At 40.8% G+C, this 72,089-nt stretch overlaps 2 protein-coding genes and 1 non-coding gene across 3 annotated transcripts; 1 reads left to right on the forward strand and 2 right to left on the reverse strand.

Annotated features, from left to right (window-relative positions):
- Positions 1-8,080: 8,080 nt before the first annotated feature.
- On the reverse strand, positions 8,081-12,364 carry LOC131228986 (GDSL esterase/lipase At2g23540-like). The gene is made up of 5 exons (XM_058224836.1): positions 11,993-12,364; positions 10,279-10,409; positions 9,227-9,475; positions 8,847-9,102; positions 8,081-8,428 (listed from the first exon to the last, which is right to left on the reverse strand). The coding sequence occupies exons 1-5, from the start codon at positions 12,243-12,245 to the stop codon at positions 8,205-8,207; spliced, it is 1,113 nt and encodes a 370-aa protein (XP_058080819.1). The 5' UTR covers positions 12,246-12,364; the 3' UTR covers positions 8,081-8,204.
- A 7,365-nt stretch (positions 12,365-19,729) lies between these two features.
- LOC131229122 (pollen-specific leucine-rich repeat extensin-like protein 3) lies at positions 19,730-22,350 on the reverse strand. The gene has a single exon (XM_058224996.1). It carries the CDS (start codon positions 22,348-22,350, stop codon positions 20,008-20,010), a length of 2,343 nt encoding a protein of 780 aa, XP_058080979.1. The 3' UTR covers positions 19,730-20,007.
- A 15,346-nt stretch (positions 22,351-37,696) lies between these two features.
- LOC131230163 (small nucleolar RNA R71) lies at positions 37,697-37,803 on the forward strand. The gene has a single exon (XR_009163886.1). It is a non-coding gene; the product is annotated as a small nucleolar RNA R71 (small nucleolar RNA).
- Positions 37,804-72,089: the final 34,286 nt, after the last annotated feature.

The raw sequence follows: 72,089 nt of genomic DNA on the forward strand, positions 1-72,089 counted from the left end.
CCATAGCATCATACGAGGAAAAGGAGGCGAATGATCAATCAGAGTGGGCGCCAAGTGAGGGAAATGGTCAAAAAAGCAGACCTGCATGTGATCACAGTCAGAAGCCAACTCCAATCATCCCAAAAGCGGAAAACGTGAAGGGATAGATCCAAAGGATACCTCAACGACCGGATAAAAGCCAGTCAGAGACCTGTTGATGTAGCGACTGGCCTTGTCCAGTCCTTCATACAAATGAGCAAGAAGAGCTGCATTCTAATTGTATGGTGTGGGGAAGGTGATATCTGCCACCAACGTCAATAGAAGGAAACTCACCAGCTCGTTCCCGTAGCAGAAGATCATCACCCCTATAGTGTACAGTATTAGGGCGCAAGCCTTCACGATGGCTGCGGCCTCGATCTCAGGAATACGCCGAGCAAAGTTTGACAACAGCCAAAGCAACCTAAACCGATGGCCGGAAAAATCTGAAGCATCTGGCATCATCCCTAGTAGACTCATCCAATTATCCTCAGAAGGTATCGGGAGGTCATCCTCAAAAGGGATAAATTCCCCGTCATACCTAAGGCCCAACTGCATATAGATATCATATGGGGTGATCCCCCACTCGCCGAAGGGTAGATGAAAGGTATGAGTCCCAGCATGCCATCGCTCCATCAAAGCCGACAGAAGGGACATATTCATCTTGCTCAGACGAATCTAGAACAAACTGGCAAATGGGGTGCATTCCAACACATTGAAAAATAAAGGCTAAGGGTCATGAAACCAGTCTGACCAGTGGGTCCAGACTCCCCGCCCCCTCAAGATCGCAGGAGCACCACCCTCGTGAGCCACATCAAATAAGTGGCGACCCTTAGGAGGCACGAAACAAGGATCGGCTGACTAGCGGGTGGAGCCAGCGTCACTCCTACGGCGAGGCATGCTGCACAAGCAAAACCCATAGGTAAGCCCCTCCTTACTGTCAAGATTAAAGTCAAAGCCCAAGTCAAACAGTCAACAGCCAAAAGTCCAAGTCAATGGTCAGGACTCTCAAGGCCCATTTTCCAAAGCCCAATTCCAAGGCCCATCCTCAAGGCCCATTTTCCAAAGGCCTGTTCTCAAGGCCCATCCCAAAGGCCCATTGTCCAAGGCCCAATCTCAAGGGCCATCCCAAAGGCCCATTTTTCAAAAGACCATTTTCCAAGGCCCATTTCAAAGATCCATTTTCCAAGACCCATCCTCAAGGCCCATTCTCAAGGCCCATTTTCCAAAGGCCTAATTTCAAGGCCCATTCTCAAGGCCCATCCCAAAGGCCCATTTGCAAAGCCCATTTCTCAAGGCCCATTTTTCAAAGCCCAATTTCAAGGCCCGTCTTTCAAAAAGCCCAAGCCATTTCTTAAGGCCCATTTCCCATAGAGTCCAAAGAAATCACATCCAGGGACCACATCTCCAAATCAAGGTCCACCCCAACTTAGCCAAATCAGAATCATGATTTAGGGCCCACTCAAGGAAAGTCAGCCATACATCAAATCAAATATATCACATGGGATGTACCACTAATGGTGGCCCACCATTAAGATCCACACCATCAGAAATGCTTAAGTGGGCCTTAGATCATTCATCCTGAGGTCCAGATCATCCAAAAAATCTAAAAAATATATATACAAAAAGACAAAAAAATCCAAATAAAAGAGCGGGGCTCCCTTTCTTATCACACCCTACTCTAACAAAAATTATAAAAAAAATAATAATAACAAAAATAGAAAAATCCAGCCAACTCTTTGGCCTAAAACAAAAAAATCCAACAAGATCTAACGGTTGAGATCTAGCCCAAATGGTCAAGGGTCCTAATCATGGTTCTCCTAAGCCCAAAAGGAAGATCCAAACCCACCAAGGGATCCTCTAAGAAATGATCCAGCAAAAATCCAATGAAAACTCCGAAGCTGCAAATACATGATCAAGTCACCTGAAAATTTGAGAAGGGAAGAAAGTACAAGAAAAAATCAAGAAAATCACCACCAGGGAGGTTCCGGGGACTACAATGGAGTCCCTGGACGTCCAAGGGCTGGTTTCAAATAGAGGGAGAAGCCCCACCAATCGAACCAGTGTACAACCCGGACCACCGGACAAAAGCTCGAACTAGTGGTAATCGGATTGCCTGCCCGGATTCTCTTAGGACAACGGTCCGATCCCCCATGTCATGATGGGATGCTTGAATCCTCTCTCTATCCGCTGGGTAAAGCCCCAAAGAAAAAATAAAAAAGCAAAAAGGGAAAGATTCTCTCAACTCTCATGATTCAATCTCAAAATCTCACGAGAAATTGAGAATCTTAATAAAGTGCACCTTGAAAATTGCTGGAAAAATACAAAATACACAAAAATAAAAAAAGGGAGAAAAAGAAAATACAAATATAATACAATAAAATTCCCCATTAATTTATTAGTGGAGGTCATTTGACTATCTGAGATGTACAAATAAAAGCCGAACGACGACGCCTACCCGTGAAATCGAACAGATATTTTCCAAAAAATTCAAAAAATATATTTTCAAACAAAATCCCAAGGGAGTCTAGCTCCAAAGAGGATAATTTTCAAACAAAAAGTTTTCAAAAAAAAAATACACGCGGCGCGCTGTACACTAAGGAATCTTTCATATTCTCCAGTTGCGATTAATGCAAATAGCTAAATAAGATTCGATCTCTTCCGGTTTCCTCGAAGGATGATCGAATTCGTGCATAATACATGTACGATTGGAGTGATTTCTATATCTGGACAGTCGTACGGATGCTAGTAAAAATGATTGGATCTATCTCTAGAAAGAATAATCAAACTCAAAGTGACAACAATCTATTGTAACTAAAGTATCAGAATCAGCAGACTGCATGACAGAAGATTACCTGCACATACCTAGTCCGGGATGTTTGAAAATTTTGATCAAGTCCAAGTCGGCGTAGTGAATTCCCCGTAAGGCCAAACCAACGCGTAGAGCAGCTAACCACTTTGACGATCAAACAGACCGAATATTCCTAGGGTGATTACATAGCAAAGGAAACGACAGACCAAAGAATACGGAAGTCCTTGTAAAGCCACGACAAATGCGCAGAGGCATTTACTTTTTAAACTTACTCTCCAATGCTATCAACAATCTGACGTGAAAGGGTTGTGATTGGTGACCCGTAAAGCCGCGACGAATACACAGGGGACAATCATAACGTTTTCCTCAACCCTCATAATATGTGCAAGTCATCTCTTTTTCAGACAATCAACTGACAATGATACAACGACAGATAACAAATTTGAGTTGCTATCACTACCAAAAAATAAGGCAACGCCTATAGCTAAAAACCAACGGCATTGACTTTCTTCGATGGCTACAAGCCGTCGGACGGGCCATCGGGAAAGGGGGCGTGGGCGTTGCTCACCGACGGGTGTGAACAGATCTGGTGTGTACACACTATGCAGTGCACATGTAGAGCACCGTAGGTGGATGAACAAAATAAGAGTAAAAGAGGGTTGATGTTCTGTTCAGCTCTGCTACGCATCTCTGGTCATCATTGAAGATGGGTTTCTACTCGTATATGCTGATGGGTGGTTTTGTAAGGAGCAGTTTAGCTCTTACTGGCTGATTTTGTAAAGATGGGGTTGGGGTTTGTTGTTTTAACAGACGTGGATTTCAAGTCTTGTGGCAAAGATGAGATCGATGGTGAAAGTGCTGGTTTGGACAGATGAGATGCTGGAATTAACAAAGATGACTGTGGATGATGATGACAGTAGGGGATGTGTTATCTTCTCCCATGATTTAATAAAGATAAATCTAATTACATTCCATGACTCACCTTAGCACAAAATCTGTATACGAGCTTTTGGATGAACGATTTGAATCATCACGCCACCGCAAGGCAAAAGGGCGATCGACTGGCGACACTCGAAAGAGGGAAGGGAGAGGAAGAAAAGGGCAGTTGAAAGAGGGAAAATGAAAATTTCTCTTATGAAATGGGATAAGTATTTAGATCCATAAAATGTGAGTTTGTCATATTTTATATAATAAATTGTATTCACACTCATACAATTAAGAGTCCATTTAGTGGATGGTTAACAAAACTATTACATAAGATATTATCAATATAAACCATCTGCAACAAGACCCATTATTTAGATGGTCTGGATAGACATATATCAAACCCACATTTTCTATGAAAGAGTCACCACTATTTAACAAAAAATGCAAATCTAACATGTTTTTACCGTACAAATGAAAATGGTAGCTTGCACTTTGTATCTGGTAGGGCTCTATGGGCCCCACTATGATGTTTTGGTTTAATCCACACCGTAAATCCATTGGTAAACAATTTTTTAAGATTGATACCAAAAAATCAGATCGAAATAAATCTCGAGTAAACAACACTATGGGAAAACAGTAGTGATTGAACGTCCACCCTTAAAAATCTTAGTTTTAGCTACGGATTTTCTGTTTCTGCTATAGATTTTAGCCGTCGCTATTACTCATGGCTAAAAGCCATAGCCAAAACGGCCACACTTCCTTCTGTTTTGCTCTATTTTTTGGTAGTGTATCTTTTCTGACCAGAAGGGTGGGGTGTCCACTCGCTTTGGCACTCGGTTGTGGGGTGTCCACTCGCTTTGGCACTCGGTTGCTTGCAACCTCGACCAAAGAGGAGAATCTGTAGACACCCCACCCAGGCTGACAACTTGAAAAGGCTAAGACAGTTCAAGAACCACGACTATATCTGCACTCTGAAACCCTGAATACTAACCCAAAACCCTGACCCAAACCTCAAACCCTCAATCCCCAACTCGAAGCCCTAATCCAAACCATTTAATCCATATACAGCCCCAACCTACACCCTAGATCTTAACCTGAGCCATTATCCGAACCCCAAATCCACTTATTTGAACTCCAAAAGCTAAAAAAATGGACTATCGGACGAACCAGTGCACCAAACGAGACCCACATGTTTGAGCCCGGCCTAAGCCCGGACTGAGCAGTAGTCCAACTGCCGCTGGCCATAATTTGATTACCGCCGGCGATACTCGAAGTACCACTGCTCTTGGCCCGCGTGTGATCTTTTGGAGATAGCTGTCCCAGCATCCAAAAGTCAACTTTCTCCTAGATTTACCCCCTCCCCCCTTCACTATTTACCATTTTACCAGCCTCAAGAGCCAATGGGAGTGTGTCACGTGGCGCTCCTCTCTCTCCCTAGCCAATCATAAGCCTCCATTACATCATTTTAACCCTTACCTACCCCCTATTTACCATAGAGCCATTGGAGAGGGCTATAAATAGTCCTCTCCTCTTCTCATTTACAACATCCAACAACAACACATCCACATCCAAGAGGGAGAGAGAAAAAGAGAGAGAGAGAGGAACAGAGGGAAGGAAAGGGAAAGAGCTCCCAAACCTCTAAGTTCTAATCTTTTAGCCACCCCCTATCCTTACCTCTTAGCCTTTTCAATCACAAGTCTAGCTCAAATTTATCATGGTGCGACCCATGTCTTAGCCTACTCAAGTTCAAGCCAAAGATCTTTTCATTTTACATGCAAGCATTCATCATGACATCTAATCCCTTCTCAACCCCCCTGCTTCTCTAGATCTCTAGTGGACATATGTTTTATGACTTACCGTACATCGAATCCTGTCACATTAAAAATTCCTAGTGATCTAGTTCAATTTTCTTTACCTTTTCGCATAAGCATCATCACATTCACCATCTAGACACATCATTGGACGTATGCTCTGTGGCTTGTCGAAATCTCAGATCTTGCCGCATCAGAAATCCGTATTTGCCTAGTCCTCATCCGATCATATCATTCATCCCTTGAGATTTTTTACCACACCAAGTAGAGACCGTACATTTGTACGAGCAGAGAGGGTGCCTAACACCTTCCCTCTTTGTAACCGAGGTCTCTTACCCAGAATCCCGGATCGCAGATCAGGAGTCACTCTAAGGTAGGAGAGTCTTCTAATTTCTCCAACCTTATATATTCCATGGTTTCTAGCCGACTACGGGATTCTGATATTAATTGGCTAGTGGCAACTCCAACATTCACAAATCGGCCTACTAACCCCCACCTTTCAACCCCAAAAACATTTAAATCAGCGTGGGCACCAATTTTCAGTGTCTACAGCTACGAAGGAGTAGAAGTTAATTCCTTGCAGCTTAACTTTTACTGAGGAAGACGCACAAGGGATTTACTACCCGCACGATGATGCTTTGGTGTTGACCATGACTGTGGCCAACCACAAGGTGCATCATATACTGTGGACACCGGTAGCTTGGTTGACATCTTCTTTGTCGCCGTCTTCGACAAAATGGGAATCGGGATGTCCAAATTACGTCCTGTCTACACCCCCTTGCTCGAGTTCGCAGGGGAGAAAATCACCTCTGAAGGAAGCATATTGCTACCCGTGACTGCAGGAGAGGGTCATAACCAGACCATTGTGATGATCGACTTCCTGGTGGTCGACTACCCCTCTGTCTACAACATATTATTGGGATGACCATCGCTCAATGTCATGAGAGTAGAGGTATCTACCTACCACCTCGTGATGAAGTTCTAGACCGAGCATGGTGTCGACCAGGTCAGAGGCGATTAGTGCGAAGCCTGACAATGCTACTTAACGATGCTTAGGACAAAAGCACATTAGTAAACGAAGGCAATTACATCTCTTGACCCCCCAAGAAGAATCAGTCGGCTCGTTACTAACCCCAGGTCAGTGAGAAGAGATTGTCAGCTTACTAAAGCGGCATGCCGACGTCTTTGCATGGTCACACCAGGACATGCTCGGCATCAGCCCAGAGGTAATAGTCCATAAACTAAACGTCGATCCCGATCACCGACCTGTGAAACAAAAGCGACGAGCATTTGAACCAGAGAGGTACCCAATTATCGGTGAGGAGGTCAGTAAGTTTCTTAAGGCTGGATTTGAAGAAATCTATTATCCCGACTAGATAGTGAATATCGTGCTAGTGAAAAAACTAAATAGAAAATGGTGAGTATGTGTCAACTACACGAACTTGAATAAAGCATGTCCAAAAGACAATTTTCCTCTCCCGAGGATTGACCGTGTTTAGTCTAGCATCAGGTAGTTATTTCATTTCTCACTTTTATTTATATATAGTTGTAAAGCATGACGGTTGTAACATGGCCAAGTTATTAATAAAATCGACCATGTTTAGTCTAGCCTCCGTCTCTTTATGTCTAAATCTTTCATTTTGATTGAGAAATACCACACTAAAGCTCTGGTATAATAAATAAATAAAAATTAATTGGTCGATTCTGCATCTACCGACACAAGGCAAAAAGAACTCATTCGTGAGGGCTAAACCCTACCCTTGCACAAATTGCCTAAGTATGGAGCACATTAATAGGTGGTCGAGAGGACCTTGGATCCTGTTCCAGTTTCCAATTTGTCCATCTAGCATGGGGCAGCAACAATTCAGTTAAGAAAAGAAAAAAATTGAATCAGGCATACTCTGGGACACTTGCACAATCATACGTGCACACGTACATTCGATCCAGGCCCTTGATCACATGAGCCACCCTGACTGGCTGAAGTAGCCACATATGTATATTTAATTTCAACTGTTGGATTTTTTTCTTTCTAATCATGTCATATAAATGTGAACTACCTGATGACAAAGCCAATATTAATTTTTCGTCCAGAGCATGTTCACAGTGTGCACAACCTGATGGATGGGATCACTCATCTTCCATCCAATGGCAAGAACCAAGCCCTACATGATAGTTAGAATGTGGCCCCTCATTCTTTAATAACCCCACGTTTTGGGTCGTAATTGCATTGCAATTACCATGTTGGATTCAGTCAGACCTGATCCAGTTCAATACAAGTGACGTCCTCACTGACTCAACCCCTACTCAGTCGAGTCCCAACTCAAAAGAGGCCTAAACGAGTCGACCTGAGTCCAGAGTCTTTTAACCCTGGTAATGCATGACCAATTACCATGCAATGAGTTGTAGGTGAACGAACATCTTTTCATAAAGCTACTGTAACTCGAGAGAGAGAGAGAGAGAGAGAGAGAGAGAGAGAGAGAGAGAAATGGAAACAAAAATGGCAAACCAGTCTCCCTTTCAAAGCAAGTGCAGCATTACACAAGCCCAAAACTATGAGAATGCAAGAAGATTACAAATTTCAACAGAAGCCAACAGTTGAAATCTTAAGAAAACATCACAAGAATACACAAAGACTACAATCAAAGATCTCTTAATTGTCGAAGATTCATAGGAGATATGGACTTGGTGTCTCCATCGATGAGTTTCTTAGCTATTATTACATTGGCAGCTTCACTAGGATGGTAGGGATCCCAAAACACATACTTTGAACGGTCATCACACAAAGAAGAAGTGGGCCCACATGGAATGACCCCTTGGAATTGGCCTCCATTACCACAACAAGCAGTGCTTGCCGATCGGAAACCTATCATCAAGCATTGAAAAAATGGGTGAAAATTTATATTGAGGCTGGTTTGGTTACCATAAAATTTTTATTCAGCTGGACTATTTTTCACACATCTGTCTAGACTTGTCCATTAAGTGGTGTTTGGATGTTCAATCAAATTATTGCAATTCAATTCAATAAAAAAAGTAATACTATTATGAAGGATTAACCACCTATTAAGGCTCTACTATCATTTCAAGTCCAGCTTGGAATGGACCCAATTGGAATCAAGGGCTCGTTATGAATTCCAATGGTCCTTTCCTACTGTGGTCATAATTTCCTCTATAATGAATTGAATCAATTGCAATTGAGCATCCAAACAGCCCTTAGCCTAAGCAATTCGACTACAGGCAATGCTGATACTATCGGTGTGACTTAGAGAGAAAGTGGCACTGACCGTATTTTTGGTAGTTAGCGATGAGTTCCATGACCAGATCATAGACATTGGCTAGGACAAATGTGGCCCCAGGGAGATTTTCATTTAGCTCAGTCAGCAGATCTCTCAGTCGACCGTTGTATTGGAGCGCTAGCTCGTTGGGCAGCTTCACACATTGGTCCTTGGTAACTTGGTTGATGGTCTTTTGATAGGGAATGCATCCGATGGGCCCCACATTCCCTATCACAAACTTTCGAGCGTCCAACTTGTAAAGCCTCTGTGGAAGAAGTATCATTAGAACCCCTAGAAAATAAGTGATATGTGAACACATGAATACATGAATAGAGAGAGAGAGAGAGAGAGAGAGAGAGAGAGAGAGAGAGAGAGAGAGAGTTAGTTACTGTAAGCTGAATCCTGAGATTGCTGATGAGATTGTCAACAAAAGTATCAGGAGTTTCAGATATCCTCTCTCCAATGGAGAGGACTGGTAGGAGATAGTTGTTTAGGAAATCATTTGCTCCTATGGTTACTGAGAATATGGACCTCTTCATCACATACTCTCTTGCCTTTGACACTCCAAGCAACCCATCCAACTGTTTTCTAGTTATGTTGAAGTAATCCACCTGAATATCCATCCCAATTCTCCCAACCTGCCAAACACATCCACCTCTCATTTCAATTCCAATCCATGCACTGTCCTGATAAAGTCACAAGTTTTTAAATGAGATTGTAAAAAGGGAGCCATCCAATGTGAGTTAGCCACACTTAACATGTGTTGTTGATCGGACGGTCGTGTCGTGAGGTGTCACGGCCACCATGTTGGATCCAGATCAGACCATTGTGATTTCGACTCATATTGGATGTACATTTGCCAAAATGTAGTAAATTTGGACCATCGACGTACGATTTACTAATTTTACATTGTCCATTTCCCTTGTGGCCATTAATCGAATGATTAGAATCACTCAATTAGTGTGGTTTTTAGGTATGATCCATCCACACAATTGGGTAGCCTAATTGGATCATAGAAACATGACCCAAGATCCAACAACTGTCTTTTAATCTACATGTGTATGTTGAATGGGACTGATAACAAGTATCTTTAAATTGTTCATTCTCTATATGTAAGAGTGGCCCACATGATGACTGGACTAAGCAAACAGGCCTTGGCCTTGGCTCGGTATTTTTACCACATACATTTCAATCGTGGCTGAGATCCAGGCCATTCATCAGGTCCATTAGTCAAAAATCACATTTATCTGATGATTCTAATCAAGGTACACATGCAGCCCACTAGTGGATGCATTATCCTGATCTTTGGGACAGGGTAAGCTCATAGTGGGCCTAACTTAATGAATGTACCTGATCTGGCACATGTGCACTCCTGCACGTGTGACAAGGGGCCCATCTTAAACTCATGTGATTCCAATTAGATCAAAGGAAAGAAAATTACAAAAATTCTGCCTGTCTGGTTCATAATCCCTCCACCTCCTGATGCATAATTCACACCATTCAAGATAGTGGAGCCCGTTGCATTTGGGGACAGAAAAGGTAGTGCATAGGTCGGTTGTCCCAATTCCTCTCCTGCATCATTATTCAAATTCAAATTCAAATTAATTAAGGTTGAAAAAATAAATAAATATTGTGCACCTTCCACCATCCATTCAAGATGAGCAGAATCTTAACAAGCATTTTAAAATAGATTTTTGAAATTTAATAATTAAATGGTGGGAGCTAATGTGAATACCAATCCTCAATGCTCCTTGTGTGCATTGGAAACGGCAATAAGTATGGGCATATCCCCATCACCAACAAGGTCTGGTGGGAATTCTTTCAAGTATTTCAAAATGAACTGTTGATCATTTATTCTTAAAGGGTGGGAGCTAACGTTAGCAGTAGGTAAGACATAACTCTCACCAAACAACAACAACAACAACAACAAGGGTGGGTGGGACCTTGGTGGGCCCTTTCAAGGACACCCTCAAAACAGGCCTTTGATGCTGGAATGGTGTTTTGCTCCCAACTCTAATTTTCATTGGGTATAAAAATGTACTCTCACAAATCTCATCTCATCTCTTAATCGGTATCAAAAGACCAGCTTGGTGAAAACTAATAGAATTGATTTTTATCTAATTCACTGAAGCAGATGTGAAAACCCATTTCACACAAGTGCATCTAAACGGGTGTAAAGATCATTTAATAATGTGCTTTTGAAAATTTAGGTCTGAATGGTGGGAGCTAATGTGAGCACCGACTCTTGGAGCGCATTCATGCACATTGAAACCGAGAGTAGGAACAATCTCCTATCACCCAACAATGACTGGCGGGAAGCTCAACGAGCATTAATTCAAAATGGGCTGTCAAAAGCTGATCATGTTTACGTAGAGAATTGAGAATTCGAATTTGTTTGAATTCTGAGAATGAGAATGTTGTGAATAGAAATTCGGTATTTTTCAATGGCAACAACGTGCGTAAAGAACTGTGTAATTTTTGGATGAGGACAAGCATTTTGATACATATATAAATAAATTGATCCAATTCAAATTGTTTCTTTGGCCCAATTATCCATTAGAAGATTTAGCTTGTATGAATCGCTACTGGTTTGATACCAATAATGGCAGTCATTTCGGTATGTCAAGGATACATATGTATCTGAGTCAGAATTAGTTGATGGTGGATTTCCCATATATCTATATTATCATATCCGGTATAGATAGTAGGAGCAATATGTATGGCCATTGACGTTGTGCCTGAGGGAGATCTCTATAGATGAGATAACTCTCCCAACCTTTATCGGTGAGCCGGTCATCTTGATGTCAGTCACATCATAATCTTGGAAGTAACCATAACTTAAATTCAAAAACCCTTTATTATTATTATTATTGCTTTAAACAGTGTATAAGTCATCATATTAGGACATTTTCTAATGCCCAATATATTTTTTTTCCAAAAAATAAAAAATCCGAATTGGATGATCATAACCATCAACCCATTTAATGGGTCTCTAGTCATTGAATGGGGTCATAGTGGCACGTGTGGGTGCTTGTTTGCCCGCAATGTTTGCATTTGACTGTAAGGTGGCAATGAGCTGGGTTCATGCCAGGCCAGGCAGGTAACCTGGCCCATTGCCACCCTTACGCATGAGCCAGAGAGATATGGAGACTCACCAACAAGATCTCCAATGGTCCTCCCATTGGTGTACCGTCCCGTTGGATTCCCCCCGGAAGCCTTAAAATCGATACCATTAGGCCGGATATTAGCCTTCGATAACGTCGACAGGAAGTTGTTATTTCCAGCATCAACTAGTGAGTCGCCGAAGATGAAAGAAGCCCCAAGACCATGACCATCACCTCTACCCACAGGGACCCAAGCCACAGCCAACACCAACACCAAAACCCAAGTGATGAAAGAGGAGTCCATGGCTTTGGCTTGTAAGCTCCACACCTCGGTGCAATGTTACACGTACATCGTTAAGACCATGCAACATCACTTATCATGCGTTTATACTCATGAGAAACCATGAAAGAAAGCTTGCATGGGTGGGCCATTCATTGATGGAGTTGGAAGTTGGTGTGACTCATTTTAGTAGGGAAGGGAGGAGGTTGATGAGAAGATTCGTAGAGGTGGTTTATCAATACTGGGATATTGTGATTGCGTGATATGGTCCATTTTTATTTCTTTTGAAATAAGTCAAGTCTTTCAAGGGTCAAAGAGTGATGTAATTTATAGAAATGGTCCTGTAAGTTCTAGTGCTCCTATTTACATTGGCTCGTTTAGTACAATCGATTGATCTGAACTGTCCATCTGGTCCAGAACACATTTCACAGGCTACCATTTAAAAATCAGACTTACTGGATGGTCCATTCCATCAGTGATTTGGCCTTGTTTTTGGTAGTCATTTTTTTCTAGGCCATGTATGGGATAGATGAAAAAGGTGATTCTTTAGAATCATGAGCTATCCACGATGGTTCTTGTTTCCTGTAGTGTGGTCTACTTGAGATTTGGATCTACTTCCTTTTTAGGATCCTGTCGTAAAATGAGCTGGCAAAATGGATGGGTGGTGTGGATATATAACACGAACATCAAGGTATGCCCTACGGTCAGGGATTCACCCACTAAGCTCTTACCCTCGACTCACCTAATCAGCGCCCAACAAATGGATGGATCAAATTGTTTATTGAATGCTGTTTTTAGATAGATGAATTTGACTGCCCATATTAAAGATCATTGATCAAAGGGTTAATATTGCTCAGATTGGTGTGTATGCATGATAACCCATGAACTACGCATTGGATCTAATGAACAGTCTAGATCAAATGATTAGGCAGTGTTAAGTGTCCAAATGCAAGTAAGAGCACTGTAACTTAAAGTTCTTCGAGAGCACTGGAGCATTCTCGATCATTGAAGCATGTGTATGATTAATAATTTAATATATGCAAATGTAGGTGGAACCGATTAGGTGAGAAGGTGGCATCCTACCGAGGGGAGCTGACTAGGTACAGTCCTTATGTTGGCCTACCTTGATCTATGTATTCTAGATCTATCTTATCCGTCCGTTTTGTCAGCTCATTTTATGGCATGAGCCTAAGAACCAAGAAGATATGATTCTCAAGTGGACCATACTATAGAAAACAGTGGTGATTGACTACCCTGCAATTAAAAACTTCTTGGGCCCACCGTAATGTTTCTAATGTTTATTTTCTATCCAACCTATTGATAAGGTCACACAAACTTGGATGAAGGGATATATATATATATATATGAGCTTGATGTAAAACTTTCATGGCTCATTATTAATGGTCAGTCACCATTGTTTCCTATGGTATGGTCCACTTAAGAATTGAATCTTCATCATTTTAGGACTTATGCCCTAAAATGGTCCAGAAAAAAAATGATGGACAGTGTAGATGTAGAATACATATATCAATAGTAAGTACCACGCCGTCTAGGGTGAAGCCAGGGCCGCACCTACTCCGCTTCCCCTAAGGAGAAGGGAAATGGATTGGCTACTCCCCCTGCCGCCCGCCCCGTGGCTAGTGGTCGGTGCTCTGTGGGCCCCAGCATGATGTATGTGTTTCATCCATTTCGTCCATCCATTTTTACAGATAATTTTAGGGCTTGATCCAAAAAATTTAGAAGGATATAAATCTCAAGTGGACCACACCACAGGAAAACAATAGTAATTGGATATCCACCATTAAAATTCTCCTAAGGCCCACTGTACTGTTTATTTAACATCCAATCTGTTGATTAGGTCAAACAGGCTAAGATGAAGGGAAAAAACAAAGATCATCTTGATCCAAAACTTTTATGGCCCCCAAAAGGTTTTTAGTGGTCGACGCTCATTCAACACTTTTTCCTGTAATGTGGTTCAGTTGAGATTGGGATATACCTCATTTTTGGTATGGCATAATAAAATGATCTGGAAAAATAGATGGACGGCATGGATGAAACACATACATCATGGTGGAACCCACAGAGCACCGACTATCAGCCATTGGCGGGTGGAGTAGCCAATCCGTTTCCAACGAGAAGGGCTAGAAGATGCAGGTGGCACACGTGGCACAACGTTTGACATCCGGGCCATTCATCAGATGGGTGCCCGTGGACACACCCTGGCATGATAATCAGGCCAGTCTGATCATGGATGGGCCCAACACGTGAAATAATTTTATTTTATTTTTTAAAAGACGGTTGCAAAAGAGATGACCAAGGTCATAATCTACACATGATGCGTGGTCCACCTGATTATTGCGCCAGTTTGATTTTTGAAGTACTGAGATTCACCCATGAGCTGTATAGTCAATGATATGTGATGTTTGCTAGCTGGGTGGTCCAGCCCAAACAAGCACTTTATAAAAGCCCAAGGCTGGAGCCCGACGTGGGTCTAACACAGCAGGCTCCAGACCGAGCTCAAAAAATTGGTTGGACTCGACCCAGCTTGAAAATTGATCAAATCCCTATATTTCCTAGGATGAATATTCCTAATCCGTAAATTGATCAAGTGGGCCACACATGTGCAAAGAATTCAGCTTGTGTGCCGAACCAACAATAGGAAATGAAATTCACATACATGAAATCGGAACGATCGGGTTAGGACAAGCTAGATGGTATAAGCCCAAGCTAGACCTAAAAATTTATTAGGCCACAGAAGCTAGGTCCAAGCCCATCCCATACGATAAGATAATTGGAAATGCTCAGTCCAAAACGTGCCCGGCAGGCCATTGGATCCATCCACTAACTCATATTAGGATATAAGCTCATAAAATAAGCAGATGCAAATCTCAGGTGGGCCACACTATAAGAAAAAGCAAACATTAAACACCTACTATTCAAACTCTTCTTATGTCACAGAAGTTTTGGATCAGCATTGTATTTGTGTTTTTAATTCATATAGATGAGGAACACCTTACGAAGGGTTAAGTAGCATAAAAACGTCACAGCTAAGAATTAAGGATCTAATAGTGGGCTTTTTCATCCCCACTATTTCATGTGGCCTATTTGAATTTTGGATTCTATGCTTGGCAGAAGCATGGAATTTTTATTTATTATAATGTAATTAGTCCACATTATTATTTATGTTGTTATCAATGACATCGTCACTCATCAATATTAAATGATGATGTGACCCAATCACACCGCAACCAGCACAAAAGTCTGATGGTGTGGTACATGTACTGCAAAGTGGAGGGCGGACCCTCCGGCGCGGACTAGGTACTTCTCCGCCTGTTCGGAGCTGGGATAGGCGGAGGATCTGAGGGCAACTGAGTGTCTACTGTAATGTTTTAATTTTATCCACACCGTCCATCCATGTTTTCTATATCATTTTAAATTATTAAAACAAAAATGGAAAAGATCAAAGGCTTAAATGGACCACAAGGTGGGGATTAGATTCCTACCACTGAAAAATTCATGGGGACCACGGAAGTTTTGTATCAATAAGATATTTATTTTTTCAATTCAAACAGGTGTATATGACCGTATCAACAGGTTGAATGGGAAATAAAAAACATGGTGGACCCTAAGAAGGTTTCAACGGTGGGCATCCTTATCACCGCTGCTTCCTGTGGTGTGGTGTGGTCCAATTGAGTGTTGTACTATCTTATTTTTTACTAAATGCTCTAGAATGATATGAAAAAATGAATAGACGGTTTCGATAAAATTAAAACATCACGGTGGACCCTCAATGGCCCTCAGAGCATCCGCCTGTCCCGAGCTCCGAACAGGCAGAGGGTAGTACCTAACCCGCGCCCGGACACTCCTCGACCTCTGAGTTGTAAGCCGTTCAAAGGACATCAAAGTTACATGGGCCACATAAAGATGTATTTATTTTATATATCCACCCATTTAGGTGAGATCATTTTAAATCATTAGCCAAAAATTTAGTCATATCCAAAAGTCAATTGGACCACATCACAAATAGCAGTAGTGTCAATGATTCTCACTGTTAAAACGTTTGTAAGGCCCATCATAATTTTTATTTTCCATCCATTATGTTCATAAGGTCACACATACATGGATGACGAGGAAAAACAAATATCATATTAATCCAAAACGTCTATAACTCCCAAAATGGTTTCAGTGGTAGGTGTTCAATCCCCCACTACTTTTAGCAGTGTGGTCCACTTGACTCAACTCCCCAAGGCTCTAACCGAGTCTCCTCAAACTGGGACCACATGTTTTTGACCATCCAGACCATTGAAATTGTGAGGCAGAGCATTTGTTGGACAGAGGAGATGTCATACACACTCCCACTGGGTCTCAAAAATGCACATCTTCACCAATTTTTAGAAAATAATCCAGCATCCCAAAGATGTGATTGATCAAGGCATTTTTTTAAAAATGAAATCAGAATTTGCGAGGAAATATATCATAAAAATAAAACTCCATCCTTTCAAAACTTCAAACTTAGGGTTGTCAATGGGCTAATGGACTGAACTTGATTTTAACGTGTCTGGATCATATTCATCGAACATGTTAAGAAATTCAAACAGGTTTAAGTCTCACCTTTTTACCTGGTTAAAAATCAACTAACTAAATTAGGTTTTTGCTTAGTCACAAATGTGTAAGAGAAGCCATTTTCACACCATGCACATGTCAAAGTGGCACATGTGTGTGTGATCTAATACTTGCATTAGGTGTGCCCAACCAGGTGAATGCTCTTATTTGTTTTAAAAGCCAAACTTGAAACCAAGATAGAAAAATATAATGAGTTTTGGAACTAATCGGTTATGAACTTAAGTTTTCAAGAACTAGACCCGGAGCAGAAAAGAGCTAAACTAGGTAAGGTATGAATCCAAAATGAGTCCAACCTGATGAGCCCAAGTACAAAAGGACGAGCAGCATGGTGATATCACCAAAATTAAGAGGAGAAAAAAGAGGGTTTTTCAAATACCCATATCAATGATAGGGTATTTCCATTTACCCACATCAAAATGTTAACTTTTGAGGCATTTTGGAGGCATTAACAACCATTAAGATTACATGGTGATACTAAAATGTTAAAATGACAGTCCATCGGTATGTTATTGTTGCAAATGCCCACTTTTTTCATTAATGGTCATTATTAACTTTTGAGGTATTTCGGGCTGATTTGATTTTCTAATTTCCTATTAAATGCAAGGTAAGGGCGTGTTTAATTTTCTAAACCATCAGTGAATACAGTGCAAATGGACTAATGATTATTTCCTTTGGTAATTGTGGCATTATTACTTATGCTTGATTTGACAGTTACATTTTTAAACTCTAAAACTGAGGACACTGTGAAATATATTTGGAGCCCACCTTGATGTATGTGGCTTATCCACACCATCCATTTGTTATGGCAGCTAAATTTAGGGCTTCACCAAGAAAATGAGGCCGATACAAAGCTCAAATGGACCACATCACAAGATTTAAGGAATCGAACATCTACCATGAAAAACTTATCAGTGCCACTATTTCCTTTAATGTGGACCACTTGAGTGTTGAAGCAGCCTCATTTTTTGGCTCATGCCTCAAAATGTTATGCTAAAATGGACGGACAATGCAAATATATCATATATATCAGGGTGGGCCCAAAAATTTAAACCAGCCTTTTAGACTCAGGTTTTGAAACTGAAATGTAAGTGTACTTTCAATCGGGCTAGAGGAATAATAATTACTGATTCATAGGGCATTTACATGTGATTTGGAAAATCAAACAGGTCCTAAATGAGCAATCATAATCATTTTCAAGTGTTTGTTTAAATAGGAATTATAGCTCATCATTTTAAAATTAGATGCACTTGTAAAGAGAGGTAAAGTAAAATGGAAAGTGGATTGACTCTTGCCCGGCCTGATGATCATTTGTCCAGGCGGGGCTTTGCACGGCTCACCATGATGCATGGGTTTTATCCACACGATCCATCCATTTTTAAAGACCATATTAGGCTATGAGGACGTGTATTGCATCCTACCTTGGCTGGTCTCCGGTTGGGAATAGGTAGCAGCTTTGAGTGGCCACCGTGATGTATGGGTCTTATCCACATCGTCCATCCATTTTTTTCATATCATTTTAGGATATAAGCTCAAAAATGAGGTAGATCCAAGGCTGACCTTATCACAGGAAGCATCGGTGATAATGATTCTCACCGTTGAAACTTTTCTAGGGCCCACCGTGATATTTATTTGCCATCCAACCTATTCATAAAGTTACATAGACCTGGATGAAGAGAAAACATAAATACCCCGGCTCAATCTAAAACATTTGTGGCCCCCAACAAGTTTTCAATGTAAGAGTTTAATCCCCATTGTGTATAGTCCACTTGAACGTTGGATCTGCCTCATTTTTTGGTTTGTACCCTAAAATGAATATGAAAAAAATGGATAGATGGTGTGGATAAGACCCATACATTACGGTGACCGCTCAAAGCTGCTGTCCATTCCCAGCTGGAGACAGGTGGGTCCAAAAAATAAGGAAAATACAAGGCTCGAGTGGACATAGAGTGGGGATGAATGCTCACTATTAAAAACTTATTGGAGCCACAAAAGTTTTTGATCAAGATGATATTTGTGTTTTTCCCTTCGTCTAGGTCTATTTGACCTTATGAATAAGTTAGATGATAAATAGAGTTACTGTGGTTCCTCCAGAGATTTTAATGGTGGGCATCATTATCACTGTAGCTTCCCTTGGTGTGGTTCATTTGATCATTGGATTTGACTCAATTTTAGCCTAACATATTAAAATGGTATGAAAAAATGGATGACCAATGTGGATAAAAGCCATACATCATAGTGGACCCATAGAACCCCTCCTTAGGTGGATTTTGGTTGAGGCCCGCATGACACCATCAGCAAAATGTATCCATTGCATTTTCACATTATAAAATTATGGAATTTTACGCTAAGTTTAAAATAAAATAAACAAGGGAACAAAATTGTCCTCCCAGTCCAATGTATATAATGCCACCCCGTGATTACAAGAGTAAATAATCACAATACGCAATAAAATCATAAGCATGTGTTTGACATCCAACCCGTTCACAGTTGCACACCAACATGATGAATAGATAAACTAAAATTATTGGAGATCCAATTATAAGATGGGCCAATCTATAATAAATAATATACACCACTCAAAACATCCAAATTCAAGTGCGGCCCATCTGATGATTTGATTGGGCTGATTTTTGTTAAGTGCTATCATCACGGGGAGTACTGCACATGTTGGATGGCTTCGGTGTTATACAAATACACCATGCCCCACAAATCTCAACTTTCACTAACTTTTAAAGAAAAAACTGGATGAGAGAAGAAAAAATTGGATGAGAGTATCCATATTTTGTCTTTTATTGCTTGCGTGCAGGCACGTAGAAGAAACCAAAGGTGGCAGGAAAAAAAAGGCCCTCCATACAAAAGGTTTATTTGCATACATACGTGCATACGTAAAAATAAAAGGGGATAGCAATATCAGAGAGCAAAAATTCTAGAATCTATATCTTGAAATAACAATATATTCTGCTCTGTATTTTTTTTTTTTTAATTACATCTTGCTGCCTGTGGTGCCCTTTTGTTTTACAAAGAAGAGAGAAGGAGAGAGGAGCTCCTGTTGGTGTTGGATGAGATTTGTTCTTCGTTTTTTTTCTTTTTTTTTAAGAAGAGGAGCTAGCAAAAAGCAGACCTGTGTGTGGAGGCTGAAGACCTTAGGAAGGAGACACACTATTTAGTAGCCTTCATAGATGGGTGGAGGCGGCGATGCATAGGAGACCCCGAGAGTTGGTGGGAGAATTTCGTAGGAATCAGGTGGGGGAGGTGCTGATACAGGAGTAGGATGTGGAGGAGATGGAGATGGAGATGGTGGAGGTGGTGGAGATGGGGATGGCGGGGGAGGTGATTGGACAGGCGGCAGTGGTGGTGGGGGTGATTGGACCGGCGGTGGAGGTGAGGGAACTGGGGTTGGAGGGGGTGGGGAGAATACAGTCAGTGGTGGAGGCAACTGAACTGGGGGTGGAGGTGGTGGTGACTGAACCGGGGGTGGTGGTGACTGAACTGGAGGAGGGGGCGATTGAACTGGTGGTGGGGGTGACTGAACTGGAGGTGGTGGTGAGTGAACCGGCGGTGGTGGTGACTGAACTGGAGGAGGTGGCGACCGAACCATGGGTGGAGGTGACTGAACTGGAGGTGGTAGCGATTGAACCGGCGGTGGTGGTGACTGAACTGGAGGTGGTGGCAACCGAACCATGGGTGGAGGTGACTGAACTGGAGGTGGTGGCGACTGAACCGGCGGTGGTGGTGACTGAACTGGAGGTGGTGGCGACCGAACCGGCGGTGGTGGTGACTGAACTGGAGGTGGTGGCGACCGAACCATGGGTGGAGGTGACTGAACTGGAGGTGGTGGCGACTGAACCGGCGGTGGTGGTGGCGACCGAACCATGGGTGGGGGTGACTGAACTGGAGGTGGTGACGACTGAACCGGCGGTGGTGGTGGCGACCAAACCATGGGTGGAGGTGACTGGACTGGAGGTGGTGGCGACCGAACCATGGGTGGAGGTGACTGAACTGGAGGTGGTGGCGACTGAACCGGCGGTGGTGGTGACTGTACTGGAGGTGGTGGCGACCGAACCATGGGTGGAGGTGACTGAACTGGAGGTGGTGGCGACTGAACCGGCGGTGGTGGTGACTGTACTGGAGGTGGTGGCGACTGAACCAAGGGTGGAGGTGACTGGACTGGAGGTGGTGGCGACTGAACCAGCGGTGGAGGTGGTGGCGGCGACAGAACCGGGGGTGGAGGTGACTGAACTGGAGGCGGTGGTGACTGAACCGGTGGTGGCGGTGACTGAACCGGTGTAGGAGGCGGGTGTGTGAATTTCTTCTTCTTTGGAGATCCACATTTCCACTTACTACAATCAACTGGCCGGTTCACTATCGGTTCACACATTTTCCCCGTCTTTTGCTTAGGCCGGTCCGGCAGACAGTTGCCATTATCATCAAGAACAATATCAGATCTCGACGACGCCACACATTGGTCAGATTGCCCATTGAAGTAGTTATCCGAGAATGTGAAATTCGATAAGTTGGGAAGCTTGCATATACTATCAGGCACGAATCCTGTCAGCATGTTATGTGAAATATCAAACTCCGACAAGCTCTTCAATCCAGAGAAACTCTTCGGTAATATCCCACTAAAGGAATTCGAACTCAAATCAAAGATAGAAACATTTCCTAGCAACCCAATTTCCTGAGGTAGACATCCAGATAATCCATTGTTCATAAGGATGATCTCATTCAATGTATTTCCCATCTGTCCTATGCTGCTTGGAATACAACCTTCTAGCTCGTTGTTGGCTAGAACCAAAACAGAGACTGGCGAATTTCCTAAATTTTCTGGTATGTGGGAAGTGAATCTGTTGTTATTTAAAAACAGAGCATCAAGGTCTTTTTCAAATAGCTCCTCAGGCAGAGGACCTTCGAATTCATTGAAACGGAGGTCAAGATACTTGAGGTTTGGTAAACTGAGGACTAGTGATGGGAAAGGTCCAACAAAACGGTTATTACTGAGATCGAGTTCGTGGAGGAGTTGGAGATTGGAGAAGCTTTGGGGGATAATTCCACAGAAGCGGTTGGAGTTTATATGGAAGACAGCGAGATCGGTCATGAGACCAATCTCGGCCGGGAGGTGGCCGGCGATGTCAGCTTCGTTAAGATCAACGCTGGCGACGACATTGACGGAAGAATCATCGAGGGCGGAGGCGCAAAAGACACCATTGTAGGCACAGACATTAGGACCGACCCAATTTCCGGTGGTGTTGAAAGGGTCGGAATAGATAGCTTTTTTCAAAGCTTGGAGAGCGATGTAAGCTCTTTTGATACGTTGGTTGGTGAAGGTTACTGAAACGTCGACCTTGAATTCGAAATCGTGAGGGAGTTTTCCATCTTTAGGCATGGAAAGAAGCTGACGATGGGCAATGAAGGCGGCCTCAGCATCGGAGAGAAAGGAAGCTGAGGAAGAAGAGAGAAAGAAGAGAAAGAAGAGAGAGAAGATGATTAAGCAGCCTGAGGCCTGCATTGTCGAGGTCTGACCTCCTTAGAGAGGCCTAAGGCTGCTATACATGGAATTTGGAAATGAGGGAGATTATGGGCTTGTTATAGTTCTTGAAATGAAGGGATGGTTAGGGTTTGAGAGGTTGATGTCTTTCCTTTCTCTCTCTCTTTTCTTTTCTTTTTTTTCTGTTTTTTCAGTTGCTTTCTTGGCGGGGTTTGGACAACCGGAATTTGTGAGGTTTGTTTTACACCATAGGATGTAAGGAAAAGCTGCCTTGTTTTTCGTTTGCTGATTTTAGGTGGGCCTCTAATTTTAGGCTCCTTTTTTTTGGAGTGCTGATGTGCCCACCATAGTGTATGTGTTATATCCATACTGTTCATTCATTTTGAGAGATTATTTTAGGGTATGTGGACAAAAATGAGACATATGTAAAGATCAAATGGACCACACTATAGAAAGCAGTGGAGAGAGTGACGCTCACCGTTGAAATTTTCCTAGGACCCGCCATTATGTTTATTTGCTATCAAACCTGTTCATAAGGTCATAAGGATATGGATGAAGGGAATACATAAATATTAGCTTGATCCAAAACTTTTGTGGCCACCAAGGAGATTTCAATGGTAGGCGTTCAATTTATGGTGTGATCTACTTCAGCTCTGGATCTATCTCATTTTTGGGATTACAAACTAAAATGATCTGGAAAAATGGATGGACGGTATGGATCTGGAAATCTTCACCTTTGGATATGAATCGTCTCATTGACTGTTGTTTTGCGGGCCGTTGATCAAGGGCTTAAGATCTTCTAGTCTTGAAGATTTTTTAACTGATCACCATTCATGGTGGGGTTAATAATATAAACGGTTTGGATCATTGAAAAGTGGCCACGGATCCAGCGACTATATTCCGTGAGTACATCTACACCGTCCTTTGGTAAATTAGACTAATCCAAGTAAATGTTCATATGAATTGAGAGTTATTTAAGTCTTGTAATAATAATAAGAAAGAGGGAGCGGGATGCCAAAGTGGCACACGTGTGATAGATCCCAGACGTTCGTAAGATAGGTCCTTCCATACATGGTGGGTCCCACCTGATAAGTGGTTTGGAACTCATACATGCATGCTACGTGAACACCTGGAAGTACACTTAAGAGGACTTTGCCGGAATAATATCCATAATGTTTATGCAACTGCTTCAGACCATACACATGGGCTCCACTTTGATTGATCTGGGCCGTCCACTTAGTAGGCTCTCATGGGTTGCCCATGGCAAAAATGACCGTTGATCAAACGGTTACTGTGGGGCCCACCTTGATGTGTTTGTTTAATCTCTACGATCTCATCCGTTTTTCCAGTTCGTTTTAGGCCTTGAGTCTAAAAATGAAGCAGATACAAATCTCACGTGGACCACACCACAAGAAAGAGTGGTGATTGAATACCCACCATTAAAATTTTCCAGGGCCCACCATTACGTTTAGCTGGCATCCAACCCGTTGATAAGGTCACATGGAGTTGGATGAAGGGAAAACACAAATATCAGCTTGATCCAAAACTTTTGTGGCCTTCAAGAAGTTTTCAAATGATGGTCGTTCATTCACCCTTTTTTCCTGTGGTGTGGTCCACCTGAGAGTTGAATCTGCCTCATTTTTGGGTTCCTGCCCTAAAATGAGCTAGAAAAATGGATGGACAGCGTGGATATAAAACAAATGCATCACGGTGGGCGCCACGGTCATCGTTCAACCACCAGTCCGTGTCCATTCTTTGGTGCTATCTTTTCCATATGGATGGTCCACAATAGGGCCCCACAGATGTAGGGTGTAGATCATCCATGTGGCCCCCCTACGACCGGTAGAGGAGGCACATACCAATACTGTTCTGTGTCCCGCAGTGCCTCAGCTGTTCACCCTAAATAACCTCTTGAGACAATCTCCACCGTACAAAAGGTGTCTAGCACTGTGGATGGACATTGTGAAAATCCCGTGAACGAATGAACCTGATTGACTAATCCATGGCCTGGAGGCAACATATTGGCAATTGGATGGTTAAGATTACCTCATTCGATTGGGGGTTGAAGTCCTGTCTGGTCCGTGGGCTTAACAAGGCCCATCTAACTGGGCCCAGTATGAAAGGATGGCCGGCCCGCTTCTGTACCTAAGTCAGCCCAGCCAGAACATTGATCCTTTATTGCTATCTCGGACCCAATCTCAGCTACTGATGTTATTGTGGCTGAAATGGCAAGCCCATTCCATCAAATACAAGGTTCGATTAGGGATGGCAATGGACCGGATTTGGGGCGAGCCAGTGGACCACACCCAACACTATGGGCCCAAGGTCATAGCCATGCATGGGCCTAAGCTCGTTCCAGTTGCCCCATATGAATGTTAGGACTAGAGCCGGGCATCAAGTCGAGTCGGACCGAGTTAGGGCTGACTCGACTTGATTTGGTTTTGAAATAGGCCTGGCCCAAACTCGATTCAACTTGATACCAAGTCTCGCATGTCTGACTCGATCCGAGTTCAATCTAGCCTGGATTGATCCGGACCGAGTCTGATCAAGTCAGAAGCACCGAGTCGGGTGGAATTGCACCGAGTCGGATTGAGAGATGAGGGAGGGAGGAAGTAGAGAGGAGGGTGATGGTCGCAGGTGGTTGTCGGGCTTGGAAGAGGAAGAGGAGGAGGATGATAGAGGGAGAGAGAGAGAGAGGTTGGGATTGAGTCGGGGTAGGGTTAGAGAGTCAGGTTTCAGATTGAGTCGAGTCTAACTAGATCGAATTTTGAGTTGAGTCGAGTTGAGTTACTGGGTAACTTGAACTTGACTCGATTTGACTTCAGATTAAACGAAGCTTACTCGGTTCGGACCAACTCACCCATTCAGTTTGGGTCGAGTCAGATGAGTCGAGTTAGCCTGATCGAGTCATCCCGCGCACACATCTACTTAGGGCGTGATCTAAAAAATGGGACAGATCTAAACTCAAGTGGACCACAGACTACCGGAAAAAGGTGAGGATGAAAATGTCCAACATTGAGACAGTCCCGGGCACCATGATGTTTATATGTCATACAAACCGTTCATTACGCCATTCTAACTGCAATGAACGAAACCTACAAACATTAGCCTGATCCAGTACTTCTGTGACCCCGTAAAGGTTTGGACGGTGCACATTCCATCTCCACTGTTTCCAAGTAACGTAGTCGTCCTTATGGACGGGGTGGATTTCTCACGGACATCCATGCGAGGGAGTGGGGCCATTTTCGCACCTCGAGATTGTGTAATACACACGTGGCACATGTGTATCATGATCCGAACCAGTCATCTTGTAGGCTCAGCCTTCGATTAGACCCGTACCAAACTAGCTATGATTGGACCATCTTAACCATCTAATAAATGGGCCTTTCCTTAATCAGAGCCGTTCATCTGTACACTACAAATCAAAATGCTAGAATCCTCCAAACGTTGTGATTTTTGGACCAGGCCCATTAATGAATGGAAATACATGTTTTGGATCCCATCCATGTGTCCCACGTATTCAGAAAGACATCGAGGCACAAGAGGAACCGAATCGGCTCCCACACGCTTCTGAGAGCCGTTTACATCCACACGCAGGCGCATGCGCCAGATGTGATACGTGTATGATATCTCAGCTTTCCGTCAGGTGATCTGCATTTAGATGTTCTGGATTAAAAATCAGGCCTGTTCACACAAATCAATGGCTATAAAGAAATCTCAACCGTCAACTGATTTTATACACCGTGCCCCACCTAAAGAGTCAAACTCTAATTTTATATGTACAAGCTCTAAACACAATTTTCAACCTGATAGAAAGCTCAGATATCACACACGTATTTCATACTTGCACGTGTGATTGAGTGTGGAATTAGCAAATCTCTAAATTAAAAAAAAAAAATTACAAGTTAAAAAAAATAATAATAATAAAAATCAATGGTTAATATTCAATTTACATGATGAGAGTTGAGTGGGGCTGAATCGGCTGATCAGACTCATGGGACAGAAGTTCTTAGTGAGACCCACCTAATGAATGAACCAGATCCACTTGGATACTAGTGTGCTACTGGTGGAAAGCAGAGAACTAAATGGTTTTGTCGTTTAGTGCTTTTGATTGTCTCCTCGGCTACTCGGCCAAGGCAGAAAACGACAAAATCGATGACATGGCCAGTCCAGAAAAGATAGTATATAATTCTCGATTGTACAGTACACGTTCGTCGCCCGTTCTGCACAATTCGAGCAAACGGTTCATCGATCTGAAACGTTGATGTGGTGGGCCCCATAGTGGATGACCCATTCAAAAAAATTTCTTCAGATTTAAAGATTCTAACTATAAGATGTGTGCATTTTTTTGTTGAATGGGGACCTTATTTCTTTCTTGATCATTTCTTTGTTGGCCCCACCTATTGAAAAGCATCAAGATTTTTCCGTATTAGAGCTTTTTGGTGCGTTGGTTTGGTACACATCAGGACTATAATATCAACGGTTTAGAACCATAAATCAACGGTCCCCGCTTCCGGTAGAATCTGTCAACTCGAGCATTATCCTTCTCAAAATATTCCTATTTTTTGGCGATTTTCTCTTGAAGTTGATGGCATGTTTTGGCGGGAGGATGGCTGGAATTCATCCCCACGTGGCAAAAGGATACGGAGGGATTGGTAGCCGTTGGATCTGCGGTCATATTCAGATATACGAACTGTTGATCGTCAGAAGTAAAACGACATAAATGGATTCTTCCAAAATCTTATAAACTTTCGAATTAGTTTGGAGTGAGGGATTTAATAGAAATTTGCTTAATAATTTTAATCAAAATGATAAATCATTGTAATTGGGGTCTGTTTGGAGTGAGGGATTTAAACATTAACGTATTAATGTAAAAGTGTAACAACTTTAAATCCTTTTACTTGCATTTGATAATGCATTATCATGTTTGGTTTATCGACAATAAAATCTTAATAAAGATTTTTTTTTTTTTTAATTTTGTTGAGTTATCAAAGAAGTACATTGATGTGCCTGATCGGAGGACTTAAGGTCCCGGTATGATATTAGTGATTGCTCCGATTTATTAATATACAAGCCTTTTAGATAGATCATAGTGAGATTGGTGGTTGATCATGTTCTTATAAAAATTAACATCTTCAATGGAGCATCTTTAATTCTTACTAGTTTAGCCTTATGCCAAAATTGAAATGATCCAAGTCAGTTTTGTAAATCTTTTATTAAACAATTAATTTTATGATCATCATATGTATTATTTTATAAAAATAATAATTTATATTCATTTTTGGGTGATCAATCATTAACATGAGATATAACACTCTTAGGAGTAATGCAACATGTAGAATGATATGTATATATACTATGAGATGTGAAAAAAGTTCAAATTTGATCGATTTTAACTAGGTCAAAATCCTTATGAAGTTAGGGAAGTACAATGTGCATGTTGATGTTTAAATAAGCTATGAGAATTGTCATTGAAAATTTTATTTATTGAAAGAAAAACTTGGTAGCATATATTACAAGACTATAAAGATGAAAGAGCAACATAGTAAATCCTAGTCTCTTAGGAAAGTGTTTTTTTCACATAAAATAAAAACCTTAATGTAGTTAGCTCCAGAGAATGAAAAAACCGTCTTCAAAATTTTCATAAAAAGTACACTTTTAATATCATAGGTCATGTTAATTCATACATGCCTAGCAGTATATTTGATTTTATCATACTTTTTCTTCCACCATGTAAAATTTCTTTTAATAGTTATCCACAATTCAAATAATATTTTTCATGCAAGCTACCCCATGCGAGCATACGTTTGCTACACATGCAAAAAGTTATTAACGAATTAAAAATTAAATTGACAGTGGTCCAAATTTGATAAACACGTGTGCTCCAAGTCATGAATTGATTCATACGATATTTTGGCTAAGTAAATAGTGGACCCACCTTATTTAGGGCTTTGATACCTCATTATCCAGGTTGTTCATCGGGCTAGTCCACTCTTCTTATGTCAATGAACGATGGACCATTAGAAAAAATATATATAATGGCCAATTATCCTGATTCCACAAACATTTGGTCTACTGGATGAGTAGTTGGGCTTGATCAATTTACAATTTAGGCCAAGGCATGATCATATTTTGCCCTACCTAGTAAGCAGTCCAGATCTCACATGAGCATGAAATAGACTAAGAATTGGTTCAGGCACATATTTTAAAATGGACAAGTTGGATCTATTACCCTGGCAATTCATTTTATTTTTTTTAATCATGCCCCTGATCAATTCCATCGACAGCCCTAGGCTACTCTCCCACACTATCCCAACTTTTTAGGATGGATGAGTCCACCTATTCTCCATGATTTTTAGTTAATTTTGAAAATAGAGATTCGTAACTCTCCTAAAAATGGTATTAATTGCATTATCTCCAAGCCTTGATTAATGCACCTTTTATCCCAAGGAATTGTCTAATTGTTGTCTAAACTCAAAAACATCAGGATTTCCTTTTCAAGTTTTTTATTGATTATTTTATTTCTAGCATGTATAATTTATTATCTCTTTCTTATAAACCTATCAAGCAAACAATTGATTATAAAATCTGTGAGTTGCGAGTTCAAATACGAGATGTCTACCAAACAAAAGACTGATGAAGGTGTGTTACAATTTAGAAGATAACACTTCTCAGGTCCATGACTTTCATGAGGGGCCGTTTAGTTACACCCAAGGTCTTGTCTGTAAACTATATGTGGAATAGGAAGGACCGTGTTATGCATTAAAATATGGAGATCAGATGAGCGAGACAACATATCTTGTTGAGACGCCATTGTTGTATACTTGATGTCATAGTCTTTTGCACCTTACACCTTTAGAGAAGCACTATGATGGAAATAAAGCTTTTGTTGTATGTAAGATTGGGGACACTGTCCTATTTATATAAATCAGAGGGTTGAGGAGTTTGAAACCCATCAAAACTATTCTCCCTAAGGTTTCACATGAATTTGGCAATCCCAATCCCATTAGGATACTTTCTGTGTATCACAATTCTAGCATACTAGTACCCCTTACACAATTTTAAATGCATCACAACATATTGAGGTCCACTGGTACTCCTGATCACACTATCCAAACCTTCGAACAATCCAGACTGTTGATCAATAAGGCCCACCTTATAGAATTCTTGCATTTTCATGAATAAATTCTTCGAGGTAAACAATATGCTCCTAATTCATAAACGCAGCTTTTGCTTGCTAACCAAGAAAAAATCTTCTTTACAAAGGTTTACTACTTTTTTTTAAGATAGTTTATTTTAAAGATGAGGTGTAAAAGTTAGGGCTCATTTGGATTCCTATAAAATACTTTAGTTATAAAAGTACTATAGGTAAAGTGTTTATAAGTAGTACTTTTTGGATAGAAAATTTGTGTGTAAAATTTTTACAAGTTGTATTTAAATAAGTTGTTGGTAAACACCTTTTTTTTTTGTTGACAGAAATTTTAATTTTTATTACAAGCCGGGGGTTATACATGCAAAGATATTATATATAGTAGTTTGTGCTGGTTGATACAAACGCATTGTTTGTGGGGCTTATCTTCATGTGTATAATACATACACATATAATCTATCCATATGTGCATTCCTTGATGCTCTCCTAGGGCTTTGGCAATGGTACATGGAACAGTTGAGATATGACAACCACCATAAGAAAATCTTTCAAATTGTGTGTGAGGCCCATTGTGATCAGTGCAAGACATCCAATCTATCCACCATTTGCATCTCGTGATGCTCTGTTATAAGCATGTAGACACCCACCTTGCACAAAACCTTAGGATCTAGCCTCCCAAAATAAACCAGAATTATGGGATAATAAAGCAATGAAATAAATCAAAGCATAAACCACACCACACAAGAGATTTTTACATGGAAAACCCTCAAAGAGGTAAAAACCACGGGACCTTGTCCAGATCAACAATCCACTATGAAGTAAAATGTTACAACATTCTTCACTGATGTAGGAGTGGATAATCAATAATAGAATAAAAGAAAAACGGAGAGATCTCACTGATCACGAGGATGTAGAAGCACTGAGATGTCGACTCCGAAGTAGATCCCTTCTACACGCTTCCTCTCTCTCTCTCTCTCTCTCTCTCTCTCTCTCTCTCGCTCATCTGTGATAGCCCAAAACCCTATAGCAAGCCCGGACAAAGCTGGAGGAAACCCTCTAGCAATACCTCAGAAAGCCCTAGGCACCCCTATATAGAGTTTAGGAAACTCTCCCTTCCGCATCCTGTTGCGAAAGGTCACGGATTTCCACAGTTCGCACAAGATCTAGATTCAAATCTGCGTAAGTTCGGCTAGTCGAGCCGAGTCCTCGACCAGTCGAGCACCTCCCTCGACTGGTCGAGCACCTCAGAGGAAAAACATTGGATGGTCGTTAGACTTTAAGTCGAGCCCCACGACCAGTCGTTGGATTCCTAACGAAAAACTGGTCAGGAAGGGTGGGTTTTCTTCAAATTTTGCATGGCCCATTGTACCAGATCCATTCACCGTCTATCTTTCTTTTGGACGATCAAAAATGGATCTCCGGGACCTTTTGAAAATTTGCCACCTATGCATGAGTGATATGGCCCTTGTGATTCTCATGGACGGTCCAGATCTGTCTTTTGAACGATGCATGGGCCCCACAACTCAAAACAGGAAGGCTAGCGTCCGTCCGTTACACGGACGCTGGAATGCTTTCCATTTCATGGAAGGAGTCTCGGTCAAAGACGGTCAAACCGTCTCTACGTTTGCCGTGCACGGCTAGTGCACTTGTGCACTATGCACAACTGTCTCATATGGGATCCACATTTGGTGTTTGTGATAAATCTGCACCATTCATCTGTTATATCATCGAATTTAAGGGGTTGAGACCAAAGTTGAAGCATATCTGAAGATTAGGTGGGCCCAGAATCAACTGTTTATGGGCTGATCTGACAGTTGTGCCACTTCCAGAGGCATCCAATGGCTGAAATTTTACGAGTACGGTTAATTTATAGCCCTCAAGCCATGTATGAATTTTCGAGCCAAACAGATGATGAAAACCCAGTGATCTTGCATTTTGGCTGACTTTCAGGCCGCTTGAGCTTCAGTTTCTCGATTTTCGCGTGGCATGTAAATCTATTGATCTCAGTCCTCTGGAGTCCCCTCCAATGCCTTTGGTGTCATCAGAGTGTTAAATCTATGCTTTATCATCCATTTTCAATCTAAGCTCGTAAGTACACTCTGCATCACAAACATGATTAAATCAGCCATTAAATGGTATTATGTTTGTAGATCCAAGTAATAACTGAGGTCTACTATGCAATATTTGACCCTCAACACAACCCCCAACCAGCATCTTGCTAGTCCGAGCAAAGTATGCGAAAAATAAGTTAAGAATTACGAGACAATAATTTCTAAAAACTTGAGTGATTTTTATTTTTAAAACAATCAAGATACTAGAAGTCTAAGATTCATGAATGTTGGGCTTTACATTCCCTATACTCAAGCACTCTGTAGATTTCATAACCAAGATCAAAGTATTAATCCAACAATCAGAAAAATTCTAAACATTGAGTTCCATGGGTGTATCGTGTAATTTCGGCTTATCATTAAGGTTCACTTCTTAATTTCATGATATTATCGGTAACACTAAGATAATTCATAATAACTAAAACTTTCCTCACGGATCATCTTTTCATTAATCGACCTTTGATATATATATTTTTCATTAAAATACCGCAAAGGGGAGGAATCAAATCTTCACCTATAGGGAGCAAACCTATGATGAAGACTATTGCCCACCCCTTTCCACCGGCTACTTTGGGAAATTGAACCTTCAGCTATAGGGAGCAAACCTATGGTGAAGATTATTCACCCAATCCTTTTAATTTTCTCAGGCTAGTTCCTTTCATGCTTAGTGAGTACTAAGTAAATCCTTCAATATCAAACTGAAACCTTAATGTGAAAGCGAGATGTGACATGTGAGATCATAACTCAATCAATGTTTACAACTTCTAATTTTGGATTAACAATTCAAACTTAATTATGCAATCCAACAGATACTGAATCCAAGCGTCTTAAATTTCCTACATCATGTATCTTGAAATTCCAAGTGCCCTAGATGGCTGTCAAAATCCCTTCGAATTCACAAGAAAGTCCAAAAAATTTAAAAATTTCCACAATTTTTGTTCAAGACCAAGAAAATGCTGATTAGGTCACCTAATCTCCCACCCCCAACCTAAAATCTACATTGTCCTCAATGTAAAAGATATGAGCATGCAATGCACTTGGGACAACGAAAAGTAAATATGAAGTGATGGGAAGATAGTACCTGGATGATGAATCGAGAGACACTTTCCAAGAGATCGCAGCATGGGCGTCGGTCAGCACGAGAGAGAAGGCAACACAAAAATAACAAAAATAAAATCCTACCTATACCACTTTCGTAGGTGCTCTCGATTGCATTTAGCGTATGCAACAAGCCTTTAAACCCCTAGGTTGCCCCTAGTGGACGAGTTGTAGTCTCGTGAGGGTTTGCAGTAATGTTACCCACAAACATTGAACTAACTAATGATAAAAACGAAATGAAATGAAGAGCTGGGTTGCTTTCCAGGAGTGCTAAGTTTACCGTCTTCAGCCAGACAAATAAAGCAACTACCCTAGTCCTATGAAAGCGATAAACCTACCTATACCTCCATCAGACTAGGAGATCAATCCTGGTAAATAGGAGCAGTCAGGAGCATGGACATGTCCTCTGGATTAAATTTCTCGACAAATGGTTTCAATCGATGTCCATTGACTTTAAACTCCTTGCCATTGTTGGGACCTCTTATCTCAACGGCTCCATGAGGAAAAACAGTAACAACAATGTAAGGGCCGGTCCAACGAGATCGAAGCTTATCCGGAAAGAGATGTAATCGAGAATTGTACAAAAGGACCTTCTGACCAGGCGTGAATGATTTTCACAAAATGTGTTGGTCATGAAATGCTTTCATCTTGTCCTTGTAAATTCTCGAACTATCGTACGCATCATTCCGGATTTCCTCAAGTTCATTCAATTGAAGTTTGCGTAGCGAGCCAGCGTTGTCCAGATTGAAATTAAGATTTTTGATCGCCCAGCACGCTTTATGTTCCAGCTCCACAGGCAAGTGACAAGCTTTCCCATAGACAAGTCTAAAGGGAGACATTCTAATAGGGGTTTTAAAGGCAGTACGGTATGCCCATAAGGCATCGGTCAATCGGATTGACCAATCCTTACGATCAGGGTTAACCGTTTTCTCCAAAATGTGTTTAATCTCCCTATTGGAAATCTCAGCTTGTCCACTTGTCTGAGGATGGTATGGGGTGCTCACCTTATGAGAGATACGTATTTCTTCATTAAGCTCTCAAATGGTTTATTACAAAAGTGTGAGCCCCCATCACTAATGATGGCTTGAGGCATTCCGAATCGAGAAAGGATGTTTTCTTTTAGGAATTTAATGACCGTGCGATAGTCATTAGTTCGACACGGAATCGCTTCGACCCATTTAGTGACATAATCCACGGCGAGCAAAATATACAGATTTTCAAACGATTGGGGGAATGGTCCCATGAAATCGATGCCCCAGCAATCAAATGCTTCAATGATAAGGATGGGATTCAAAGGCATCATATTTCGACGGGACAATGCTCCCAATTTCTGACAACGCTCACAAGTATTGTAAAACTCATGAGTGTCCCTAAACATTGTGGGCCAATAAAAGCCACACTATAGAATCTTAGCCATGGTCTTTTTAGCAGAAAAGTGACCACCACAAGCCTGTGAGTGACAAAAGGAGATGACGCTCTGATGCTCATCTTCTGGCACACATCTCCTTAGGATTTGGTCTGGATAATATTTAAATAAATAAGGATCATCCCAGAAAAAGTTGCGCACCTCGGTGAAGAATTTCTTCTTATCTTGCGCAGTCCACTGTGTCGGTATGGTACCTGTAGCAAGATAATTAGCAATATCAGCGAACCAAGGTGAATGGGAGACTCTGAACAGTTGTTCATCAGGGAACATGTCGTTGATATGGGTCGTCTCAAGGGAATCAGAGGTATTAAGGCGAGAAAGGTGATCGGCCACAACGTTTTCTACTCCCTTTTTATCTTTAATTTCCAAATCAAATTCTTGGAGTAGAAGGATCCATCGTATCAGGCGGGGCTTAGAATCATTCTTAGAAAGAAGATACTTCAGTGTCGCATGATCTGTATAGATAATGATCTTGGATCCGATCAGGTAGGACCTAAATTTGTCCAAGGCGAACACTACGGCTAAGAGTTCCTTTTCCGTAGTTGAGTAGTTCACTTGGGCCGGATTTAAAGTCCTACTCGCGTAATGGATGACGTAGGGTCTCTTATCTTTTCTCTGGCCTAGAACCGCTCCAAGAGCATAGCATGATAGGTGCAGTGGTTAACGTGCCCTTAAGCTTGGTGAAAGCTTCCTGGCATTGCTCAGTCCACTCGTACGGAGCATCCTTTTGAAGAAGATTACATAAAGGACAAGAGAGGAGACTAAAGTCCTTTATGAATTGCCTATAAAATCCTGCTTGTCCTAAGAAGGATCGCATGTCTCTGATGTTCTTGGGTGGAGGTAGGTTAGAGATAAGATCAATTTTTGCCTTATCTACCTCGATTCCCTTGGACGAGATGATATGCCCAAGGACAATTCCCTTCTGAACCATGAAATGGCACTTCTCCCAATTAAGTACCAAGTTCTTTTCTTCACATCTTTTCAGCACACATTTAAGACTTTCCAAGCACTTGCTGAAAGATGGACCGTAAACAGAGAAATCGTCCATTAAGACCTCTAGATATTGCTCCACCATATCAGAAAAGATACTAAGCATACATCGCTGAAAGGTGGCAGGGGCATTACATAGTCCGAATGGCATCCTTCGATAGGTAAAGGTGCCGTAAGGACATGTAAATGTGGTCTTTTCCTGGTCTTCGGGGCTATCTCTATCTGGTTGTAGCGCGAATACCTCAAGGAATCAGTAATAGGAATGACCAGCTAACCTTCAGGATCTGATCAATGAATGGTAAAGGAAAGTGGTTTTTCCTCGTGACGGTATTCAACTTCCTGTAGTCAATGCACATTCTCCAACCAGTAGTGACTCTAGTTGGCATGAGTTCATTATTAGCATTGGCTACGATGGTGATTCCAGACTTCTTAGGGACCACTTGAGTTGGACTCACCCATTGACTATCCGATATAGGGTATATGACACCCACGTCCAATAGTTTAAGAACCTCGGCCTTAACCACTTCCTTCATGTTTGGATTTAGTCTACGTTGTGGTTGCCGAGCGGTTTTTGCATTATCCTCAAGATATATGCGGTGAGTACAAATCGAGGGATTGATTCCCTTGAGGTCCGCTATCGTCCATCCCAAGGCTCCTTTGTGCTCAATGAGAGTAGATATGAGCATACTCTCTTGTTCTTTCTCCAGGTGGGTAGAGATCACCACCGGGTATGTCTCATCTTGACTTAAATAAGCATATTTCAAATCAGAGAGCAAAGGTTTTAGATCAAGCTTCGGCGGCTTGAGATTAGGTGGTAGAGGCACTATATTGGTTTGTGGCAATTCTTCAAATTGTGGCCTCCATCGGTTAACTTCAAGTACCGGTGCAGTATCAAGCAAGGCGCACGTCTCCCTAATCATGTCATCATCAAAGTTATGGGAGTGGGCCAGGCACGTCTCTAGATGGTCGGAGGATAAGGTTAGAGGTGTCGTATCTTCCACGAAAGAGTCAATCATGTTAATGTCGTAAAAATCGTCATCCTCCTCTAAGTTTCTGCCATTATTGAAAAAGATGTTTGATTCCAATGTCATATTCCCAAAAGACATAGTCATGACACCATTCCTGCAATTGATAATTGCATTTGAAGTGGCAAGGAATGGGCGGCCAAGAATGACGAGAATCGTTTTCCCATTTCAGTCAGGTGTCCAGGATGATAAAATCTACAGGGTAGTAAAATCTATCGACCTGGACTAACACATCCTCAATTATCCCTCTTGGTACACGAACAGAGCGATCAACAAGTTGTAGTGTGGTCAGGGTGGGTTTTATCTCACCCAAATCTAACTGTTTGTATACCGAGTAGGGAATCAGATTTACACTCACTCCTAAGTCAAGAAGTGTGTGATCAATTCGATGGTTCCCGATTACACATGATTGGTTGGGCTACCGGAATCCTTGAATTTCTGCGGCACGTCTTGCTTCAGGATGGCACTCACTTTCTCAGTCAAGAAGATTTTCTTTTGAATAATTTGCCGTCTTTTGGTCGTGCATAAGTCTTTAAGAAATTTGGCATATGAAGGAATCTGTTTCACGACATCAAGTAGAGGAATATTAACTTTCACTTGTTTCAACACCTCCAGAATATCCTGAGAGTTAGAAAGATGTTTTGGTGCAACCAACCATTGGGGGAACGGAGCAACTGGCTTCTCTAGAAGTTCCGGTTCTAATTTTTGTGGGGCATCACTAGATCCATCATTGTTGTCCTCTTCTGGTTCTTGAGGCTTTTCGGGCCTAACCGGAAGAGTTTTATCAATGATCTTTCCACTCCTAAGAGTGGTGATGGATTTAGCGTGCCCCATCTGATTTGAAGAGCTGGGATCACTAATCTCGTACTGCGGTTTAGGATTGGGGAGAGGTTGTGCAGGAAGCATCCCCTTTTCTATAACCGTCATACGAGAATCTATCTTTTGCATAAAATCTGTAATTCCCCGCATTGCCTGAGCCAGCTCTTGTATGGAATTTTGAACCGGTTCCTCTTGAGGTTTCACTTGATTTGGATTTTGATTGAAGAATCCTTAAGGGGTAGCCGTTTGTTCATTCCTCCAGCTAAAGTTTGGATGATTTTTCCAACCGGGATTGTACGTATTAGAGTTAGGTCCAGTAAAAGGTCTTTGATAGTTGTTTACGGCATTAGCTTGTTCATTCAACACTCCTCGAAAGGCGAGTATTGTAGGACAATTTTCAGTTGTATGAATGTTGCAATCACAGATACCGCAAACAATTTCATTAACCTTATCCTTCTTTCCTTCCATGGCCTCAACTTTCCTTATGAGCGTAGTCACTTTACACTTGAGATCATCCTCTTCTTTCAAGAGATATAAACCACATTTCTCCTTTAATTGAGTCGGCCTAGACGTGGTGTTCGACTTTGGGTAATAGTCTCATGATTGTGTTTTTTCAGCAAGACTATCGAGGTAATCCCATACCTCATCAACATTTTTATTAATGAATTCTCCATTACACATTGTCTCGACCATTTGGCGCATGGAAGATGTCAGTCCATCATAGAAAAAATTTGTAATGCGCCACGTTTCAAATCCATGTTGTGGGCATGAACTGACCAAATCTTTGAACCTTTTCCAACATTGGAAGAATGTTTCATCTTCCTTTTGGGCAAAGTTCATGATTGCTTTTCTGAGGGTAATCGTTTTATGATGTGGGAAGAATTTTTTTATGAATTCCCTCTGCATGTCGTTCCATGTGCCAATGGATCTAGGACGTAGTAAATGTAACCATGTCTTAGCTTTCTCTTTTAAGGAAAAAGGAATGAGTTTCAGCCTAATTGTATCCTCAGATACATTAGGAAAATATAATGTAGCTATAATCTCATCGAACTCTTTCAAATGTAAATATGGACTTTCTGATTCAAGTCCATGGAATTTGGGAAGGAGTTGGATAACTCCTGGCTTAATGTCCATTTGTCCTGTGTTTTCAGGAAAAATCATGCATGAGGGCGTACTCACTCCCGCCGGTTGTAGATAATCTCGTAAAGTACGAGGTGGGGGTGCCTGATGCACCTCATTCTCATCTTGGGTATCCTCCACCCTGGGTGGAAGTAGAGGAGGTTAGTCTTCAGCCATAACTTCAATTAACTCAGGGGATTTCGAGTGGTGTCTAGTCCTGCGATGGATAGTCAACCCCTCAGCCAATCCTCCTTTAGTCAAGAGACGTTGAGTGTTGTCACGGGCCCACTTGGGCATGAAACACTCGCAACCCTCAATCAAATTCAAAGCCTAATCCTAAGAAAGGAAAAGAAAATCTAAAAAGAAAGAGAGGTTTGGAAAGAAGTTACCAACTTGGAGTCCCTAAGTTAAAGACCTGAAAAAGAAAACAAACAAGTCAGTTTCTAAAGAGAAGGTCTAGAATTAGAAAATCTTTAAAAAAGAAAGATAGAAGTAAAATAGTTTCTAAAGGAAGAAGATCCTAAACTAGAAAGTAAATTACTAAAAGAGAACTAAAAAATAGAAAGTAGAGAAAGCTTACCGAATTAGAAATTTCTACCTTAAAAGCCTACACAATAGGAAAGTTAGTTTCTAAACAAAAATTCTACAAGTAGAAAATTTCTAAAAATAAATTAGGAAACAAAGTTAGATTCTAAAAGAGTTAAAATTAGAAAGTTACTAAAAATAAAATCGATAGTTAATTTCTAAAAAGGGAAATAACTAACCTAGTTTCTAAAAACAAAAGAGGAAAGTTTCTAAAAATAAATTATTTCCTACAAATAGGAGAATACTAGAATTAGAAAATTTCTAAACCTTAAACCCTAATTGTAAAAGTAGAAAAAGTAGAGAAATTAGGAAGGAATTACTAATTTAGAAACTTATGTCAGGATCTTACAAAACAGGAAAACAAGTTAGTTCTAGAAATCAAAATAAAAATCTAAAACTAAAGTTAGTCAAATTCTAATCTTAAACTAATTCTAAACCTAATTAATTTCAGAGAATCGCAACCGTCAGTCCCCGGCAACGGCGCCAAAAACTTGTTCACTCCCCAAGTATAGGGTTGTGATGTAGTAATAAACTCGGTAAGACCGAGGTCGAATCCCAAGGGACTGAAACCTATACGTTATCTAAAACTAGGTAGAAATAGAACTAGCCTAAGATGAAATTTAAATCAAATATAAATTGATGAATGATGGTGAGAGATTAATGAAAAACTTAAGAGAAATCAGAGATAAGAAACTAGGGATTCAGAGGATCCACTTATAGAGATCAGGGAGATCTTATGCCTGCTTCAAAAATCATGGAACTTAAACTGAACTTTCTCTGATATAATTTTCAAAGAGATGAAAGGTATATGAATTAGAATGGATTCAAACACCAAACCATGCCCAGGAGACAAAGTCAACAATAGAATTAAACTAATTACCAATCAATCAGATGATTATGCAGGTTAGGAAGGATACTGCCATCCAACCATGCCCAGGAGACGATGGCGAACAACAGGGCTTCCTGACGTCATAATCAAAAATAAGGAAAAAGAAATACTCAAAGTCATTGCAGACCCATTGTAATTTCAGTCATAACAGACCATTAAAAACCAAAAGCATTCCCTTAATTAAAATAAAATAAACATCAGTTCAGTCTAAACAAAAGGCACACGTATAAATTTTCCCATCAGACTACAAGCTTCACCTCTTAGCCCTAGCTAAGAGGTCTAGCCTAACATGAACATGGTGAGGCGAAAAGTCTTTCAAAAAGTATTAAGGAAGAAGAAATAAAAAAAAATAAAAACAAAGAAGAAAGAGAAACAAACTCCCACCGGCTACCCGTTGATCTCCTTGGAATTTTCTCTCCTTTTCAGCTTGAATCCCCTCTCCTTTATAGAAGACCCCCTGGCAATGGCTTCCGATCCTGTACAACTTCCGTCCGAAGTCTCCTTCCCGCACCATGAGAATTTTCAGAACCTGTTTACGCAGCAGAGTTCGCATGTGCAACAAAAGCGCAAAACGTCTTGCGTTTGGATCGAGTTTGCTCGGCTATTCGTCCAAATATCTCAAAAAAGACATCATGGATAGGGTTAGGGCCACATTTTTAATATATTGGATGGTCTGGATCATGCATCCGACCACCACCATGGACGCACAATGGCCCACAACGGCCGAATTTCACGGACGTGCGAAACAGAGCCAGCGCTTCTTGCGCTGGCTGTCGGTGGGACCCACTTATCGGCTTCGAATGATAAATGCACTCCGTTCTTTGGATTCCTGACGAAAAACTGGTTAGGAAGGGTGGGTTTTTTTCAAATTATGCATGGCCCATTGTACCAGATCCATTCACCGTCTATCTTTCTTTTGGACGATCAAAAATGGATCTCCGGGACCTTTTGAAAATTTTTCACTTAGGCATGAGTGATATGGCCCTTGTGATTCTCATGGACGGTCCAGATCTGTCTTTTGAACGATGCATGGGCCCCATAACTCAAAACCGGAAGGATAGCGTCCGTCTGTTACACGGACGCTAGAATGCTTTCCATTTCATGGAAGGAGTCTCAGTCAGAGACGGTTTGAAGATTTTTTCTTTGCCATGCACGGCTAGTGCACTTATGCACTATGCACACCCGTCTCATATGGGGTCCACATATGATGTTTGTGTGAAATCTGCACCGTCCATCTTCTGAGTCATAAAATTTAAGGGGTTGAGACCAAAGTTGAAGCATATCCGAAGATTAGGTGGGCCCAGAATCAACTGTTTATGGGCTGATCTGACAGTTGTGCCACTTCTAGATGCATCCAATGGCTGAAATTTTACGAGTACGGTTAATTTATGGCCCTCAAGCCATGTATGAATTTTTGAGCCAAACAGATGATGGAAACTCAGTGATCTTGTATTTTGGCTGACTTTCAAGCCAATTGAGCTTCAATTTCTCAATTTTCGCAGACCCCTGGTGTGTAATTCCGTTGATCTTGGTCCCCTAGAGTCTGTCCCTTGCCCTTGGTGTCATCAGTGCATTAAATCTATGCTTTATCATCCTTTTTTCAGTCTATTTGTGCTGGTTGATACAAACGCATTGTTTGTGGGGCTTATCTTCATGTGTATAATACATACACATATAATCTATCCATATGTGCATTCCTTAATGCTCTCCTAGGGCTTTGGCAATGGTACATGGAACAGTTGAGATATGACGACCACCATAAGAAAATCTTTCAAATTGTGTGTGAGGCCCATTGTCATCAGTGCAAGACATCCAATCTATCCACCATTTGCATCTCGTGATTCTCTGTTATAAGCATGTAGACACCCACCTGAAATGATAATAAATTGCTTTTCAGCTTTTGGCCAAGTTTCGATAAAAACTTCTTCAAGATAATTGGGACCCATTAAAAGACCATGTTAGTCGGACATCATACAATTTGGCCAATCACGGAAACAGCTGACAAACCAAATCAACATATCAAGGGACCGACCTATTTGATTCTAATCAAACCATTCAGACCTTTCGGAGACTTAAAACACACACCACTCCGATAAAACCATCATCAACCAATCTAGATGAATTGGTATTAAAGATCCTATGTCCGACCTAAAAATGATCAACAGATTGGATAGGTGAGCTAGCACCCAGTTGAAATCAGATAATGGTCAATTGTTAAAGTTGTCCAAATGCCTCAGTTGCATGCAACTTCTATTAGGTCACAATTTTCAAACTCCAACGATAGGGAAATCCAAATAGGCTAAGTCAAAAAAATTTCTAGCACCTGTAGAAGTCAACTACCCAATTGGATCGACCGACACTAAATCCAATAAAAAGTGAATCAAGGTCGTACATACTAGCTCCTAAAACTCTAGAAATCCCCTATAAAAGAAAATTTTGAGAAGAGGTCCTTCAAGGGCTTCATTTAGAAAATAGATACCCCTTTCCCATATGCCCTCTTTATCTTATAACTAAGGCTAACAACGGGCAAAAGTAAGCCTATAGCCTATAGGCGCCTTTCTAGGTCTATATAAACAGCACGCAACAAGCCTCCGAGAGTCAATAATCATTAGTAACAAGAGCATAAGGATATATGAGAGAGAAAACATTGCAGGAGGGTTTCTTGGGGTTTTGAGATGTGTCCATTTGAGGTTCCGACTACACTGAAACTCTGTCAACTCAAGAGAACTATCGTTGAATCTATTAAAATATAAGAGCATGCATGGTTAAAATCAGGGACATCTGACCATCGCTTTTGTAGAAAAATCATATTTGGTTTTTCATTTTTCTTCCCATCTCAAATCAATTTGCATCCCACTTCATGTATTCCAAGAACATTAGAAGCACACACTCACTCTTTTATTTATTTCTAAAATCCTTCTCTCCTACTTACATTTTTCTTTTTTTCTTTTTATTTGTGACGCGGGGGAGAACATGAAGGGATAAAGAGAAAGATCACTATCTTTCTCAAGTGAATAATACCTTGAATCCACACGACGTAATGGCTCTCGAATCCACAAGAGTAAAGAAAATTTAAAAATAGTTGATTGAAATCTCTCTCTCAAATGAGATTACAAAGCTTTAAATAATAAAACAAAACCCTAATTAAGAGTCATAATGCAAATAAACTGAAACTTCCTAACATAGTAAAAGTTATTAAAAATAAATTGTTCTAAACTTATTACACATTATGATTCCTAACATGATAAGAAGCAAACTCTACGAAAATACCAAATATAAAAACTCTAAGAATAAAAAGATACCCACAATCTAAAACTTACTAAAAAATAGTAAGTTTCTCGAAAAATGGGAGAATTGAGTAGGAATAAGCCGTTTTTTATTAAATGGAGTGACACAACATGCTTAAGATTGTTGGTTGGCCCCAAAACAAAATTTTAGTTGAAATTCATTAATCATGAGTCCCCTAACTCATTCTAAATAAAAAGTTATGTTGATTTACAGTTTGCATTCTAAACGGTAATTTTTCTCAATCCAGAATGAGTTTTTGTCGTCTAGACGCATCTATGGCCCAGTTACATCATGCCCCATGTAAGACTGGGCCCAAATTTGATGGATCGCGGCAGTCAACGGAACAATACGGACTAGGATACGAGTCTTACAATTTTGCCTACCCAAGGCTTTAAACCTTGCATATATAGTAAGGCTAGGCCCTGTTTATTTTCTTATGCCCATCTGAAATTTTAAATCCTATGAACTAAGGCTAGATATAAAATGCTGAAGTTCCATTAAATCTCTTAAAAAATCGTAAACCCCATCAAGTAGAGATCACATGTTATTTTTAGCATAAAACAAATGCCTAACTACTTCCTTTTTCATAATTGAGGTTATTTTTAAAAGTTACTATGTATATTATCCACGGGATAATATGAGTGGAGAATCATGCGACCCTCCAACCCATGAATAATTCTACAATTTCTATCCAATCATAGTTTGTAAAGTTTTATACTCCAGTTTGAATATTTTAACATGTAAATTTATATTTTACCCTATTTCACTAAACCAAAATTTGCCAAATGCAGAAAGCCACACAGCGCACTCATTGCAATGTTCACAATGATGGGGATTTTCTCCTCAGGCTCGACCGGTCAAGTGCCTCGCTTGATTGGTCGAGGGTGGTGCTCGACCAGTCAAGGCCTGGCTCGACTTAAAGTCCAGCGCCCAATTGTGTTATTTGTTCCGCGTTATTCGACCAGTCGAGGAGTTTGCTCGACCGATCAAGGGTCCGCTCAAACGGTCGAGGACCCTGCTCGACTAGTCAAGGTTACGCAGATTCAGTCCGGATTTGGTGCGGACAGTGTAAATTTGAGGCAAATTTCACATAGGTGCGGAAAAGAGTTTCCTAAACTATAAATAGGGGTCCTAGGGTTATTCTAGGGTAGTATGCAAGAGAGTTTTCTAAAGCTTTGTAAGGGTTTGCTAAAGGGTTTAGGGCTATCAAAGGTCAGGGAGAAAAAAGATAGAGAGAGAGGAAGCTTATGGAAGGGAGGTTCTGCTCTTAGAAGTAATCTACTTTGCATTTGACGTCTTAGCGCTTCTATGTCCTCGTAATTAGTGAGATCTCTCCGTTTTTCTTTATTCTCTTATTGTTCTTCCTCTCCTGCGTGAGTGAAGAAGGTTTAATCCAAGCCGTGTGTGCTTGTAATCAGTTGTAATGTTCTACTTCATAGTGAATTGTTGCTCTGGATAAGGTCCCGTAGTTTTTACCTCTTTGAGGGTTTTCCATATAAAAATCTCGTGTTATGTAGTTTGTGGTTTGATTTATTTAATTGCATTATTATCTCATAATTCTAGTGTTTTTAGGAGGATAGATCTTAAGGTTTTGTGCAACGGCCCCCCAACAAAGTGGTATCAAAATGTTCAAGTTGGTTGAATGGAGTGGGATCCGTTCTGAATTATGGATGGTGGCTCATCAAGGATGATCAGTCTCAATGGTTTTAACTGGACCATATGGAAGGCTAAGATAGAGGACTTGCTTTATTACAAGGACTTGTATTCTCTAATTCAAGGTATATCAGCAAAGTCAAAGGATATGTCAGATGATGATTGGAATAAGTTAGACCGGAAGGTAGTGGGGTTTATTAGACAATGGTTGGATGATTTTATATTCCACCATGTGTCTACAGAAACCTCAGTCGCTAGCCTATGGCTGAAACTACAAGGGCAGTATGAGAAGAAGACAGACGTCAATAAAATTTTTCTGATAAGAAGACTTGTGAATCTCAAGTTCAAAGATGGTGGTTCTGTTGCTGAGCACATGAATGAAGTCAGTAATATATTGAACCAGCTCTCCACTATGAAGATGATACTAGATGATGAATTACAGGCTTTGTTATTGCTTAGCTCATTGTCTGATAGTTGGGAGACATTAGTGGTATTTCTGAGTAACTCCGTGCCAGACGGAAAGGTGTCTATGAAACAGGTAACTAGTTATCTCTTTAATAAGGAGACAAGGAGAAAGTCTCAGGGGTCTACTCAGCAAGAGTCCATTGTGACACAAGATCGGGGGAGAGAAAAGAACAGAAAGGACCGGAAGGCCCGAGATAAATTAAGAGGCAAGTCGAGTGTCAGGAAGGATGTTGAATCCTGAAATTATGACAAGAAGGGCCACTATAAGCATAAATGTCATAAGAAGAATAATGACAAAAAAGGAAAAGGAAAGTAGAAGGAAGATGAGTTAGACTCCACTACGGTCACTTCAGATTGCGACGTTGTAGTTATTCTTTCAGCAGATCATGATGTTTATCTCACGGCTACGAGTCAAGACACCGACTGGGTGATAGACTTGGGAGCCTCGTTTCATGCGACTCCACACAGAGATTTCTTCACAAGCTACAGGTCAGGTGACTTCGGGACCGTGAAAATGTGAAATTCTGTCGTATCAAAGATGGTAGGGTTCGGTGATATTTGTGTGAAGACCGATGTGGGCTACACATTGGTTCTCAGGGATGTAAGGTTGGATGATGATGACTATGAAAGCTGATTTATTGGTGGGCGCTAGAAGCTCATCAAGGGTTCATTGATCGTAGCCAGAGGAAAGAAGTGTTGCACCCTTTACAAGGCAAGTGTCAGTGTGTACAAGGGTGGATTGAACACAGTGGAAGATTCAACTTTTGACATGTGGCACAGGCGTCTAGGCCACATGAGTGAAAAATGGCTTCACGTACTAGCGAGGAAGCAGCTCCTTCCAAACGTGATGGGTATACCTTTCAAAACATGTATTGATTGTTTATTAAGGAAATAGCATAGAGTTTCATTTGTTAAATATGCTTCTCATGTTAATAAATTGCATGCATTAGATTTGGTTTATTCTGATGTTTGTGGTCTTATGAGGATAAAAACCTTGAGTGAGGCATTGTATTTTGTCACTTTTATAAATGATGCATCTAGGAGGGTTTGGGTTTATGCTTTGAAATCTAAGGACGAGATCTTTAATGTGTTTAAATTATTTCATGTTATGATAGAGAGAGAGACAGGTAGATCATTAAAGTGCATCCACACCGATAATGGTGGTGAATACATCGGTGACTTTCATGAGTATTGTAAATCCCTGGGTATACGACATGAACAAACATTTCACAAGACCCCCTAGCATAATAGTGTGGCTGAGCGAATAAATCGCACCATTGTAGAGAGAATCAGATGCATGTTATCCCATGCGAAGTTGCCCAAGATGTTCTGGGGAGAAGCAATGCACACAACAACGTATTTGATAAATAGGTCTCCATCAACCCCATTGAATGGAGAAGTACCCGAGAAGGAGTGGACTGGACAAGATCCATCGTATAGTCATCTCAAGGTGTTTGGATGTTGGGCATCCGTTCACGTATCAAAGGACGAGAGGTCTAAGCTCGATATGAAGATCAGGCAATGTGTATTCTTGGGGTACGGTGATGAAAAGTTTGGCTACAGATTGTGGGATCCGACTGAGAAGAAGCTCGTCAGGAGCAGAGATGTGGTTTTCTTTGAAGACCAATGTATTGAAGACATTTATAAGCCAAAAAAGATGTAGCCTAGTTTAGGAGAGCTAGAGGATATGGATCCGGTTATTCCTTCTGTGATGCCTGATGATGGAGGAGTACAGCAAGGTGCAAAGGATAAGGGAGTTCCTATAGAAGATGGACCGAGGGAGCAGCCCCCACTTGATCCACCTGTTGAGCCACGGGTGAGGAGGTCATCTAGGGATAGACAGCGTCCAAGAGGCACTCACCGCATGAGTACATTATGCTCACTGATGGGGGAGAGACAGAAGATTATTCTGAGGCCCTAGCCGATGAGCATAAGGGGGAGTGGTTAAAAGCGATGCAAGAGGAGATGAAATCCTTACATAAGAACCACACTTATGATATGATGAAATTGCCTAAGGGCAAGAAAGCTTTGAGCAACAAGTAGGTGTTCAGAAAGAAGATTGATCAGAAGAATTCGCAAATGAGGTTCAAGGCTAGACTTGTGGTGAAAGGGTTTGGTCAGAGGAAAGGTATAGACTTCGAGGAGATATTCTCACCGGCGGTAAAGATGACATCCATACTGGTGTTGCTTGGGTTGGCGGCTAGCATGGATCTAGAGATAAAGTAGTTAGATGTTTAAACTGTCTTTCTCCATGGTGACTTGGAAGAAGAGATCTATATACACCAACCAGAGGGGTTCAAAGGCAAAGAGCATATGGTGTGTAGGCTAAGGAAAAGCTTATATAGGCTGAAACAAGTTCCAAGGTAATGATACAAGAAATTCGACTCGTTCATGTTAAAGCATGGATATAAGAGAATGGAGTCGAACCACTATGTGTTCACGCGCAAGTTTTCAAATGGTGATTTCTTAGTTCTGTTGTTATATGTTGATGACATGCTCATCATGGGTAGAGACATCAAAAAGATCGACAGGCAGAAACATGAGTTGGGCAAGTCGTTTGCGATGAAAGACTTGGGCTCAGCTAAACAAATCCTAGGAATGAAGATAACTCGTGACAAAAATAGTAAAAAGCTTTAGTTGTCACGAGAGCGGTATATTGAGAAAGTCCTAAAGCTGTTCAATATGAATGCAGTGAAGCCGGTCAGTACTCCACTGGATGGTCACTTCAAATTGAATGACAAGCAGTGTCCCGAGATGAAGGCAGAGGTAGATGAGATGAGGAAGATACCTTACGCATCAGCGGTAGGAAGTTTAATGTATACTATGGTGTCTACGCGCCCAGACATAGCATACGCGGTTGGTGTTGTTAGCTGGTATCTTATCAATCCTGGCAAAGAACATTGGGCATCGATGAAATGGATACTGTCACACCCCAGACTGAAACCGCGCTCACAATATTTTCAATAGCCAAATTCGGCGTCGACAGCCTCCGTAGTACCCCATTCTGGGCTCCTAGCACCCATACACCACGTTTCAATCATGGGATCCTACAAGGAGGATTTCTATAACATAAGCCTATTTCATAATCAGCATAACCAAGATCATAACATCATAACTATAGGTAATAACTACAGGAACACCATTACAAATCCACTAAGAGTTTAAAACTTTTTACAATACAAGGTTCGAAAGAAAGATATAATGGCTATAAAGCAAAACTTCAAAAGATTCGCTGCAACTCCTTCTCCTACTCACTACCTAGAATCACCTACACGGATCAATCGTGCATAAGCTTATAGAAAGCTTAGAAGGTGGTGTAAGTGTGTGCGGGACAAGTGCCAAGTATGCAATATTAGAGTATGAGGAAAATGCTGGCAAGACCATGAAAACCATCAGCCATAACAAGGCTATGCAATGTAAGGCAGAAGTGTCATCGGCCATACCAAGGCTATGTTATACCAAGCATGAATGCTAAATCGCCATACTAAGGCAATGCGATGAGAGGCTTACATGGTCAAATGTCATGTGCAAGGTGCAATGCAGTCATGCTAGTGCTCATATCCAATCCACATCTTAGTATAGTTCCTTTCTGAAAAATCATTGGGGTCAAATACACTCCACACTGACTGCCGCCTCCCTAGCCACGCAGCCTAGTGAGCATAAGAGACCTCACTACCTGCCTATAGATAGTCAATCACCAACAAGGCTTAACGGTAGCGGACCCATTTACGAGCTGGTCAAACTTAGCCTATCTTGAAAGCCCCCTCACTCTGGCGGATAAGGTCACACCCCTTTCCAACTGGCCACGATACAGTGGGAGACGCGGTCTAATGATAAAGGCACAGGCGCCCATGTTTTTCACTCGGTCTCGATGTTGGAGCATCTCCTATTACAATGAAGGTTTTTGGACTTTCACCAAAAGACATCCCACGTGCCTACAGTGCTCAAACTAATATTTTCAATGTCCAAATCTGGCCATCCACGATATGTCTGTGGAGGTTACGGCCCTGATGAAGCTAGGGAGAATATCAACCATGCTATGCAATGCCCGATGCATGAATCACACAAATCAACCATGTGCCAGTCCTGCGCATACAACGCGCTTAAGAGTGGCAACTTTATCAGTCAGGGAGTCCCATAACAGCCTGCCCAATGGCATAAACCATGATTAATCACATCTCAATCAATCACACATATGATGTACATGGGAATGGGTCATAAAGAAAACTAAGTATGTCATGCGATAATGTTGTACTCTCCTCATAATAAGATCAGGTCTAAGTACACATGGGGATGACTCATGAAAAATAACTAAGTACATCATGCGGTGAAGTGATACTCTCCTCATAACAAGGTAGGGTATAGGTACTTAGACAATTTTACATGGAATGGAAAGAGCATAATTACTAGTAGGGCCCAACAATTTGGGGTAGCCCACAAAGACTAAGTAAGAAATACTATGTGCCTAATAGGTGAGAATGGGCCTACTAAAGGGTCTAAGGTGGAAATTCAACCACCAATAGATGAGAATGGGCCTAACAAATGGGCCTAGAGGGGTCCACAATGGGGACATTTAACCACCATTGTCCCCCAAGAAGGTGGCCTAACAAGAAAACTAGCTAAACCAAGGCCCAAGGCCCAAATACCGCCATGTAAATAAAATGGGCAGCAATACGTACATATCAACTCACATGATGGGCCTCAAGAAAATGGCCCAAGGGCTATATTCAACAACATAGGCCCAAAGGGTCAAATTATGGCCCAACAATGGCCATTGAATTCATGCATTATGTTGGGCATAGTGGGCAGCCCATAAGCCCACGTACATAGGTAAAACAAATTCAAGTTGGGCCAAGACGGGCCTTATAATATCAACCCAAGTCTAGGTAAAATAGGTGGGCAATCAAGGACCCAATTACAGATTCAATTCAGCCCACAAAGTCCAGCATAATGTGAAAACAGCCCATACATAAGGACTGGGCTAAAGCTGGACGTCCCAGCCCACCTGGGCCTGCTGGACATCCTAAAAATCTAGACTATATTGGGTCCTCATTAATTAACTAAAGGTGGGCCTCATAAGGCACAATTAAGCTCAAAAATCTTAAGAATAAAGGCATGATGTATGTATACAAGTCTCTCAATTTGGTGGGCCTCACAGCCTCACAACTTTCAGCTATATACAAAATATTCTAATGCCCCTTGCTGGACTTTCAGCCCACCCAACTTCCTAGGCCTGCTGAGGTCCAGCTGATAATAAAACTGAGTGCACATTAATCTTATGATGGCCAGCAAAAATCACAGAGGGCCCCACTAGATGGAGGGTGAAGATACAACACATAAATCAAGTGGGCCAGCAGCAGCCCAAAATACTGGGCATCACACATGGGCTGGGCAGTCCAATGGCCTGGACGGCCTGCCCTAAAACAACACCAAGGTGGGCCCCACTTATGGATGTCCCACCAAGAGATGGTCCCCATCCAAGTGAGCCACACACAGGGGAGGATGGCCCGGATAAAACATACATTAAGGTGGGCCACAAGGAGGAGGACGGCCATCCCATTGCTGGACGTCAACCTAACTGGACGTCCAGCAGTTGGGCTGCTGGCCCAGCTCCAAAATGGCCCAAAAATGGGTGGTTCTAATGGCCCCCAAGCACATGAGGAGGGTCCCAACATGATGGACCACAAAATGGGTAAGAGGGGAGGCCTCAATCTTATACATACATGAAACAAATTTATGGACAACAAGGTTGAAATTAAAATATACCGTTGGAAATACTGTTGTCCCTGACTTGTACACCCTATTGGAGTGGGCCCAGGCCTGCCAAAAATTGGAAAAAATGGGTGGCCAACAAGCCTTTACAAGTGTACAACAAGGTGGGGTCCACAAAAGTGGCCCACCATCCCCAAAACCAAACTAATATTTATGTTTTTCCACCATACAAAGAGGTTGGACAACCCAGAAATTTGGACCGTCCCCGCCCTTTTGGTCTGCTCCAATAACGTCCAATCAGGGACGGTTGGAGATGGGATTCAACATACATCACGGGGGCGTCCACACCTCCAAGAATCTCCCTTTAATAAGGTTAAATCAAGTCTTCATACAAGGCTAAAACCCCAACTAAAGATCAATCACAACAGTTCAAAAAACAGTCCAGAAATTTCTGGACAGCAACAGATAGCTGAATATATCTGTCCATATCTTGCTGAACAAAGGAAAATACACTACAAAAAAATGGTATGGCCTACCTAAGTGGGCCCCACAAACTTCCAGACCAAGACCCCACCTTAAAACTCATTGCATGTCACTTTGGGACAGCAAGTAGGACACCCAATGTCCAAAAAATGGACAACAAGGGGCGTCCCACCTTGCTGGACGGTCTGGACATTCTAGGGCCCCTAAGTGGGCCACACACATCAGAAGGCAATAATAGAAAAGGGGGAAAGAAAATTCAGCCACAGGAGAGGGGGCTCCTCCATGATTAAGGCCCTCTCCATCATCACAACCTCACAACATTCATCGTAACATATTACAAGCTAAATCTTACACATGCATGGATCAAAAAATCAAATCGAAGGTGGGGATGTCATCCCCACCAAGGATCTACGGTCTAGATGACCCCATAAGGTATGGATCAAAGAAAAATTGCCATGATGGGGTTCATGAAGAATGGTCCCATTTATGAAACATGCATGCATAAGGTGGGCCATTGGCCACACCCATAGAGACATGAGGGACCTCCACCATCTTTTGATGGGCCCCACAAGCTCCCTTGAATGAGAAAAAGAAGATCTAAGAAAGAAAAGCTGAAAACTATTCTAAATGGGCACCCACCTCACAAGATCTTCTACTTTCTCCTGTCACCAAGTTCCTTTAGGTCTTGGGATTGAGATTAATGGTTGAGATTAAGTTTTACGGATTAGATTTAGGAGGGAAATGAGAGAAAAGAGGGCTGAAATTTGCTGAAATGGTAGACATTTTTTTCTCTTGCAAATGGAAAGGAAGAAAGGAAAATGAAGAGAAATGAGAGAGAGGGAGAGATGTAGCAAGAAAATGATGATTTGTAAGCTCAGATAAGCTTTAAGAAGAGAAACAATGATAGCACATGGGAGAGAGGGAGTGATCATTGCCTTGAGAAGAGAATTCTCATGATAGCTAGGTAGGCTATAGGTGGGCTAGGCTAGCTAGGTAATTATGGCATAGATGATGTCATGCTCCTAGGGGGATGTGCACATGCTAGGTGGGTCCCACAAACATGATCAAGGGTCCATATGAAGTGCGACCTACAACTTTTGATGTACACATCGAATTTACACATGAGACGCAGCGTTGGAACCCCAGCGCCGACACGGTCGCAAACGTATAGGTTTCGGGTGGGATCGGGTCGGGTTTATAAGACGGAACTTAGGGATGATCGCTAATACAATCTATAGGTCACAGGTCGTGTAAGTGCTATGGTCTCTTATGCCTTTAATTGTCAAATTTTATAGTAGCGGTGAAATGGATACTGCGGTATCTAAGAAGCTCATCTAGATTCAGCCTATGCTATGGTGACGAAAAACCTGTGTTAGAGGGCTACACAAATGCAGATATGGCAGGTAACATAGACTCTAGAAAGTCTACATCGGGGTTCATGTTCACGTTTGTAGGGAGAGCGGTCTCTTAGTAGAGCAAGCTACAGAAGGTCGTATTATTGTCGACGATAGATACCGAGTACATTGCGGTCACAGAGGCATGTAAAGAGATGTTTTGGATGAAGATGTTCCTATATAAACTTAGCTTGAAGCAGGAGAATCACGTGGTCTATTGCGATAGTCAAAGTGTTATACACTTGAGAAAGAATCCAAGTCAGCACTCCAAGTTGAAGCACATAGAGATTTGATATCATTGGATCAGAGATACTTTGGAACAGAAGGTGTTACAGCTTGAGAAGGTCTACACGGTCGATAATGGGTCAGACATGATGACCAAGGCATTGCTCAAGGGTAAGTTTGAGGTTTGTAGAAACAGGGCTGGCTTGAAGAAGGAGGATTTCTCTTGAGTCGAAAAGGGAGAGATTTGATGAGAATTTTCTCCTTAGGCTCTACAGGTCGAGTGTCTCGCTCGACCGGTCTAAGGTGGTGCTCGACCAGTCGAGGCCTAGCTCAACTCAAAGTCCAGTGACCAATTGTGTTAATTCTTTCGCACTGCTCGACCAATTGAAGGTCCGCTCGACCAGTCGAGGACCCTGCTCGACTAGTCAAGGTTATGCAGATTCAATCTAGATTTAGTGTGGACTGCGTAAATTTGAGGCAGTTTTCACATAGGTGTGGAAAGGAGTTTCCTAAACTATAAATATGGGTCCTAGGGTTATTCTAGGACAGTGTGCAAGAGAGTTTCCTAAAACTTTACAAGGGTTTGCTAAAGGGTTTAGGACTATTAAAAGTGAGAGAAAAAAAAAGAGAGAGAGGAAGCTTGTAGAATGGAGGTTCTGCTCGTAGAGGTGATCTACTTTCCAATCGACGTCTTAGCGCTTCTACATTCTCGTAATTGGTGAGATCTCTCCGTTTTTCTTTATTCTCTTATTGTTCATCCGCTCTTACGTGAGTGAAGAAGGCTTAATCCAAGCGGTGTGTGCTTGTAATCGGTTGTAACATTCTACTTCATAGTGAATTGTTGCTCTAGACGAGGTCCCGTGGTTTTTACATCTTTGAGGATTTTTCACATAAAAATCTTTTGTGTTGTATGGTTTGTGCTTTGATTTATTTCATTACATTATTATCCCATAATTCTGGTATTTTTAGGAGGCTAGATCCCAAGGTTTTGTGCCACGGCCTCTAACACACAAGGCCTCAAAACGTCAAGCTCTTTTATGTAATGTAACCATTTTAGTATCCCTATAAGTTGTGTGGTCAACATGTTAAACACTTAGTGAGCCAAACATTAAAAATTAAAAATAAAAAAATATGTATTTGCGTACACTCTACTACAAGCCAAACATAACAAAATGTAAACCATTTACTTGCTAAATCCATCATACCTTCGATAGATTTACAGTCCGTCACTTCTGACCACTCAGCCACTCTCCCCTTCCCTGGAGAAGCATTGGGCTATGGACAGATCCGGTGAGGGAGCAAGGGAAGCTAAGCTAGGAAACCTTGTAAAAAAAGATTTAAGCACTCCACATGTGGCAATGTCCTAATGAGTAACTAAATGCTATACTTGCCAATATCCATCTTTAAGATGCCCATGTATGGTATGTTAGTAGGATAGACAACAAACCTACCATATATTGTTGTACCATATTTGCTGTAATTAAGGGCTGTAATTAGGGGATATAGATGTTGCTGTTATTTTTCCATATCGTTTTAGGGCATGACCTCAAAAATAAAGTAAATAAAAATCTCCAGTGGACCACACTACATGAAACAGTGACCTCATCAATATGTTAAATCATAAATAAACTTTACTGTTGGCCTTAGGAAGTTTTTAATAGTTGGAATTCAACTACCACCGTTTCCAATAATGTGGTCCATTTAAAATTTGGATCTACTTTATTTTTAGGCTCATATCCTAAAATAATCCGGCAAAACAGATATACCACAATGATATACCACACATACATTATAACAGGAATCCCTCTATATCATGACAACTCCCAAAATAATCTCAACAACCTTCTACTTTCTCTCCTTTACATTTTGGAATGATTTATTTGATTTTTCAAATAGAATGCCATAGGAGGATAATGCCCTGCCACAGCAAAACTCACACCTACTCGTCGATCCAATGGGCCCCACCAATGCCTGAAACGGACGGTTGAATTAATTGAATTGATTTGGACTTGACCTCTTTTCAGTTTCACGAGTGTTCAACCTTTTGACATTTTCTTCTGTCCATAGTGGAGAAGGTTCGAACCTACCTTAGCATTATCAAAAGAGTTCCATCAGGGAGGGTTGACCCTTCTCCCCACCACGTGGGCCCACTATTTCGAGACCCATCATCCATACATACCTTCATAATCTAACTCACCATTGTGTGGACGGTGGGGATCTTTGGTTTGTGAGATTTTTGTCATGTGGTCGATCTGTAGTGGGACCTTGTAGATGAACAGTCTGGATCACTTCCTTACTATCCCTTCTGCAAAATGCATAAAAAAAACATTTTCCAATCACAACCTTTGGATCCTCCACTTAGACATGATATCAGTGACCTTTTACTAAATCAAGAAAGAATCCAATGCTCAGCACTAAAAATCCAAGTTACTCATCAAGCTCTCAATAGCTGTACACGTGGCTTACATGTACGAGATCCGAACTGTTCACTGCTGCAATCTACACCATTTAGATGATCCTAGCCGTTGGTTGCATGATTCTTGCCCATTGATTGCTGGTTGGGTTTTTTGCTGACCACCCATTTCTCATCATGAAAGATTCTTCCTGTTAGAGGCCAGGATCACGTAACTGATGAAAAGGCCCACCAGATGAAAGGTACTGATTCCACTAGATTCTATCTTAAGTGAAAGATAGTGATGAAATTTTATAAAAATTCCAAGAATACCCTCAACTTTTCCAACGCATCACTAGTGCCCAGTCTGCCCAAGAAACACAGGAAAAGACACCACCCATGAGTACCTTAGCGTCATTTTGCCTGCTGAATTTAAGCAAATGGGCTGTTGGTGGCCCACCTGAAGGAGGCTGATGTAGCTTTTACCGAGCTTGAATGGAATCAAGCATAGTATGAAAAGGAAAGAGAAAAAGCATCCAAACAGATCATAATGCAAAAGCTAAAAGGGTGGAAGATACACTCATTGCACCCAAATGGAATTGCAACCACCCACCACAGAAAGTTCTTCTCTTGTGTTTTGAACCATCCACTCACCTACGTGCGCACTCGCTACATATATTTCGAACTAGCTCGGACGTGGGGCCCACCACGATGTGGGCCATCGCCATTTGAGCCCAAGCCCATCAACCTTTGGCCCACCATGAAGCCCAAGCCCATCGGCCTTTGGCCCATATGATTTTTTGGGCACTTGGGTTAAGTTAAGCTTGGGTAAAGCTGTACACGAGTTGAACCGAGTCGAGCTTGGCACAGCTCGGCTTGGCTCAGCCAGTAGCTAACCTCAACTTGAACTCAACTCGGCTCGATCCTCGAGCCTATCTGGCCAACTTGGTTCAGATCAGTTAGCACACCCTGATCTATAGCTCAAGTGGTAGATTGAGTGAAAGATACCTCGTTTCAACACTAAGGTCTCAGTTTCACTTTCCTAGTGGGGGTGGCTAACAATGATGTGTGAACCGGCGGTGGGGTGTACTAACAAGCTAACAAAAAAAAAACCTAAGTTTGATTTAATCAACAGCTCGAGCCCGTGTGGCATTTTCTCAAACACGTAAAATGTATCTTCAATTTCTCACATAATGCAAGACAGTAACAATATTTTACAGGTATTTCATCAAACACTCGAAGAGGAGAGCATCGTCAAAATCAAACACTTGACGCAAGTAGCATCAAAATCAAACACCCGGCGTATCCATTTCTTCCTCACCAACACTTCGTTGAGTCATTTTATCAAACACTCACCGAGAAACATTTGTATCAAAATAACCGGGTCACCTAGCTGATTCAATCTAAGTCAATTCGAGTTGAGGTTCGATTCGAATCAAGTCTCGAACTTATCTCGAAATTTTTTTGAGCTCCAAAATCAGCTCAACTCGACGCGAATCCAATTTCGAGTCAAGCTTTTCCGAGTCGAATTGAGTGAGCTAACTGAGCTAACTCGACTCATGTTCAAACTCTAAGCTTGGGCTAAAAATCGCTAAGGTCGAGGCCTGGGACAACCCAACTTAACATGAACCCAACCTTACACGCATTGCTTGTCCATCTATACATAATAGTATTCATAATTGATAGTCATGAATATTACTTAATAGTATTTTTTGATAGTTTAATGTTGATTTTATATCATAGTTTATTAATTACATGTATAACATGATTCTAATTCAATACAAATTAATCTTGAATATTTATTTTAATAATATCATGTCATGATTAAATATTTAATTTTTTATATTAGTTTATTAATTACAGGTGCTAACCTGACCTAACTATACAAATAATCCAAAGTTGTATATTCAATACCTAAAGTTAAGGTCGCTTGGGTGGGCATCAGGACCACTCCTATGGTTGAGTTGGCTTAGAGCTCACCAGGGCCTAACCAAACAGACCTGGCAAGGCAACTAACATAGACCATGGTGCGAGCATTTTTCTTACAGTGGATCATCAACGGCAACTAACATAGACCATGCTTGATGATCATCAAATACTGTACACAACCACGTTTTCAACCGTTGAAATGCGTCCATGTTTTCATATCAGCTTCCTAAGAATATCGTATGATGGTTTTCTAGGTGGGCCCCCAGGCTAGTGCATAAAATGCTGAATTTATTGAGTGAAATTTAACTATAATCACTACGTAGCCGTATAAGTAACATTTTTAATCTTTTATATGAACTCTAATCAACCTCTGTGGAATGTGCTGTATGTGAACCTTTTGCTTGCAGACCCATCTTTCCAGCCAACACTTCATGCGTGTAGTGCATCCAATCCATACAAAAGGTGTCCCACACAAGGAAGAGCAATATACTGAAAATGAAATCAGATTCACTCATCAAATGCGCTGCACCATAAAACTAAACAGACATACGGTGATCTGACTTAACATACAGGTGTGTCCCACCTAATAATCCGATCGGTCTGATTTTCATCGAAGGTGATCCCAAAGTCGTGGCCCACCTTTTACCCGAATCAGATGTTCTACAAAAGTGACACGTTGGCAGGAAATCGTGTCTGCATGATTAGGGTTTGTGTTGAACAGCTAAAGGATATTATTATCAAATTAAAAAAAAGACATTGGTTGTGCTGATGCTTTCTCAAAAATGAAGATGAGCCATCCATAAACGCTACTTTTGCGTAGAAGATGGAACGTTGACGTTTTCATATGAAATACAAATACGAAACCCTAGAAAGCCTTATTTTATAATTTTTATTATTTGTGTCAAACGCATTATTTAAAAATTCTAAACATATTTTAGCAATTGGGAAAAGATTCCATGTTAAACATTTGTCTTTTCTTAGATATCAAGCACTCTACTATAAGAATCGGACCGTTCATCTTGTGGGGCCTACCATTGATGGCCATTGACCAAAAAATCACATTGACCCAAAAATTCTGAACGAACTTTTAGGATGACAAAAACTGGTTGACCAACGGTTCACATTCAAACATGTAGGTGGGGTGATTAGGATCACATCAACCGTGAAAATTTCGGCATGTGGTCCATCTGTGGTGGGCCATCGGATATACAAGACAAGAAAAGACTAACATTGGATTCTTTTTCTTGTCTCCCGACATACTCCCATTGAAAATAAATGATATCAAAATAAAGTCCACCTAATAGGTATATAGGGTCAGTATTTTATTAGTGACTGATAGGGAGTCTACGGCTCATGGTTTGGTTATCCGAGCCATTGATTTCATGGTTTCCAACATGGGTGGACCACGGCCCCAAAATCTTGTAAATTGGAAGTTTCTAGCCATCCAATCTTTAGCTTTTTTTTTTGAATTGATTGTGGATCGTTGGTGTATTTCTTCCTAGTGATGGATTTGAATGACAAGAACTGAAAGCTGGATTATTTGATTGAGGAGATTTTTGGGTGATGGCTCACCCAAGATGAGAGCTACAATCTCATTTGTCTTGATCAGCAGACATGGCCCCCACGTGTACAAACTATGCCCACAATAATAATAAAAATCCATTGGTCTAAAAAATATTAGAGCGATTGCATTATTGCCCCTCAAATTTATCAAATGACAGGTAGCCCTCTAAGTAATGCTGGTCAGCTAGCACGTGCAATGCATTTGGAGAGAGAGAGAGAGGAAGAAATTGAAGGCTGTTATGTGAGTTTAGCACCATTTTAGCAATGGTGGTGACTCATTCTCCTCACATGTGGCTGATGTACAGCTATCCAGACCGTCTAAATTGTGAGTTCCATTTTGGATGCAGCATATCTCTAAAATCACACTGATCAATCAATCATAACCCTCAGATTAATGTCTATCAAACGGATGGTTGAAAATAAAATAGTTAGCAGTCCAAATTAGATAGGATATATCGGACGATTAATATTATCTTATGAATGAAACTCTGGGATATGCCCTATCCACCGTTCGATCAACCATTTGCGCGGTCTCAATTGTGCAAAACTATATCCCTGTAAGTATTGTGTTTCCCGTTGTTCGTACAAGCATTGTATGTAAACTTCTACCTATAACCCGTGCTTCCCGCCAACGTGTAACTCGACTATTGAATCCGAGCCGTACAAATAGTCAGAAAAATCAAGAAGATTTTGATGTGTAAAAATCAGACAGGTCCGCTCATCAGGGATGCTACAGTCTCGACATCAATAGAACAGCACATGGTCTGACGCCAGATGTAGACATGGCCCACTTAATTAACGGATCAATCGGATTTTCATGGCAGTTGATCTTAGCCGTTGCCCATCTTTGGCACTACTCAAATGTCCATTGATTGAAGAGCTAAGATCGTCCAATCAGAATGGTTTGGTAGCTATGGCCCATCCTGAGATTTTCTCGTGGCAATCCAGATTGATTTGGGTATGTGCACCAAATGGATGGTACAGATCGTTTATAACTGATTTTGATGGATGTTGTGAGTTACACACGCTTGTAGGCAAATGTGCACGTATGGGGAGTTGATAGTCACAACGCTTTTTTTGACAAATGAACCTCTTCCATCGTTTAGGACTTTTGCCTTTGGCATGTTGTCCTGACTTTGAGGATTGCCTACAAAGACATGGTATGTACATGCCGACCGGACGTACAATCCAAGTCAGTGTGTGGAGCCCACTATGGTATTTTTATGGCATCGAATCCATCCAAAAGGGCTGTCCAACCATGAATGTGGGACACTCCAAAAATCAGACCAATCCAACCATCATATGAATTTGGAGGTTTATGGGTAATCTCCATTATTTTCTATATTGTGGCCCAGCTAGTGACTCTATGTGCCTGATTTTTTTGGAGATCCCATAATCAAGGTGGGCCCCACTGATCCGTAGGTTGGATCAGATGGATATAAGAAGTGGACCGCAACATATAAAATTATGGACAACCACCCGAAAACCACTGATTCAGTGGTGGACCGCAAGAAATTAAATACAAGTGGCTTACACGAGAATACAGCTTGATTACAAGCTACGATATGGACAAGAAGCCAACCTTATAAAATACATCGTCACGAGGCATCCGTCCAAAGAAGAAGCAAATGGAAGATGTGTACTTGTTCATCTACGTACAGGACTGCGTTCATACACACGTGTGTGAGATCACAGCTTCTCATCAGGTGGGCCACACTGATTGTATCATCTCTCTGAGAACAGGACGTTTAACTAACTCCAAACCGAAAGCTGCCAATGCTCTTTGTAGCCATCCATTTGTTTTGTGCACTGCTGCCAACCTAAGGAATAAAAGTTCCTGATTTATTGGTAGGGAGATCTAGACAATGTGGCCCACCTGATGGAAAGTTCGGATCTTGCACATGTGTGTGATGGTTTTAAGTGTGCTTGAGTGTACATGAGAAGGACTATACATTTGTGGGGACATGGTGGGTTGAATTGTATGTAAATGACAAGAAAAGGACGGTTGGATTTTCCAAGTAGTCAGATTATAAATGGACAAGATTTCCATTAGTATAATAATGCATTTCGTTGCGACTAGATCGGATGTTGTGTGTCATTTTCGTGCCTCCATGTCATTTTTACATGTACATGCATACGTGGACTAGATCTAAACTGTTCATTTGGTATTCGTAACATCGAGTGGAGCATGACGCAAAAATCATATTGTTTAGACGATCCTAGCCCTTAAATTGGTGGGATACATATAAACACTATAAGGCAATAACCAGCAATAGCTGGCACTCAGAACAGGTTCATTATTAGACGGTTAAGATACTTCCATCAAAGCGATTGTTGAGCAGTAGCCAATCATCAGTGGGGCCCACTTGGGTGTATGGTTCGGATCATACTACAGATACACCACATGTATGGCACACAATGTGGAAGCAGGGCCCCTCAGTAGGGGCGGAATGAGCGGCAAAGATGGGGCAGATGAAAAGTGTGTCAGAGATCCAGGTCATCCATCAAAATAGAAGGTCGAAGCTCTCTCTCACTCTCTCTAGAAATGGTTCTATGCTGTCAAGCTCATGGGGACTTCCCATGAGGTCGAGCTGTGTGGGCCCAGCACGTTGCGTATCGAACATCTTCCCCATCAGTCATATGCAACATTCTATGGTGGGCCTTGGTCTTAAAAATCAAGTCAATCAATGACTTTTGTGGGCCACACCATGTACGAAATTGAGAGGGGTTACTCTCCCATTAAAACATTCATAATCATTTTTTGGGCCCATTGAGGTGTGTTTCACAAATCCAGCCCATCCATTAAGTTTGTCCCACTTGGATGAGGGGTCAGACCAAGTTTCAGATGCATCCAAATTTTACGTGGGCCCCACCAAATCATTTTATATATTTTAAGCATGTCTTCACATGATTTTAGATAGTATGGCCCACCTGAGTTCCATAAAGGGCTGATTTTTGGGATATCCCATAATTTAATAGGGACCCATCAAATGCATAGTGTTAATGTTTGACACGCATCACAGTGGGGCTCACACATCTCAACCTTATAGGAAGTTCTCATGAGCTTGACCGCATGGAACCATTTCCCACACATATACTTCTGTGTGAGAGAGATATATGCATATGTATATATGTATACATATGTATAACTAAATTTTATTTTATACCTTATTTTTTGGCAGTGGATTTCTTCTTAATGGCTTTCGAAGGAAGTTCATGCGGAAACAATGGTGAAGCCCATCGTGATGCTGGTAAGAAATCCAGCTAATTCTTCTTTTTTTTAAAAGGTCGTGTTTAAACATAAACTTAAAAATGAGGTGAATCAAAATCTTAAATAGACTCAACATACAAATTCAAAAATGAGATAAATCCAAAGCTTAAGTAAGCTGCACAATTAAAAAATAAAAAAATAATAAAATCTATTATTAAAACCTCTTCTAATTTTACTGCTCATAAGTAGAGGTGTACACAAACCGAGCTTACTCGGTTAGCTTGCTCGACTCAACTTGAAAAAGCTCGATTCGACTTGGTTCAAAGCTGAGTTCGAGCTGAGTCGAGCTGATTTTTTGAGCTCGAAATTGAGTTCGAGCTAGCCCCTGCTCGACTCGACTTGGATCGAACCTAGATCGAATCGAGCTCGGATCAAGCCAGTTCGGTCAGTTGGTTATTTTGATATTGATGTTGCTCACCAAGTGTTTGATGAAATAACTCAAGGAAGTGTGGCTAGTGGCAAGGAAGGTATGTATATGAAACCAACACCCTTTTTTTCTTGATTTTTATGTTACTTAGAAGGTGTTTGATAAAATACCTGTAAAACCATTACTGCTGTCTCAAATACAGTGAGATTTTGAAGGTGCAACCCAGGTGTTTGTGAAAATGTTGCAATGGCAAACTCGGCTCGAACTAGCCCGAGTTGCTGATCGAACCGAGCCGAGCTGGCCAATTAGGCTCGAGGACCGAGTCAAGCCGAGTTCGAGCTAAGGTCAGCTAATGGCCGAGCCAAGTCGAGCTGAGGCCAGCTCAACTTGGTTCGACTCGATGTACACCCCTACTCATAAGTTCATAATTATTGAGATGAACTGAAAACACAAAAATAAAAAATTTATGGCCATGTGTATGTTTATAGTTTAGGGTTTAGGGTTTCAATTAGAGTTGAACACGAGGCGACATGACTTTGTAAACTTGACTCATCTGACACGTTCAAACTTGATTCGATTCAAACTAAGTAGGTGAGTCGATTCAAACCGAGTTGACTTCATCCAATCCGAACTCAAACCAAGTCGAGTTCGGGTCACTTAGTAACTAGACTTAACTCGACCTGAAATCCAACTCGACCTAAAACTTGACTCATACATATATATTTTTTTAAAAAAAAAACTCAAATACAACATTTCAAATCTAAGATGCCTGTAGCTGATGTAGAGATTACAAATTTGGCAAGTGCACCTAAGTTTTGAGTTGCGATTTCTGCCAGTGTATACCCATTACACTTGACTCGACTCGATGCCGACTTAACCCACTCGGTACTTGTGATCGGGTCGAACTCGGTTCGGACTAATTCAAACCAGATTTGAACTCGAATCGAGTCAAGCATGTTAGACTTGGTATCGAGTCAGGTCGAGTTCAAATCCGGCTTATTTCAAAGCCGTATCGAGTCTGGTCAACCCTAACCCGATCGGACTTGACTCAATAGTTTCAATCCTCATTATTTCCTACTATGAAGGCTACTTAAGTTCTAGATTTGCCTCAATTTTTTTTTTCCATGTCTTAATATGATTTGGTAAACAGATAAATAAGGTGGATTTCTCACAAACATCGTAGTGGTCCCCATCTAGCTTCCTATGACAAGAAGTCACCGAGGCTTTTGCTGGAAATATGTGTTCCCATTTTCTTAGATGAATTAATATTAACACCCTTAATGTATACGCACACTTTTTGACTTATTGGGGACACAAGTAAGTCAAAATGACATATGGGGTGTCCAGTCATCAATTATGAATCTCCAATGATCTAAGTGATGCTAATTGGGAGAAAGTCATGGAGCACTAATGACATTGATAGGATTATTCTAACCCTTCAATGGGGCAAATTGGTACTAAAGTGCTATTTTGATATCATAAAAAAGAGAGTACAAAATGGATGATAATTCAACTTTGTTTCTTTACTTAATCTTAGCCGTTCATTTTTCATGATGTTGATAGAATGTTTGGATCATCTTATAGGTGTAATTTTTGTAGATGACTTGCTCCTAATAATAGATTTAATGGTTCAAATTAATTGATTGTAAGCCATCCGAGATGGGAGCAGATTAGGTGAGAAGCAGATCCACCGAGTTGGGTTGGACCCCGAGTTGTGAGGGCTCACGGTGATGCATATGTCTTAAATCCACACCGTCCAACCATTTTGAAATCTCATTTTAGGACATGATACAAAAATTGAAGCTAACTCAAATTTAGGTAGACCACACCACCGGAACAGTAGTGATTGAATCCCAACATAAAAAAACTTCATGAATTCCACCAGAATGTTTATTTGCCATCTAACCTGTTGATAAGGCCACAAACACCTAGATGAAGAGACCACATAAATATCATTTTGATCCAAAGCTTTTGTGGCCCACAAGAAGCTTGTAATGATCAATCACCATTGTTTCCTGTACTATGGCCCATCTGGGATTTGGAACTGCTTCATTTTTTGGATCATGCCCTAAAATGAGCTTTCAATACGGATGGACTGCAAGGATGTAGTCACATACATCACAGTGGGCCCCACAGTCAGGAGTCCCACTGTGGATCTAGGGTCTCACCTAATCCTCTCCCTTAAGAACTGGAGACTTTGTTAACATTCTACAGAGGTTAGGCGGGTAGCATAGCAAAACTCATTTTCACTAACAACGGTGGTTTGACCTTTATCCAAAACCGTACTCATTCTACACTTGAGAGGGTCTTACAAGAGCACAGAAATCACAATTCTATCAACCGTCTGATCAATGACCAACAATAGACAATTTGGGATAAGGATAAAATTCTAGCCTTCCATTTTAATAATCTCAAAAGGGGAAATACATGATATGTCCCCCACTTCTAGTGAATTTCATGCCTCAGTAATCCACACCATCAATCTGTTGCATCCGACGGTGGATTGGCCACAATGAAAAGATCCCACGGTTTTTGGAAAGCACTGCAAAAGTCATTCAAATGGAGAAAGTCCAATCTGAGAAATTAACGGTCCATCTTCTGTGGGACCCAATAACAATGGTCTGGATTACTGAATCATGGGCCCCACTTGTCAGAATCTAAAACCCGTGTATACTTTGTAGGGCCTTCCGACGCGTACCGAAAATGAATTGATATTTCACGACCAGAAATTGCTAGCTTCGCCTCCAAAGGATTACTTTACGAAGAAAAAGATATGAGAGTACTTAAATGACAGAAGTAGCCCTGTGCAGCGGAATTGAAAATGTCAACTTTAGAAGGATGAAGAAGAAACAAGGGTGGCTGGTGCGCTCCAACAGCACATGGTATTTGAGAGGGAGAAAAAACTCTACTCTGGCGGAGTGTGAGGCATGATATGCAGGTGCTTAGAAATTTCGTACTTGGAATACCAAAAATTTAAATTAAATTAGATGGAACAAAATAAGGGTCCAAGTTTGGATGTGTCATAACCTAGAAATTATACTAATTTGATTATTTACTATTGGTTTGGTGGACATGTAGTCTACGGTAAAAAATAAAAATATCCGATCATCATATTTTAATGTACAGGTACCTATGAATTTGACGCAGGAAAAAACGTGAAACAACAAGGTGAAAGACTATTATCTCCCTTAAATTTATAAAGTAAGTTCTTGCGTCCCAAAAAAAAAAAAAAATTCAAATATTTTTTATTGAACAACCGCCTAAGATTAGTCAAATACATTACTTATATGAAAGATCCAAAATCTTTACTTGAAATTATCCAAAATAGTTTTAAAAAATTCTGAAAAACTAAATTTGTTAAAAATAAAAATGTTAAATAAGTTTTATTAGAGCATTCCCAACATTATTATAAACATAATACATACATATATATATATATATATATATATATATATATATATATATATATATATATATATATATGGGAAAAGGTACCATGCACTCGACCTCATGATAAGCTCCTGTGAGGTGGAGCTGTGTGGGCCCCATCGTGATGCGTGTTGACCATCAACACCGTGCATTTGATGGGTCCCCTCTAAATTATGGGATAGGTCTCAAAAATCAAGTCAATCCATGACTTATGTGGGCCACACCACATACAGAAGTGGGGAGGGGCCATGCACCATTAAAACATTCATAATCATTTTTTGGGCCCACCAAGATGTGGTTGCAAATTCAGCCCATCCATTATGTGTGTCCCACTTGGATGAGGGTTCAGACCAAGTTTCAGCAGCATTCAAAACTCAAATGGGCCCCACCAAGTGCTTTTATATGTTTTTGGCATGTCCTCACATGATTTTAGATGGTATGGCCCACCTGAGTTCCGTATACGACTGATTTTTGGGATATCTCATAATTTAGAGGGGAACCATCAAATACACAATGTTGATGGTCAACACGCATCACGGTGGGGCCCACAAAGCTCGACCTCACGGGAGCTTATCGTGAGGTTGAGTGCATAGTACCTTTTCCCTATATATATATATATATATATATATATATATATAAAGATAAAAGTCTTAAAATAATGAAGATAAAGAGATACAATAAAAATAAAAATTAATAAAATTAGAAGGAAAAAAAAACTTACTATCATCAATATTGAATAGAGGGGTGTGCTTTTTGCCGAAACGAATGAGGTTGGCCAGCATGACAGGCTGGTTGGCCCCAAAAGCATCGTTACATAAATATCAATAAATCGTTTTGTAATGATACCTGGATTAAAAGTAACGACCAGTTTATAGTTCACAATTCAAACAACAATTTCTTCATATTCGGAATGAATTTTTTCGAATGAGATTTGGTTAAGGCTAGGTTACATTATGCCCTCCATAGAATGGAAGCAGGTTAGGTGAGACCCCTAACTGTTGGGGTCACTGTGATGTATGTGACTACATCCATGCTATGCATCCATATCGAAAGGTCATTTTAAGGTGTGATTCAAAAAATGTAGCAGTTTCAAATCCTAAATGGACCATAGTATAGAAAACAGTAGTGATTGACCATAAAAAACTTCCTGTTGGCCACCAAAGCTTTGTATCAAGATAATATTTATATGGTCTCTTTGTTTAGGTGTTTGTGACCTTATCAATAGGTTGGATGGCAAATAAGCATACCGGTGGAATCTATGGAGTTTTTAATGGCCAAGATTCAACCATGACTATTTCATGTGGTGATGTCCACATAAGATTTGAGTCAACTTCATTTTTTGGATCAGGCCCTGAATTAAGTTTTCAAAATGGTTAGATGACGGGAATTTAAGGCACATACATCACAATGTCCCATAGCCATCGGTCCCACCCACCTTAATGGATCAAGAGTCTCACCTAATCCACTCTTACGTTGAACTGGGCTCGAATCTAATAAACTATATATCCTTCTCTTCCAACTTCTTTTGGTCCAGCCGTGCTAAGAATGGTAAGAATGCATCCGCAGCCTGCTCCACCTCAACATCAGAGAGAAGTATATTCGACCAATTTAATGTCGGACATCAATTTAAATACAATAATACAAGGAATTACAAAGAAGAGATCAATGATCCTTCCGTGAGATATCTGATCTTACTCATGTATAATTTTTTAGCGCATGTGTATCAAGTATAATAGGCAGCTAGAGTACCTTAGAAAGCAAGGGCATATTTGAATATGGATAGAAAAAGAACCTAACCTTGATCAAATGTCACGAGCTAAAAGGAGCAGTTGAAGGAAAATGCAGGGTGGGGTCTTAGCTTCATAGGGTTTGAGACACCTCGGAATATGCAACCCTCCATCTCAACACTTTGACTGCCTCACTTTGTCAAAAAAATCATATTTCTACCATTTCTAGGTAGCCCTTGGATTTGGGTCATCTTGCAATGATCCAAACCGTTTACATTGTGGGCCTTACCATGGATGGCTGAGGTAAGGTCTTGGTGAGGTCAATTTAGTCCAAGTCGGATGTCGTGGGTTAGGTTGGTTTGGGTCAACTGTGACAGGTCCTAGATCCTATCTTTTGATAATTAAGACAATATTTTGGCCTTGAACTTACCCAATGGACCCAGTTTCAGATCTAGACCGTTCATCATCAACCCCAATGTCTTGTTCTCTGAATTGGGACTGAGTGCAAGTGCATCAACTATCCAACATTTCTGTAGCATATAATGAGAGTTGCTAGTTCCGCAACCAATTAGTACATAAAAGTGATAAAATCATACATCATTGAAAGACGTGTAAAGGGTTTTTAAACTAACATAAAGGGCACGTAGGTAATTTACAGGGCAATATATGGATTACTTTATAAGGTTGTTTAAGGGGAGAGTTGGAAATTACGAAGTGTTTAGTTGAAGGGTAGCTTATACTCTTTTTTTTTTTTTTTTTTTAATTTAAAGGTAGCTATAAAATGGAGCACCACTTTGTTGGACCCAAACAAGTGATCCGGGTGAGACCTTGACCATAGGGCCCACCTTGATGTATGCATTGTATATAGAGGTGTACATGAGTGGAACCGAGTCGAGCTTGTCACAGCTCGACTCGACTCGATCATCAGCTAACCTCTGCTTGACCTCGGCTTGGCTCGGTCCTCAAGCCTGACTGGCCAGCTCGGCTCGATTCGGTCAGTAGCTCGGGCCAGTTCGAGCTAAGTTCAAGCCAAGATCGACTTGAGTTCGCTTGTGCAGCATTTTCTCAAACACAGGAGTTGCACCTTCAAATTCTTACTGTATGTAAAACACCATCAATGATTTTACAATTATTTCATCAAACACCTTGTAGTCAACATAAAAATCAAGAAAAAAGGGTCTTTGTTTGATGAAACATACCTTCCTTACCACTAGCCGACATTTTGTTGAGTCATTTCATCAAACAATTGGTGAGCAACATCAATATCAAAGTAATCGAGCCGCTGAACTTGTTCGATTCGAGTTGGGTTCAATCTAAGTCAAGTCGAGCTCGGGCAAACTCAAACTTGATTTGAAAAATTTTCGAGCTCAAGAATTTAGCTTGACTCGACTTGAACTCAATTTTGAACCAAGTCAAATCGAGCTTTTTCGAGTCAAGTCGAGCGAGCTAACCAAGCTAACTCGGTTCATGTACACCCTAATTGTATATCCACCTCGTCCATATGTTTTTCTAACTTATTGTAGAACATGGTTTGAAAAACAAAGCAAATACAAATTTCAGGTGGACTGCACCCTAGGAAACAGTGGTCATTGGATGCCCATCATTAGCATCCACGATAATGTATATTGATTATCCAACCTGTTGATAAGGTCATACAAACTTAGATGAAAGTAAAAAAAGCAAATATCAACTTGATCCAAAAAAATTATGACTTCCAAAAAGTTTTGAATGATTAAAACAAATGAACAATGTAGATATACAATGCATATATTGAGATGAGCCTCTATGGTTAGGGTCTTACTCAATTGTTAGTCCTGTGATCGCAGCCAAGTTGCACTTCATAAAATGAGGGATAAAAGTTTAATGTAAAAGTCAAAGGGCATTTTAAATTTAACAAAAGAATAATAATAACAATAAAGAAAAAAAAATTATTGTATCATGATGCATCAACCTTCATCCTAAGTATTGTCTGTTCGAATTTATAAGTGATATTCAGACAGCTGGATCACGTCAATTCAATCTCTTAGCAGTCAAAGCCTGACTTTTACATTAAAATTAAAAGCAAATAGTATTTATAAGTGCTAAAACCACATCATTAAAAGAAATGTGAAGGATTTTTAAACTAACATAAAGGGATAGAGGTAATTTACAAGGTCATTTATGGATTAATTCATAAGGTATTGAAGGAGTTGGAGATTACGAAATGTTCAGTGGAAGGGGCAGTTTAAACTTCTTCTTTTTTTTTCTCTCTCTTTTTTTTTTTTTTTTTTTTTTTTAAAGCAAGTGGGTTGGGTTGGGTTGGGTTGGGTCGGGTCGGGTATGGTCCTCAACCCTAGCCCAACCCAAGGTTCCTATACCTCAACCCTAAGCCAATTTAACCCAACCTCGGGTTGGGAATTCTCAACCCAAGCCCAATCTAAGTGAGCTCAGTCGGGTTGGTTGGGTAGATATATACTAATTTTTCATTATTATACTAGTCTATTGTATTTCAATATATATCTTATTTTTTGTACCTATAATTTTGTAATTATATATGTAGTTATTTATAGTAAATAATTTCATTTTTTCTAACACAAACAAGTTAAAATATAGGACAACTACTCATTCAAAAGTCATGTTATGCAACATACAATTTATTTCGAAGAGAGAAATCCAACATATCTTGGTAACTTGAGTCATTGCAAATGGCATGACCAATGAGATTGGATGGCACTGGAATTTTCTGTGCATTCAACATAGATGATCCGTACTTAATTATAATTTATAAGTAACTTATATATCAATTGGGTTCAGCTTGGGTCAAGCAACCTCAGATTTCGACTCGAGATCGACCCAAGTTTTGGCAAGTTCGTGTTTATATAGCCCAAGCTCAAGATCAAACCCAATACATCTTGCTTAATCCCAACCTGATGTTGGGTTGGCCATGGCCAGTGGAGTTGAACCCACCCGACTTTCAATCCTAAATAAATGTTTAATGTAAAAGTCAAAAGGCATTTTTAATTAATAAAAAATAAATAATATTGCCTCTTAACCTATAACATTCCCATTGAGTATTGTCTATTTTAATTTATAAGAGAAATTAAGACCATCCAATAGGGAGTGGATTATGTACTACGTGGATAACAACTTAGTGGGTGTTATCCTTAGTGTGTGGGGCCACCTCGATGACTTTCTTATATATCCAAATTGTCCATCCATTTTTCCATATTATTTTAAAACATGATCCACAACAATTAAGCATATACAAATCTCAAGTGGACCACACCACTAGAAATGACTATTAAAATCTATTTGTAGGCCATAAAAGTTTTGAATCAAGCTGATCTTTTTTATTTTCCCTTCATCACGATCTGGTTGACCTTATCAACAGATTGGATGGAAAAGAAAGTGGGCATTACTTTGGGCCTTATGTAGTTTTTAATGGTGGGCATTCATTCACCATTGTTTCCTTTGATGTCGTCCACCTGAGATTTGGATATCCTTAATTCTTGGGAACACGTCCAAAACTTAGCTGGAAAAAATGGATGGATGGCATAGATATATAACATATCATTAAGGTGGGCCCCACAGTAGGTTAGACCTAATCCACTCCCTTAAATATCGGTTAATTATAATTTTTGGATGGGTGTAATATTCCAAATCAAGGGCTAAGTTGGAGTGGCGCACTTGATAGAAAGGGTGGAACTCATTCACATTAAGTCATCTATCCACGTCAGTGAATAGCCATCCCATTGGCCCCAATTCCTTTATCATCAAATACATTCTGGCATCTTAGTGCTCTCAGCATTTATAGTCATCTTAGTTATAATAATTGCATTTAAATAAGGATAATGTAAGTATCCACCAATAAGGGTCATGCAAGTGGACCATTAAATACGACTAGAATCTTCCACCACAACTGTTTTAGTGTTTACCAGGAGCGGATTAGGTGTTACCACCCTTACCGTGTGGGACCCACCTTGATTAATTTTTCATATATCCACGCCGTCCATCCGTTTTTCCAGATCATTTTAATAAATGATCCTAAAATTTAACAATATCAAAATCTCAAGAGAACCACACCATTGGAAATAGTGGTGAATGACCAGTAAAAGCTTTTTGTGGTCTACAAAAGTTATTTATTTATTTATTTTTTAATTTATTTATCAATCTAATACTTATTATTTCCCTTCTTCCAGGTCTGTTTGACCATATGAACGGGTTGGATAAAAAGTAAACATTACTATAGGCATTATTGTGGGCCCCAGGAAGTTTTAATGGTGGTCGTTCAATCAACACTGTTTCCTGTGGTGTGGTCCACCTGAGATTTTTATCTCCTTAATTTTCGGAATGACTTCTTAAAATAGGCTGAAAAAACGGATGGACAGCATGGATATACAACACATCATTAAGGTGGGCCTTACCTGTGGGCCCCACGGTAAGTGGGTGTTACATAGTGTATAAATCATCAAGGTCCGCAGCTCAGGTGAGTCACAAAACAACATGAAACAATGGAGATGGGATGGTAACCATTGGTGAATTATCAATCAAAACCATTCATCAGGCGTGACTTGCTAAGATGAAGGGTTATAAACATCTGCTTCATCTAAAATTCAGGTGGGCCATTGCTCGGGAACTTAAGAGTCTTTAGGTGGAAATTTACATTATTACATA

Source organism: Magnolia sinica, chromosome 16, assembly GCF_029962835.1.
Source record: "Magnolia sinica isolate HGM2019 chromosome 16, MsV1, whole genome shotgun sequence".
Lineage (NCBI taxonomy): Eukaryota > Viridiplantae > Streptophyta > Magnoliopsida > Magnoliales > Magnoliaceae > Magnolia > Magnolia sinica.

What these genes read in the sequence shown, in the direction of transcription:
- LOC131228986 (XM_058224836.1), bottom strand. Translation starts at nt 12,245, where the DNA reads ATGGACTCCTCTTTCATCACTTGGGTTTTGGTGTTGGTGTTGGCTGTG. An exon ending in GACCATTGGAGATCTTGTTG is followed by an intron (nt 10,410 to 11,992) that starts GTGAGTCTCCAT and finishes ATAATGATGCAG; the next exon opens with GAGAGGAATTGGGACAACCG. An exon ending in ATCTCAGGATTCAGCTTACA is followed by an intron (nt 9,103 to 9,226) that starts GTAACTAACTCT and finishes CTTCTTCCACAG; the next exon opens with AGGCTTTACAAGTTGGACGC.
- LOC131229122 (XM_058224996.1), bottom strand. Translation starts at nt 22,350, where the DNA reads ATGCAGGCCTCAGGCTGCTTAATCATCTTCTCTCTCTTCTTTCTCTTC.